This window comes from Ochotona princeps, chromosome 2 (assembly GCF_030435755.1).
Source record: "Ochotona princeps isolate mOchPri1 chromosome 2, mOchPri1.hap1, whole genome shotgun sequence".
Taxonomy (NCBI): Eukaryota; Metazoa; Chordata; class Mammalia; order Lagomorpha; family Ochotonidae; genus Ochotona; species Ochotona princeps.
In genome coordinates this window covers 127,940,458-128,012,546 of record NC_080833.1, presented here as the reverse complement: position 1 = coordinate 128,012,546, position 72,089 = coordinate 127,940,458, and the positions used below count along the sequence as shown (strand labels likewise).

General features: G+C 45.7%; 2 pseudogenes; one reads left to right on the top strand and one right to left on the bottom strand.

The window, feature by feature from the left end:
- Positions 1 to 45,895: 45,895 nt before the first annotated feature.
- On the bottom strand, positions 45,896 to 46,477 carry LOC131478244 (thioredoxin reductase-like selenoprotein T; annotated as a pseudogene).
- An 8,047-nt stretch (positions 46,478 to 54,524) lies between these two features.
- On the top strand, positions 54,525 to 56,889 carry LOC131478243 (PRAME family member 20-like; annotated as a pseudogene).
- The last annotated feature ends 15,200 nt before the right edge of the window (positions 56,890 to 72,089 follow it).

The following is a 72,089-nucleotide window of genomic DNA, read 5'->3' as shown; positions in this document are numbered from 1 at the left end:
TAGTCCTGATGGGTTTGGACATTCGGAGTGTGAACAGCTGCATGAAATCTTGCTGTGTACATTGCTACCTTGTAAATAAGAAAGTAGATTGTGAAAACATTCTAACCGAACATTTTTCCCTGTTTTAGTCAAAATGGGATGGCTGATTGTCAAATTTGCGTAAGTTATAAAGGTCCAGAATAGCCAAAATAATATTGAAAAAGAAAAAATTGAAGTGATCACATTTCTTATTTTGAAATTATGAAATTGCCGTGATATAAACAGAGTGAGGCATTCTAAGCAGTAGGTTAAGGTTGAGAACTAGTGGTATAGATGGGAGAGTTGAGATGCAGAGCTGTGTGGAGGGAGAATGACCTCTTCAACAACTGGTGCAGAAACAACTGGATATCCATGTGCAAGGAAATGATGCTTGAAATAACATCCTTTGCCTTGAATGACTAGGGCACCTCAGGCACCACTCACCTCACTCCAAGAGGGCGGTGTTTCCTTTAGCCCCTGGCTGTGGAGCTAATGCAGGTGTCTGCACTCTCAGCTGTCTGCACTGCCCATCTTTCTCCAAGGCGCCTCTCTTCTTCTGTGAGGTTTCCACTGCAACCTTGTCTCCTATACTCCCCTGGAAATGCAGTTCTTCTATTTTTTTTTCTTGTTATCCTCCTTGGAAGAAGCAGCAAGTCTTCTCTATCCAAAGTTTCCATATCCAATAAGCCATTCATCATCAAACCTCAGGGATCTTTTATTTTCTCATCTTACCTGATTTCCCCTAATGCTCATGTGACCCACTCAAATAGCCACGTCCCCATCCGCAGAAACTGCTCCAGCCCTGCAATTAAGACCTCCTCATTTTAAAACCTGCTCAACCTCTCTCTTGAACACTAAACATAATTCTCAATGTAAATTTCAACATCTTCTACATTTTTATATAATTACCTCAGATTCAACAATACAAAAGCAGAAATATAATTTCTCAGAGACACACGCAATTCTTTTTTACTGCTTCAGTAAGCGTCATCATCATCCACTAAGTTGCTTAGAAGAGAACTTGGAGTTTTCTTAGAAATCATTCTCCTTGGTTCCTGTAAGGAAGGATTTGGGCTTCTTCCTTCCCATGTGGTAGATCCTAACGGGGGTGGTGGCCTCAGAATTTTCGGCCTCTGAAGGCACTCCAATTCCCCGTGTTCTTCTTGGCTGTTGGGATGTAGTCCTTGGTGACCATTCTGATAGTCCTTGGTGTGGATCCAGGGGTCTCCAGGGTTGGGATACAAGCCTCCCCTTGTCCACCTGCTCCATTCCAGTGTCCCCCTGCCCCTGCTCCGTGCATATGACCTCCTGTTAAGAGGTTTTCAGGATCGCTCTTGATTTCCCCCATATATCTTAGACGTTTTGCTACTGTCTAATGCTGATTCGAGTCTGTTGTATATGAGTTACCTGTTATGTTCCTGGTAGGTTATACTTCACGTCATTCTCACATATTCTAAGGAGATGGAAGACTTCTCTGCCCTCCCGCCCCATGTCTGAGTAGCATACAGCCAGGAGCCCTGAGCAGTCTGTAGACACAAAAGAACAGTAAATTTCCTTCCAGACAAGGGAGAGGAGCTTTCTCTGGTCCTTACTTAGCTCCAACTTTGGACCCCCATCCTCTCTTACAATGACCATCAGGGCCGCTCTGGAGCCCCTCCCCCAAGAACAATCAAATAAACAAGCAAAATTAGAATGGATAGACAGAGAACAACAAGGAAAGTGAAGAACCAAACAGGAAACGGTCAGCGTGGATTCACATATACTTTACTAGATAGGACACAGAGATTAGATACTCCTCACTGGGGAATGGAAGGTTTCTCTGCACACCCCTCTTAAAACAGTTCTACACCTCAACTGTTGACATATGCCTTGTTAGAGTTATAAGCCAGTTTGGACTATCCTAAAATCTGCCAAGTCCGGTAGAATTATGCTTCAGTGCTATGGACTGCTAAATACTAAAATGAAGATAGACATGAGACAGCTGGATAGTACCCTAGAGCCATTTTAAGGTGTATGGAGCTGGTTGTATATAAACTAAAATTGAAATGTCAATGAAGTAGTCACAGAATGTGGTTAAGAACTTGCATTTTTATAAACATGTTGGTTACTTAATACCATGACAATTAATTCCATAATGTAGTAAACTGTTGTTGATGTTATGATGGAGCTTTTAATTGATCAGTACAATATTCTTCCAGTTCTACCTACAGACCAGAGATGATCTCCCAAAGGAACTGTTGAATTTATCTGGGCAATGAGATGCTGGACTCTCTGCTTGGTATATGCTTGCAATGAAAGAATCTCAAATGAAAAACAAAATAATAATAAAATAACATGAATTTAAAAATCACTCTCGCTCTTTCTGGCCAGGTGCTGCTGTTAGTCTGGAACCTCGACTCTTGGCTGACCCAGGACAGATGGCTGATTAGAATATCTGCTTAATTGGAGACCGGAAAAAATGGCCGACCTGAGAGGACGGGCATAGAAAGGGAAGCGCTGAAAGTGAGACAGGGCGCTGCTGGAGAGAGATCTGCGGACCAAAGAACCACAGGAAGGAGTGCCAGAAGCTCTTTGGACATCGAGCATCCAAGAAGAAACACATAACTCGGAAGAAATCCAGAGAAGGAACGCAGGAAACACAAAGACCCGGTTAAAACGTGGTGAGTCATCCCGGGAAAGAGGCACATCAGCAGGAAGCCCAGAGGACCCAGGGCAGCCTGAGACAGCAGAACGGGTTGCCTTTTGCGAAGGCCCCTACCAGCAGCAGCGACCGCTCCCCTCCTGGTGGAACTTCCAGCAACCAAAGCTGTGAGACTGCTTGGCACTCTGAGCAACACGGGCCCCTGGAGGCACCTGGCTTAGCAGCTTTGTGGAGTGGGCACCGGTGATGCCGGGACGCTCAGGAACCCAGAGAGGTGGAGTGCGCCAGGGGTGAAAAAAAAAAACCCTCGATTTTCAGGCTTTTCGCTCCCTGAGAGAACCATACTGAGATTGACCCTGCTCAGTGCCCCCTCTCCCCCAGAATTCTCCCAGTCTGAAGCTGTGCGAGAACTGAATACTCCAACTTGTGTGGGAGCTGGAGCGTAGGGCTCCTGTGGGGCCCCTCAGTGGTGCAGCGCAGGAGACTTGCGCAGCTTGGCTTTCTCTACCTTCTCGGGGCATTGCCCCACTGAGGACTTCCTCCTCCGTGGGGGCCTCTGCTGGCTCAGGCTAGGGATCCCCAGCCCCGGGCTGTGTTGGAGATTTCCGCGGGCCTTAGCGCTGGACTCTGCTCTCTGGAGTTCCCGCTCAGGAGTGCTGCTCCAGAATTCCCTCTCAGGGGTGCTGCTCCTCTGATAGGGGTGGCGCCACCTCCTGCTACCACAAGCAGGCTCTTCTGGACGGGCTCCTGCTGGGAGAACCTGTCTCGCTGCTTCTGCTGAGCCGGCTCTGGTTTGGCCTCTCCCGCTGGGCCCAGCAGGGGATTCTGCCTGAGAGAGGCTACTTTCTCAGTTGCACTTTCTCTACGGTGGAAGTGGAGCCCTGGTGGGTGCAGGGCTGTGGGGGGCATGCAGCTGTGCCCCTTCTGGTTTGCTCTTCTGCCCAGGTCGTGGGGATCTGCCAAGTGTTGCCCGGCCTCTGGAGCTCAGGCTGAGCCCAGCTGTTAGAGCCAGTGGATTCTCTAGCAGCTGTTCCACTGTTCAGAGCTGGTATGGGGGGACTTCTGAGCCCCAGTCCCACGGTGCCGCTGCGGTTACCTCTGCACTCTCTCGGAGCTGCTGAGCAGTTGGGAGGTGCTTCAGGGAACTGAGGGCAATGGCTGTGGACAAACAAGTCAAACGCTAAAATCCCAAAACAACAGGAGGCAAAACACAATGAGAAGTATCAGAAAAAGCAATGACCCAGAAGAAAGATCAAGCACTCCCTCCCAATACAACCAAACACTAATCTCAATATCTGAGATGCAAGATGAAGACATAAAGGAAATACCAGATAAGGACTTTAAGAAACTAGTGATGAAATTCATCAGAGACAGTGAGAAGCGTTGGGAAGAATCCAAGGTATTAGAAAACCATGTCACTGCAGAAATAAACCAAGTGAAAAAGTGAATCATCGATATAGAGCACAAAATTGAAAGCCTAACCAACAGAATGAACACAGCAGAGGACAGAATATCAGAATTGGAAGACAATCAGAATGAAAGGCAGCAGCTCATCAAACAGTTGGAGACAAATCTAGAGAAAGCCAATAGGTCCATACAGGAAATGAAAGACAACCTCAAAAAATCAAATATTAGAATAATAGGCCTTCCCGAAGGAGTGGAAAAGGAGACAGGCTTGCAACGGGTGCTCAATGAGATAATACAGGAGAACTTCCAGAACACTGGAAATATAAATCCAGCACAAATCCAGGAAGGACAAAGAACTCCCAGTAGATACGATCCAAACAAATCCTCACCCAGACATGTGGTCCTCAAGCTACCTTCAAGTGAATACAAGGAAACTATTCTAAGACAAGTAAGAAAAAAGGATAAGATTACTTTCAGAGGAAGGCAAATCAGAGTCACAGCCGACCTATCGGAAGAAACGCTCCAAGCAAGGAGAGAATGGGGTAAAACCTATCAAGGCCTGAAACAAAACAACTGCCAACAAAGAATAATGTACCCAGCAAAGCTCTCATTTGTATCTGAGAATGAAATCAAATACCTCAACAGTAAAGAGAAACTCGAAGAATACCTCAACACGAAACCAGCTCTAGAAAATCTCCTCAGGAAGGTGCTAAATCCAGAAAGAAAAAATACAAACCAAAATCAAGGATGGCAAGTAGGAAGACCTCCCCACTAAAATCGATACAAGGAAAGTCAACCAATCAGAAACTCTAATAGTCACACATACACCCTTGCACACTTACACACACTCATGGCAGCCCAAAATCAATTTCTCTCAATATTATCTCTAAACACAAATGGCTTAAACTCACCAATCAAAAGGCACTAGAACTGAGAAGAGGCTCACCATTTCAGGATGACCCGTTCTATCATCTGTCTTCAAGTAGCACCGACAAGGTTTGAAAATCAAAACCAGAGCCCTTCAGCAAAGCCAGACTGCACCAGGAACCTCTCTCAGCTTCCTTACCAATTCAAACGGAAATGTTTGTTAAGGAGATTTCACAATGTATGGCTGGATGCCACATATTTGGCATTTTACAAATTTCTCCCAAACCGCCGGTGATTTAGAAGGCTTTCCTGGGATTATGGCCCTGTGTGTTTGCCCAGCTTCTGTCACACTCTTTAATAAAGGTGAATTCTAGATCCTATCTAGAAACAATAAAGCACTGACGATCATTCGGGCAAATGCTGTATTTCTCTGTCAGTGAATGAATTTAGAATCAATTTGGAACATACAAAAATAAGGTATTTCTCCTGTTTCTTTATTATTGTTACAGCTTCCATGAGTATCTACTTAAGACTATACATGGGTCCAGCAGCACAGCACAGGTTAAGCTGCTGCTTGAGATTCTGGCATCTTACATAGTTGCACTACCTTACCAGCCTTTCTGCTTCTCATCCAGTGCCACACTAGTGTGCCTGGACAATCAGAACAAGTTGGTCGAGTACCTTGGTCTCTGCTATCCAGAAAGGATAATGGGTTAAAGTTCCTGGATCCTGGCTTTGGTCTGACTCAGCCCCAGATTATCATGGCCATGTCTAGAGTGAATCAGATAACAGAAAATTCTCTCTCTCTCTCTCTCTCTCTCTCTCTCTCTCTCTCTCTCTCTCTCCATATTTATTGAGGGGCAAAAGGCAGGATGATAAACAAAACAAAAACCTTTTCAACCCAACTAATTTTTTTTCCTGGATTTGTTCCTAACCTTTGTCTCCCATACTCCTCAAGCTACAATAAGAAAGCACCCTGGAAGGTTCTCTCACATGGAGCTGCCAAAAACGCTATGAAAAAACATATCAGGACATTGTGCATGAATGATCAGAAATGTCTTATACCAGAACAGATGTACAATTTCTGCTGTTACCTTAAAATCTGGCCATTAAGATAAGTTGAGATAAATATTCCAAAGCAAAGAAATAATTCTTTTAATAAGCAATAGCATGCTGCCCCAATTCAGTCTTCTACAAGGTGACCACAAGCCAGAAAGTATTTCATTTTTAACCTAAGTCAAATTCTCCATTTCCTTAACAGGCTTTTCAACTCCATTCTATATCAGATAACCTTCCTTTTTCTTAAGGTTCTCCAACCTTGTACTCAGTCCCCAAAATCACCTTGCTCCACTTTTCCATAAGTTTTTCCCAGGCCCTGTCCCACATCCAACATTGCTGATCCCTGACCAGTACCACTCGCATATCCCATGTATTCCTCCTACAGCTCTCACAAGAGTCATCTGCCTCCCTCCACAACACTCTTCCTTTTCCATCTCTGTATTCAGACTGGGACAGAAGCCAATTACCCATTCTCAGTTCTGAATTCTCAATTCTTGTCCAGAGTTCTTAATCCTCCCCCAGGGTTTCCTTTCAATCCTGTCAACTTTAGCCCCCAACTCCAAATCTTTTCCCAGCGAATGCTCAATTTTAGACCTCCTGGATTTCTTACTCTTAACCTACAGCACCTGCTTTCCCTCCAAGGTCTACTTCCCAAGCCTTGATGCACAACTCATCCATCCTCCCAATGTTCTCCAACCCTTTGCTGCAGAACCCCAGGAACTCATTCCCAATGTCCATGCTGCCACTCCTGTCTCCATGCTCCCAACTCTTCCCCCAAGCACCCTCAGTCCCCAGGCCTCTTCCCATTCCTGTGTGGCTTCCTCTTTAGCCACATTCTGCTGCAGGAGGGAGCCACACCCCTTTCCAACAGTCTCAAATGTGCCTTCCCCTACCTGTGGGCACCCAGGCTGCTGTCAGGGCTAACCACAGCTACTCTGGCTCACCTGTGGTTGTGTCCATGAGGATGCTACAGACAGCTTGGATGAACTTAAAGTGCAACAGCAACTGACAGTGGAAAAGCAGTGCATTCTTGCCAATGGTTTCAAAGATGCTGAACTTCTATGTCTGCTCCCAGCCCAGGTCCAGATCCATGACCCACTCAACAGTACTGTCTGAAACCATTGAGTAAGCCACCACTAGGACCTGAAGAATGGGTCTGGACCTGGAAGGGACCAACCACTTGCAGACGCTGCACCATGCTCTACTTAGTTAGGGTCAAACATCACAGTCTCATAGTTATGAACCCAGGAACTCTAGAGCCCCATGCCAACCTGCAACTGCCATCCTCATTCCAGTCTCATTTTTCCCTTCATCTTTCCCAGCCTTCCCCAACACCCAGCCACATCCCATGTTTAGCAGCCAGAGTTTCAGCTTTTGCCAGCTCTGTAGGACCATGATTTGAGACTTGCATCATGGCAACTCATCATTGCCAGGGCCAAACACATCTTTGCTACCAACAGGGCAGCCCTAGGATGCATTACTACCATGGCTGTTCCCCACAGCTGCCACCGTACACTGGAGGCAGCCCACACTGCCAGCACAGCATCCACACAATTTTCCATGGCCACTCCTGCTTAAGGCTCTGCTGCTGACACAACTGCACAAGCACCACACATTGGGGCCCTGACTCTTCCTGAGGTGTGCCTTCTTTTTTCCATCTTCATTTATGAGAATATGTGGGGCATGAAGGTGCACCTTTCAGATTGCAGCTTGCTTCTGTAGTATTGCTGCGTCCTTCCCTTGAGCCTGACACTTGCATCCTTCTGATAGTCTCTGTAAGAAACCTCTGTAAGTTCTCCCTGTGATGAACTGCTATTACCCACTCATCTGAAATCAACTTTACTGCAGATCAGAGCTGTAAGACTACAGTCACCTAGACAGAATAAAATAGAAAGAAATCAGACAATGATCTCAAGGGCTTCTGTGACTATTAACATGTGTCTTGTAAAAGAAAAACCTGGAGGTTTGGCATGTCCTCTCTTAGATCCACCACACCCTGCAGTTGACTCAAGAGCAGGAACCCAGAAACACTCATCCTGCCTCAGGCAGCTTTCCCACCTTGTCCATAGACAAGCAAGACAACAGAAAGAGGAAAAAGTCCTGGGCACTCACGGCATCAGTGCACGTGCATACAGGATAGATCCATCTTCCATCCACTGGTTCACTCCCCAGAAGGTATCAACAGCTAGGGCTGGGCCAGGTCAAGGTAGACATAATTTCTGGCTCTTCTGAGGGGCCCAACCACTTGGACCTCATGCGCTGTTTTTCCTAAGCTATTAATGGGAGCTGGATTAGAAAAGGAGCAGGGATAAAAACAGGTGCCCATTTGGGATGCTGCCTCAAGGCAACAGTTTAACTTGTAACACGAATGATCCCCCTGCCCTGCCTCCCACCTACTCCATGTCTAATCCAGCTATCGGCTAACATATCTGGGAAACAGACGATGATGGCTCAACTACTTGAGTTCTGACCACTTGTGCCAGACACTCAGCTGGAGTTCCCGGCTTCAGCCTGGCCTAGCACTGTTTTGCAACCATTTGAGGATTGAATTAGCAGATAAAATGTTAATCTTTCCTTCTTTGTCACTCTCCTTTTCAAATGAATAACTTAAAAATTGCAACACGAATGGGTACCATCAATTTTTTAACCGCGTTCCTTAAACAAAGTAACATACCAAATAAAACTTCTAAATATAATATATGAGTAGCTCCAGTGATGCTTCTGTAATGCCCCAATACTAGTATGAATTCAACAGATATATTTGAGAACTTGGCTTTTACAAAAATGCAGAATATCCAAGGCTCAAAATTCGATCGAAGCAATACCACAGCTCACTGCAGTCCAGTAAGCAAAATGGCAATCAAAGGCCATTCCAAGAAGCCAAGCACGGTGGAAAAAGCACTGAGCTCTTCAAAAAACATATCAATTCAACAAGAAATTCCTGTTTTATCAAAAAGAATGATGTTCTAATTCTACAGTTACTTTTAACACTAATCCTCAAGTTTTGGAAAAATGTCAAAATCTTTTCTATTTTTAGCCACCTAGTAAGAAAATTCTCTTTATAAACTTTCCACAACCTTGTGTCTCCTTTCAACTGTTTCTCCTATTCTAATTTTTTCTGTTGCCTCACTCTGGATTCATTCTTCTGTAGGCCAGAAACAATTACCTTTTCCCTAATAACAAACAAAACAAAACAAAACAAACAAAAAATGGTGTATACCTTAGCAACATCCAACTAAAAATGCATCTACTTTCTTGAGTAAGGAGTTATTTCTAGTACATTTTGACTGCCATATGTCCTTGACCCAAGCAGAATGTGCTACATAAGGGGCACAAATACCTGTATTAACCAGATATATCAATGTTTTCCAAAACATGCTTAATATTTTCTCAATGAAGGCAGTCAATCTGTGTTTTCTTAAAGCAGATTCTAGCAGCGACTCAATAACGCGACTCTGAGAGTCTCGGAAAACCATATCATTTTTTCTGTCTCCACGTTTTCCATCAACACACAAGGTCAGAAGGGCTAAGGAACAAATTGGTCTTTTAACTTACTGGAGAACTAAATGGCAGTTCATCAGTATTCACCCATGAATTTCCAAAACATGTGGCCACAATTTCATGCTTGATTTCTGGAGCAGCAAGCAGTGGTGTTGGATGGTGAACGGGTGGTGAGCAGGCGGTAGGGCCAGGTTAGAGCTCGGCAGACCCTACAGCACTGCACCACTACCCCAGGGTGCACCTCCCGTGCCTGCGCCACATGCAGCCGACCAGCACATGGCTCACAGGTGGTGGCCAGAAGGTCATGACCCTGGATTGTGGCCAGCTGCACAGCAAGGCTCACAGGGACGGGGCAGCAAACTGCAGGTAGCTCAATGGCATCCGTAGGTCTTTTTCCTGCATCCAGCAAGTGCGATTCCCTCAATGTTTATCTTAATTCGTTAAACCCGCGTGCACAGCACACTCAGGTCCAGTGAGGTGGTGCGCACACAGCTCCAGCGGGAGTCCAGTGGGAATATCCTGTCGCTGTCCTGCCCCAGGAGGACCAGACGGTCCACTGGCAGAAGATGTGAGAGAAAAGTGACCTGTGGGTCCTGCTTGCCTGCCGGCGCAGCACACGGGTCATCTTTGAAGGCAGAAAGAAGACTTTCTATTCACAGTTAAGTGAGTTTTTCTGAGGATCCCCCCACTGCGCAGGCTTATGAGGATGGCAGCGCCTCTGAAGTACTTCCCTTCCTCTGCCTCAGATGCACCTGCTTCTCTTCCTTGGGGCAAGCTTCCTTGGGGCAGTGCCTTGCTGGGCTTGTCTTTGCCGACTCCCAAACCCTGTGAGACCCAGGACACTGCAGGTGCATCCTTCAGGCAGTACAGTGTTGTCCCTGCAAAGGACTATTCAGTGTGATGAGCACATGTCTTCTGCAGTTAAAATATGAATAAGCCAGGAAGACAGAAATGGACTATAACAATAAAGAGTGGAATGGTTTCATAACTTAAAATAACTATGACGGTTCACCATTTCATAACAGTCTTACTTTAAAAGCCACAATTTATGCAACCATATTTGCAGTTAAAAATCTGTCAGTGCTTTTATTTATTTATTTGTAATTGTTAAAGATTTATTTATTTCTATTGGAAATGTAGATATATGTAGAGAAGATGAAAGCAGAGAGGAAGATCTTCTGTCTGATGGTTCACTCCCCATGCAGCCACAACAGTTGGAGCTGATCCAATCCGAAATCAGGAGCCAGGAGCTTCTTCCGGGTCTCCAAGCAAATGCGGGGTCCCAAACTTCTAGCCTGTCCTTGACTGCTTTCCCAGGCCACAAGCAGGGAGCTGGATGGGAATCAGGGCTTCTGGAATTAAACCCAGCACCCATTTGGGATCCCTGCTTATTCACATGAGGACTTTAACCATTATGCTATCACACCGGGCCCCAGTGCTTTTACTTTTAAAATTCTAGATAATCTTGAATGGGTTTCCCACTTGGTTTTAATTCAATTCAATTTAGTTGTATCAAACATGAGTTTTGGAATCAAAAGTGCTATATTTTATGTAAAAATATAAATTCTTACTCTGTAAAATGCTTTTCAATAATTTTCATTTACTTCAGATGTCCCTCCTGCCCCCACATGGCTAAAAGCCTCGAGGGAAGTCTGGTTAGTTTGGATTTTCAGCAGCACTCGCGATAATCTGGGCAGTCTGCTACCCAAGCCATCCAAAAGCAGCGTGCTCCTGCCTCTTGTGTCCCCACTGCCCTGGGCTGCATTGTCTTCCCAGGGGTCACAATGGAAAGTACAGCATTTACACCATTGCTGCTTCCACCCTGTGCAAAATGTATGCCGAAGGCTCTTGCTGTGCAGGTGTGTGAGGGTATGAGTGCTACGTGTGGCAGGGGGTGAGGCCATCTGATGTGCACGTGGTCATCTCCAAGGACAGTCAAGACAGCAATATTCAGCCATTGGCAGGGAGGGACGCCTTAGCTGGCTGGAGTGAGCATGGGCCTTGCTGTCTTAGAGCTGTTACACATGGAGAGCAAAGAGCTAGAGCTGTACCTGTGGAGATAACAGGTTTCATTTCTTGTGTTTTGGAGGGGCAGAGGTGGCTCAGACCTCCAGGCTGATGGACCACCCTTTGAACAGGCATCAATGGTGGGGTGTGTGAGCCCCAAATCCTGACTCTCAGCACCAAGGATGTTCCTGTAGCAGCAGAAGTTAAGTGGTTTCCTGCCGTTTTATCTTGCCTGTTTCATTTTCAAATTGATGTCATTTAGGAAAGGAGAGCTTCCCAGCTTCTGCACAGTTTAGAGGGACATGTGAGAGAGCAATTTCGGTTTTGTGTTTTGTGTTTGCTTGCTTGTTAATATTAAAAATGAGTAGAAGACTTCCTTAGCAGAGAGTACACCATGGAAGGGAGTCGTGTGTGCATGTTGATTTCCTGGGTGCCATTCATGGGAAATGAGGACAACATTTTTTGAGAGATGATGCTAAAATGGATCCTTGAGTGTGGATGTGCCAATCTGGAGGAAACACCTTGTAAATATAGGCCCAGATTATCTAATTTACATTTGCATGGAGTGCCCCTTCCTGATAAAAGCCCTGATGAATTGTAAAGAGCTTGCTCACAGGAATGTTTAGTTTGGTGATGTCAAACATCCGGCCCAGGGCCACAGCTCCCAGGTGAAAGGTATTGTAAACATCCTTCTGCAGCCCATTTACCCAGTAGGTTCAGATGCAGGTAACCAAGGTGATTCTAGCCAAGGCAGAATTCCAGGCATGGGATCTGGATTAAGTGCAGTCTGTACCTCTGCGGGCTTCTTTTCTCTGTGCTTTCTTTTACATAATTACTTTATGCTAGGATAATTTGAAATTTAGAGTAGAGTGGGAGCAAAGGAGGCAGGGAGAGAGAAAGAGAAAGAAAGAGAAGGATGGAAGGAAGAGAGGAAGGAAAGAAGGAAGGAAAGAAGGAAGGAAAGAAGGAAGGAAGGACAAAAGACTTTCCATCCATTGATTTCACTCCTGAAATGGCTACAATGAAGAGGTAGGCCAGACTGAAGTCAGCAGCTTCTTGATCTCCCAGGTGTTTTGTACGGGCCCAAGCACTCAGGCTATATTTTCTATCTTCAGACCGCAAGCTGGAAGCTGCAAGAAGACACAGGACAGACAGGGCTGAAACCATGGCCCATGAAGGATGCTGGCATCTCAGTGACAGTAGTCCCCCTTTCTTTTGAGAACCTAGTCCCAGGATGAGAACAGTGTGGGAGATGTTTCTGAAATGCTGCCCGAGGCCCTTCATCAGTCTCACCCCTCTGTGGCTCTCCCTAGGCTGCCAGGGCAGATGTTTTGGTATCTCAAGGTTTTCACCAGGAAAACTCTGTCCCAAGAGAAATATTTAATTTCCAGTATCAACTTATTTTACCTGGAAGGCTGTTTGGCTATTCTGATGCCTGAGGGCCAGTTGCCTGAGAGTTAGGAGTCCTTTAAAAAATATTTATTTAATTTTTATTAAAAGCAAGATATACAGAGAGGAGGAGAGACAGGAAGATCTTTCATCTGTTGATTCACTCCCTAAGCGGCCACAATGGCAGGAGTTGCATTGATCCGAAAGTAGGAGCCAGTAGCCTCTTCCAGGTCTTCCACAAGAATGCAGGCTGCCAAGGCTTTGGACCATCCTTGACTGCTTTCCAGGTCACAGGCAGGGAGTTGGATGGGAAGAGGGGTTGCCTGGATCAGAATCTGTGCCCATATTGGATTCTGGTGTGAAAGGCAAGGACTTTAGCTGCTAGGCCACTGTGCCCAGCCCTAGGCGTCCTTTTTTTTTTTTATGATTTATTCATTTTTATTGGAAAGCCGGATACACAGAGAGGAGGAGAGACAAAGAGGAAGATCTTCCATCCGATGATTCACTCCCCAGGTGAATCGCAATGGCCGGTGCTGCGCTGATCCGAAGCCGGGAACCTGGAACCTCTTCCAGGTCTCCCATGCGGGTGCAGGATCCCAAAGCTTTGGGCCGTCCTCAACTGTTTTCCCAGGCCACAAGCAGGGAGCTGGATGGGAAGTGGAGCTGCTGGGATTAGAACCGGTGCCCATATGGGATCACGGGGCGTTCAAGGAGAGGACTTTAGCCGCTAGGCCAAGGTGCCAGGGCCCAGGATTTCTTTTTAAACTCAGACTTGGTCTCTATTATCCTCTGTCTTATGACTGGTTGACACAGATCTCAAATAAATCTTTTGAAATGTCCCTAAATGGTATGCTACTTTTATCCATACCATTTAAAAATGTGGCATTTTTTTTTTTGACAGGGCACACAAACTCTTCAGCCAGTAATGTGCTAGTCTGTCCTTAACGCTGATGTAAAATATTTCATGTACAATATGACCTTTAGTTTTTCAAGTAATCTCCAATAAAGTTACTTCCTTATCTCTCCTTAAAATTAGGAAAGTGAGTTTGGCAGCTCAACCATAGGCTTTGTATAGCTGCGGAGCAAGTCTGAAAGCCACCCTCTGACTTTAGACCCAGCAGCTTTCTGTTCTGAAGGGCAACATGGGCTTGGAATTGGTGTGTCTGTGATACTAATAAATGACTATTTTCACCAGCTTTTTGATGTGTCCAATTCTCACTAACTTCATTCATAAACTCCTCACATCAACCCTTGTCTTTGGAATCCATTGTGAGTGAGAATTATTTGCAGGTGGTACATGGAGCAGTGATGCCCATAAGCAAGGACAGTTTCCAGTTGGGAGTAGACTGAGAGCAGCCACTTGGGCACGAGGACTGTCCCAAGTGATTGAGGATGACTGCACTTTGGGAAGCATTCATATTGGATGGATATGGGAGTAACACTAGACTTACCTTTCCTCACAGGTCAGCAGATTTCTCTGGGACTTGATTTTCTCACCAGTGAAATGAAAGATATAACGAACCATGGGAGGAAGGGTCCAAGACATGGACTGTGGTATTTCACAGATATATACATGAGTTGAGTGGAGAATATCAACCCTCTTTTGTGATTTTCATGGGCTGGGATGGGACAAGACTTCTAAATCTCAATAGCTTTGTAGGCTTGTTTTTAATTTATAATCATCTCTGGGGCAGGCTTTTTTATTTCTGGAACTTTCAGGTAGCAATTGTATTAATCCAAGGATATAGGGACTTTCTCATTCTTAGGGTAAATGTTGCAGGATAAAATTACTACCTGATGCCCAAAGTTCTAGAAAACCTCGGGAGATTCTTATCCTCATAGGAAATTAGTTGCATTTCCAGCTGGGTTTAGACTTACCTCATAATACAACTGGTTCAGTTTTTCTCTATGAAGGATGCTATATCCCACATCTTTTATTTCACTGCAACAAGAAGTGAAATTATACAGCAGCATGTAATTTTTATACTTTATGGAGGGAATTTGTTTTTCCCATAAAAGCTTGTGTTGATGAGGCAGGCATTAATTTTACTTACACAAACCTTAGAGAGTTGGTGCTTAGCACGCAGTTCCCTGTCATTTCCCTTTAGGGGACTGCTGTACATTATGTGGGGAACTTCAACCAAGTTATAATAAGCATTTTAAAAAAATATTCACACCCTACAGTGTTAATTTTTTCCTCTTTTCCTCTATGCCGCTCCCAGGCACTCTGATCGTTCATGTCTGGTAACCTTTAATTAAGGGATTAAGAACTTTGCCTATCATCAGAAAAATCTTCAGTGGATCAAACCTTGCTGTTGGTACCTCCCAGGACAACAAATGAATATCAACTTTATTCCCAGAGAATGGAGAAGCTGTACTGAGCATGCCCAATTATTTTACTAAGCTTATCCATAAATCTCTGTATAGGACTATGCCTCGCACCTCTGCCAAGAGGCCTGAGAAAGAGGGGAGAGAGACTGCAGGAATTAACACAGGAAAAAAGTGCCAATCTTTAGGGAATGAGGAATTTCTTTCTCTTTTCCCCTGTTTTTTTTTTTTTTTATCCATTTTATTGTATTGTTGTTGACAATCTTTACATAGTTAACTATAGTTGAAGGAAAAACAAGAAAAAGAAAAAAAAAGGTTCAGGGGGATAGGGAGGTGGGCAATGCTATTATGTCAATATTGATTCCATCATGTATCTGAGGTAGAGTGGGACACTGAGGGAGAAGCCCCACCTGGTTTCCCGCCCACCCCAAGTCCCGAATGTGGGGCATGCTCTGAGATATGTGCTCAAGTGGAGTTAATAGTTCTCCAGTTATGAGTCACTGCTAGTTTCGCTCGATGAGGTGGTCCACTGATTGATATGGTCCATCATGAAGTCTCCATTTGTCCCATATATCGCTGCCAACATGTAGCTGAGATGAATGATTGTCCTATTCTGTCTTCTGTCTTTTCTTGGTTAGAATTCTGAGTCCAGCAGTTCAAGTGGGGAGATCTCCAAAGATACTTTGAGGTATTCCCAGATTAGTTTCTTGTATGTTCTAGCAAGCACAGGGCCCGGCACAGCCCATCACCCTGATCAGCTGGTGGTTGCAATTGCTGTGTTGGTTCTGTTTTCAGTCCCGAGTTGCACTGGAACCAATGGGTGTTGCAGTCCAGTCTGGTTCGGCCCTTACATCAACCAGTGGGAGCTGCCGCCTAGTTGGGGCGACCCACAATAACCCCCACCAGACCGCCCCCTACCCTGGTTTGCCAGTATGTGTAGCAGAAGACCAATCTGTCCCCCATCCCATTTGGCTCTGGCCCTTGTCAATGGGTATTAAAGCTTAGTTCCATCTAACCAACTCAACCATCCAGCCCTCACAGATATTGTTGAGTACCTCTCTATCTAGCCATCCCAGCCCCCGTCCTAGTTTTCATGCCCTCCCACGGGGATAGTGACCCAAGAAGGGGGAACCCACTTTTTCCCTCCCAGGTCTCTCTGTCCCGGTTTATGCACTCTTTAGGTAGTCCTGTGATTTGACTTGACAGAATTAGTCCCCAGTGCCAGCTTCTGCCAGCTGATGCTGTGGCCCTGATCTAGTCCACATGCAGCGCACAGGTGTTGTAGCCTTGCTTAGTCGTGTCTGTCTCTATCCCAGCCCACGCTCTCCAGTGGGAGTAGCTGTCCAGTGAGGGAACCAGCCCCTTAACCCCCCCGCCAGTTCTGCCCCTCCCTTCCTGGATCTCATGTGTGCTGGTTGGGTGCTGCATTCATATCCAGTACAGGCAACCACGCCCTGGCGTTCCATAATGTGTACTGGTTTTGTCGCAACCAAACCCGGCCCATTCCACACTCTGTTCTGGTGATCGGATTTACCAGAGGATGACATGAACTGATTCAGCCTGGTCTGCTCCTGACCCATGCCGAATGCATGCCAGTGGGAAACTTTCCATGGCCTATTCTGGACTGTTTCTTATCATGCTTCTTGCGCTTACCTGCAGGGACTGTGTCCTGCCAGAGGAGTTGCCCAGGCTCCTCCATCAGAACCCCTCCCAATGCCAGATTTTGCGCTTGCCAGGGGGTTCTTGAGCCAACCCTACTCAGTTCACCTCCTGTCCTAGCAGGAACAGTGGCTTTTCCTGGCTGGCTTTCACCCCATTCTGACTCTTGTTGGATGTTTCAGCCCGGCCATGGCTCGTCCATACCCACATACAGCTCACGCATGGCTCAGAAGAGGAGTGAGACCCAGCCTAGTCAGTCCCACATCTACCCTGGTTCTCCATAACACCAGATGGTGCTGGGATCTGAACCGGCCTGGTGCATCCAATCCCAGCCCACCCTAATGCCTCGGGTGACTACAACTGTTTCCTAGATAGAACGCAGCCCCCATTCCAGCACATACACCCCTTGGTGGGAACCTCATCCCAGCTGTGGCATCCCAGATTGGGACCGTTCCTAGCCGTAAATCACGCAGCTGCACGTGGTTGCTCCGAGGACCATTAGGTGCCAGCCTGCTAGACAAGCCGGAGCTTATCTTTTACTTGATAGGTGTTCAAAGCTCAGCATTATTAAGGGATTGGAAGTTCTTCAAAGGAAGAGTTACTGGCATTGAGAATCTTTAGGATTGACTCAGATCCCAGAAACAGTGGGGTCACTCTAGAGCTATCTCAGCAGCGATTCAGACGTTCAATACCCCAGAGCTCCCCGGCCGGGCGGCCAGCAGGCACCCAGGCATGTCCGGGCCCAGCCCGCCATGAGCCATGGGCACATGGCGGACTGGGTTCGGGATCCGAGCTAGACGTCCTCTCCCGCAGCCCTCGGCTCGCCTCTGGCAGCCAGAGGTTAAATCCTGCAGGCCCAAGGTTGCGCCCCTTCCCAATCCCGTTCACCACCCAATGAGGGTGGTGGGTGGGCCCCGGACCTGCCCAGTCACCCTGTTTTTATTAATTGCATTGCATTATGTGACACAATTGTATAGGTACTGGGATTCCCGCCCACCCCTCCCCAAACCCACCCCCCATTTGCTGCATAACCACAGTTCAAGTTCAGTTGAGTTCTTTCATTGCAAGCATATACCAAACATAAAGTCCAGCATCTTATCATCTAGATAAGTTCAACGGCTTCTTGGGGGACCATCTCTGGTCTGAAGATAGAGCCAGCAGAGTATCATCCTGATCCATTTAAAGCCCCAGCATAACATCAGCAACAATTTATAATGTTATGGAGTTAGTGGACATAGTATTGAGTAACCAATATGTTTTAAAAAAATGCAAGTTCTGAACCACATCCTGTGACTTCTTCATTGACATTACAATTTTAGTTAATATACAACTGTGTTCTATACACCTTAAAATGGCTATAGATTACTATTCAGCTGTCTTGTGTCTATTTTCATTTTAGTATTTAGTATTTTATAGTGTTGAAGCATAATTTTGCTGAACCTGGCTTTTTTTTTTTTTCGGGTAGTCTAGACTGGCTTATAACTCTAATAAGACATATATCAACAGTTTAGAGGAATTTCTTCCATAGATAGATGATAGATAGATAGATAGATAGATAGATAGATAGATAGATAGATAGCAATTTGACCTCTCCGTTTTAAGGCAACTGCGAGAGGTGTCACAGTTGATAGTGTCTGCTTGAGGTGACTAAAATGTTTTACAAAAATTCCTCCCTAGGTCTTTGCTCAGGACTCAGGTTCAGAAAGTTTGTAGTTGATCTAGGATGTTGGTGAAGATGATTTGCCTAGACCTATGACATCCATGCAACAGGGCAGTGGATCTGTCTGCTCACACCAGGATGGTGAAGGAGACAGGGAAGGAAAGGAGGAACAGGAAAGGAACGGATGTGTGATCTATACTCTCTTAAATACCAGGAAGTTACTAGTGAGTCTGGTTAAATATTTGGTGCTGGGCCCAGCGGCGTGGCCTAGCGGCTAAAGTCCTCTCCTTGAACACCCTGGGATCCCATATGGGCACCGGTTCTAATCCCAGCAGCTCCACTTCCCATCCAGCTCCCTGCTTGTGGCCTGGGAAAACAGTCGAGGACGGCCCAAAGCTTTGGGACCCTGCACCTGCGTGGGAGACCCGGAAGAGGTTCCTGGTTCCCAGCTTCGGATTGGCGCATACCGGCCCGTTGCGGCTCACATGGGGAGTGAAACATCAGATGGAAGATCTTCCTCTTTGTCTCTCCTCCTCTCTGTATATCCGGCTTTCCAATAATAATAAATCTTGAGAAAAAAAAAAAGAAAAAAAATATTTGGTTCTGACAGAAAAATATATAGCAATTTTTTGGTTGTGTAGGGACTTTACTGTTTTTATAAGGAATGGAATACTGATATGCTCACAATGGTATGGGAGGAACTGGTTGACTACAGAATCAACACTCTGACCTTTGCTTAAGCCCCTTCCCTGATTGTAGCTGATGTGAATTTGTACTGTAACATCAACTGGCCTCACCAGCATCTCTCTTCATTAAAATCCTCCATTCTTCATCTTCCGTAGTAGACACTGTGGTGTCCATTCTGCCCTGCTTCAGCCATCTGTCCTTTCATCTTCTGCATCTTTACACTTCTACCAGTATTCTCACGCAAGCTTAAGCCACTGTCACTTTATACATATTTAATCTAGTACCTATATTTATGATTTACAGTAATAGTCACTATCATTTATTGGGTGTCTTATGAATCAAAATCATGGCAAAGCATTTTTATTTTGTAAAGGCATCATAGGTTCGGGCCTTGGGATTCGGGGGCAACTGCCGCTCCTCACAGTGTGGCGGCTGTGGGGGGCGCCCCTGCCGGGTCGGACCCAATGCTGGGGGCTCACGCCAAAGACACTGCCGCAAGGCAGTGAACGAGTCCTCGGCCTCATCCAGGACCCAAGAGAGCTCATTCCTCAGGGTAAGTGCACCATGTGGGAACTTGGGAACTGGCTTAAAATTCCTAGCTCCACCCAGCTGCTAATATCTGGCAGCTAGGTGAGTTTGGGAGGGGTTCGGGCCTTGGGATTCGGGGGCAACTGCTGCTCCTCACAGTGTGGCGGCTGTGGGGGATGCCCCTGCCGGGTCGGACCCCATGCTGGGGGCTCACGCCAAAGACACTGCCGCAAGGCAGTGAACGAGTCCTCGGCCTCATCCAGGACCCAAGAGAGCTCATTCCTCAGGGTAAGTGCACCATGTGGGAACTTGGGAACTGGCTTAAAATTCCTAGCTCCACCCAGCTGCTAATATCTGGCAGCTAGGTGAGTTTGGGAGGGGTTCGGGCCTTGGGATTCGGGGGCAACTGCCGCTCCTCACAGTGTGGCGGCTGTGGGGGGTGCCCCTGCCGGGTCGGACCCAATGCTGGGGGCTCACGCCAAAGACACTGCCGCAAGGCAGTGAACGAGTCCTCGGCCTCATCAAGGGCGGCTAGTGCACCATGTGGTGCCAGGCTTTGCCTACTGGCCACCCGGCCGGGAAGCTCTGGGGTAATGGATGTCCGAATTGCTGCTTAGATAGCTCTAGGGTGACCCCACTGTTTCTGGGTTCTGAGTCAATCCTAAAGATTCCCAACGCCAGTAACTCTTCTTTTGGAGAACTTCTAATCACTCAATAATGCTGAGCTTTGAACACCTATAATGCAAAAGATAAACCCCGGATTGTCTAGCAGGATATTTTTTTGTCTGACATGATGTTGGTTCAGGAGACTGGTCACATTAGGCAAGTCCATAATTTTAACTAGCACTCTAGAACCTTATACTGGGGTGGACTCTGTGCAGGATGTGTGGGCCACACCCTGTAGAAAGTTTGGCCCCACTGGTAAACCTAAATTTTAGGTGGTTATGGACTAAGCTAGGTGTGACCAAGGAGCCTGCCATCAATCACAGGTAAAGGGATCCACCATAGACTGGACTGGGCAAGGCAGCAGCACCCAAATGTGCATCCTGAATAGGCTGTGGGGTGGGCCGGGCTGCAACATTCACCAGCTCATACAAGGCCAAATGGGAGGCCAGAGTACACTGGGCTCTGGCCTAAAAACCAATGGCATGTATGTAAACTGGGTTTGGGGGTGGATCAAGTGGAGGTACTTGGGAAGCTCCCCTGGCGAGTCATAGCTCTCGCTGGTGAACATGCCGTCCAAATCTGGGGGTCAGACTAGCAGGGCATAGTAGCTCCAAAATGTGTAACTTGGTAATGGACCGTAATGTACTGGGCAGGACTGAACAAACCTTTGTTTACAAGCAAAACTAGAAACCAGCATGGAACACAGGTCATACCGAGCTAGGCTCTTGCACCTACTGGTCCCCAGAGCAACCACGGGCAGGTGCATGATTTACAGCTAGGAACAAGCCCAATCGGGGAGGTAGCGGGACACCCTAACTAGGTTGAGGTTCCCACCAAGGGGTGTATGTGCTAGAATTGGAGCTGCGTTCTATCTAGGAAACAGTTGTAGTCACCCGAGGCACTAGTGTGGGCTGGGATTGGATGCACCAGGCCAGTTCAGACCCCAACACCATCTGGTGTCATGAAGAACCAGGGGGTAGATGTGGGACTGACTAGGCTGGGTCTCAACCCCCTACTGAGCCATGCGTGAGCTGTATGTGGGTATGGACGAGCCATGGCTGGGCTGAAACATCCAACAACAAGAAACAGAATGGGGTGAAAGCCAGCCAGGAAAAGCCACTGTTCCTGCTAGGACAGGAGGTGAACTGAGTTGGGTTGGCTCAAGGACCCTCTGGCATGCGCAAAACCTGCCTTTGGGAGGGGATCTGATGGAGGAGCCTGGGCAACTCCTCTGGCAGGACACAGTCCCTGCAGGTAAGCGCAAGAAGCATGATAGGAAACAGTCCAGAATAGGCCATGGAAAGTTTCCCACTGGCACACATTCAGCATGGGTCAGGAGCAGACCAGGCTGAATCAGTCCGTATCACCCACTGGCAAATCCGATCACCAGATCAGAGTGTGGGATGAGCCGGGTTTGGTCGCGACAAAACCAGTACACATTATGGAATGCCAGGGCGTGGTTGCCTGTACTGGATATGAATGCAGCACCCAACCAGCACACATGAGATCCAGGAAGGAAGGGAGGGGCAGAACTGGCGGGGGGGTTAAGGGGCTGGTTCCCTCGCTGGACAGCTACTCCCACTGGAGAGCGTGGGCTGGGATAGAGACAGACACGACTATGCAAGGCTACAACACCTGTGCGCTGCATGTGGACTAGATCAGGGAAAAGCCAGGCTGGGCTGATTATTCCTGCTGGTGCAAGCATAAATTAGAGTAGGTGAGGGATGTTTGGGCATAGCCGCAGAAGCTGGCACTGGGGACTAATTCTGTCAAGTCAAATCACAGAACCACCTAAAGAGTGCATAAACCGGGACAGAGAGACCTGGGAGGGAAAAAGTGGGTTCCCCCTTCTTGGGTCACTATTCCCGTGGGAGGGCATGAAGACTGGGACGGGGGCTGGGATGGCTAGATAGAGAGGTACTCAACAACACCCGTGAGGGCTGGATGGTTGAGTTGGTTAGATGGAACTAAGCTTTAATACCCATTGACATGTACAAGAGCCAAATGGGATGGGGGACAGACTGGTCTTCTGCTACACATACTGGCAAACCAGGGTAGGGGGCAGGCCTGGTGGGGGTTATTGTGGGTCGCCCCAACTAGGCTGCAGCTCCCACTGGTTTGTGTGAGGGCCGAGTACGTGCTGGGCAGAACCAGACTGGACTGCAACACCCATTGGTTCCAGTGCAACTCGGGACTGAAAACAGAACCAACACAGCAATTGCAACCACCAGCTGATCGTGGTGATGGACTGTGCCGGGCCCTGTGCTTGCTAGAGCATACAAGAAACTAGTCTGGGAATACCTCAAAGTTTCTTTGGAGATCTCCCTAATCGAACTGCTGGACTCAGAACTCTAATCAAGAAAAGACAGAAGACAGAACAGATCAATCATTCATCTCAGCTATATGTTGGCAGCAAATTATGGGGCAAACGGAGACTTTATGATGGACCATATCAATCAGTGGACGACCTCATCGAGCGAAACTGGCAGCGATTCATAACCGGAGAACTATTAACACCACTCGAGCACATATCTCAGAGCATGCCCCACATCCGGGACTTGGGGTGGGTGGGAAACCGGGTGGGGCTTCCCCCTCAATATCCCCCTTTACCTCAGATACAAGATGGAAACAATGTGGACATAATAGTATTACCCACTTCCCTATCCCCCTGAACCTTTTTTTTTTCTTTTCTTTTTCTTTCTTTAACTGTAATTAACTATGTAAAGATTGTCAACAACACAATAAAATAGATTATAAAAAAAAAAAAAGGCATCATATTTTTTTTTCTCTCTACAATTGTTTTGATCTTAATTCTCTGCCCCTTACTACCTCATTCTGGAAAGTGCCCTTCTTTATTCTGACATTGAGCTACTCTTTCCCTACTCCAAAATTGTTATACAAGGTTGCCCATACAACTTTCAGCCTCCAGCCTACCTTTGATGGGAAACTCATAGTTTGCATTTGGGATTTAGAGATAGTACTTCTGGGATGGAGAAGCTGAGGGCATCTCTCCGCTGCTCCATCTCCATCTTTCTGTCCTGTGTCGAGGGGATGGAGCTATTGGGTAGGAGGGGATGATTTCACAAACCTGGAGTAGACATTACCAAGAGACTGCCAGATGTCTGACAGTACTGTGGTATTCTCCCCATCCCCAGGCTTTGCTAACCTGAGCAATGGGCTCTGCTTTTTGTGAGTTTATTGTGTCCTGACAAAACCTACATTTCATTCTCCAAACAGAATGAAGTGTGCATTATTAGTTATTTTAAATTTTACATCTTAAAATATGTATTTATTTGAGAGAAAAGAAGAGAAAGTTTCCATTCACTGATTCATCTCCCAAACAGTGGGGAGCTAGGTCCTTAATCCAGGTTTCTCATGTGGTGACAGCAGCACAATTACTTGAGTCACCACTGAGGCCTGCTAACATCTGCATGAACAGGAAGCTAGAGTCAGAAACCAGAGACAAAGCTTGACGTAGGCACTACAGAGTGCAACATGGACATCCAAGTTTTCGTCCCCTAACTTTTTTTTTAATTATAAATTCAGATATGCAGAGGAGGAGCGAGTGAAAGATTTTTCATCGGATGACTAGCTCCCCAAACAGTCACAATGGTCAGAGATGCCAGGATCTCAGATCTCCCTCAGGGTTTCCCACATGGGTGCAAGGGTCCCAAGGCTTTGGGCCATCATCAACTGCTTTCCCAAGGAGCTGGATGAAACACGTGGTCACCAGTATTAGAATTGGTGCCCATATGGGATCCTGACTTGTTCAGGCAAGGTCTTTGCCTGTTAGGCCTCCACTCTGGCCCCAGAAATGTTTGCTGTTAACTGCAAGCCTGTGTGTGTCCTTATTTACGTTTTTAAACTGAACAAAAATCTGCTTATTCTGATCAGCTGATACCGCCTGTGATACTGCAATTCCGTATGGGCACTGGTTCATGTCTTAACTCCTATACTTCTGATCCAGTCTCCTGCTAATGCACCTGGGGAAAAATGGGGCACATGCTTGATCTGTTCATGTCGGAAACCTTGGTGAAGCTCCTGGATTTAGCCTATCTTTGCCCCAGATATGAGACCATCCTAGGAGTGAGACAACAGATGGAAGTTCTCTTCTCTTTGTATCTCATTCACTTCCTCTTTTCATAACTCTTTCAAATAAACAAATACAAACAAACTCTAACCTTTGAAAACAAATTCAGAATGGTATAACAAAATGAATCACTCACAAATCTAGCATTCAGAGACAGCCTCTGACAGAGTATGAAAATTCTTTGAAATATTCAGGATAATATTGAGCCAAAAGATAATCCAGTTTTATTGTAATAGTGTTTTATTAACATTTTGAAACACTTGCATGCATGATTTATAGGACCTTATAGGGCCGTTCATGTCAGTTCTAAACTTTAAGACAGTGGTCACGTCTAGCTTTTTTTAAAATGTAAGATTTAGGGCCTGGCACGATAGTGTAATGGTTAAGGTCCTCACCTTGAATGTGCCGGGATCCCATATGGGCACCGGTTCTAATACCAGCAGCTCCACTTCCCATCCAGCTCCCTGCTTATGGGCTGGGAAAGCAGTCGAGGATGGCCCAAAGCCTTGGGAGCCTCACCATGTGGGAAACTCAGAAAGAATTTTCTGGCTCCTGGCTTCGGATTGGCACAGCACCGGCCATTGTGGCCACTTGGGGATTGAATCATTGGACAGAAGATCTTCCTCTCTGTCTCTCCTCCTTTCTGTACATCGGCCTTCCCAATAAAGTAAATAGATCTTTTTTTTTAAAAAAAGTAAGATTTAAAATAGAACTGCTTATGCAAATATGATGAAAAGTGAAGAAGAGATGGACAGTGTTTACAAGGAAAAACACAGGAATTAGAACATCAGGAAATAAGAAGTTGTCTTCTTGGCTCTAGGCCTCTTGGTCTTCAGATCCATTCTCCAGAAGCCAGTCACACCCTTTTTTGAGCACGTTATAATGGTTAGCAACCTAAGGAAATAAAAACAATTTTGGAACCAGATCCAGCTACCTGGGTGTGTAACATACACAGATGAACAGGCCTCCTCATGCTTGCCTCACTGCTGGTTAAACACACTGCTCTTGCTGTCTTAAATATCCTATTTTTTATAATCAAGTATTATTCATAATCAAGAATCCTGTGTTTTTATTTTTAAATAGAAGCTGCATGTTTTACAACTAGTTTTGGTTAGAATAATCTAGAATCAGGAAGAACTCAAGGAGCAAATTATCTGTAGGGGCCACAGCCTTTTGGGAAGGAGTAAGAGATCAGGGAGTAGGATGGCGCGGAGTAGGAAGAGACCACAGATATGACACTGGTTGTGTGTTTCAGTGTGGTCCATGGGTGTGAACAATTTCTTTGAGCTTTTCTTTACTGTGGGAGAATTTTATTTCATTTTCAAAGACAAAGGAAGTCTTTGCTGCATACATTATTCTGGGCTGACTTTTTCTTTTTTCAATTTTATAATCTGGAATGTGTCATTCTTTCTCTTCTGGCCATAGAGTTTCTTCTGAGAGATCAACCATGAGTCTGATTGTGATTCCCTCTATATGTCAATTGACTTTTCATGCACATGTTTAAGGATCTTTTCTTTGTGTTCCACCAAAGCGAGCTTGATTATCACGTATTGTAGTGAAGATGGCTTTTGGTCAATACTGTTGGGCGTTCTGGGACCCTCCTGTAAATTGTGTCCCAATTCCTTCAGCATAGTATTGAAAATTTCCTTTATTATTTTATTGAATATATTTTTACACTCAGCTTCTCTTTCTGTACCTTCTGGAACATCCATAACTCTTATATTTTGCCTTTTAATGTTGTCTCATAAAATGTTTTTGAATATTTCTTTTTAGCTTTACCCAACTGAAGATCCAGCTTTTTTATTATTTCTCCTTTGTGACAAGAAATATCTTCCATTTCTGAGATTCTTTCTTCTGCTTCTTTCCTTCTGTTGTTGAAATTGTCCACTGACTTTTAAATTTTCTCACTGTGTCCTTTATTTCTAATAATTCTGTATGATTTTGTTTCAGTGTTTATATTTCCTATAAGGCATATTCCTTAAATTCCTAGAACTCCTGTATATTCTTCCCATTGCTGTTAAGTGGGTTTATAACATTTTTGAAGTCCTTATTTTTCATTTTCTTGATGTCTTCCTCAGCTAACTCTGAGGTTGGCAGAAGCTTCTGGTCCTATGCAGGGGTATCTTCAACAATATTCATCCTGCCTCTGTCTCTTCTTTTGATTTTAGTCATTACATTTCAGATTAGCAGATTCTTAACGTAAATTTCTAAGCCATGTCACTCACAAGTCTATAGGTCAATTTATTGATTGAGTTTGATACTTGGTTCTGCATTTCTAATCACTTGTTTCACTTGCTCTAGTGAGTTTCAGGCCTGGACTCTTGTGCTAAAATTCTACCAACAGGCTCCTTCCATAGCCCCAACTCCTGACTCACCACTCTCCAACTTCTGAGATTCCATGGTGTGGCCACGCAGTTGCCTGTACAGAGTTTCTCCCACTTCTGATTTGATCAGTACCCAGGATTATGTAGACACCAGCTGTCCTAAATAACTAGGTTGTTGGTGGTGCTGATGTTTCTAGAACATGCCAGCGGTTAGATCTAAGGGCACCAGGACCTAGCTGGATGGAGACTACAGGATACTATGTTGGTCCTGTTTTTCCTTGGGGATAGTGCGATGACTGAGCCGAAAGCAATTTTGCTTCTAGCCTAGAGGATGTTCAGCTTGCTGTGGTCCCTCCAGTCCACAACCTTTGCCACAAAAACCAGCATCTAAAGTGGCATTTATGTGTTTCTGGATCTGCTGGCCCTAGGCCTGTGGGCCACCAGGGCCAACTTTGAATGCAACCGACTGGATGCAAAGTTGGCAATGCTTTCCATGTGAAATCAATGCAATGTGTTGAACCAGAAACAAGCTTTCTCCTGGCCCAGTGCATGTGTAGCTCCCCACCTTTCTTCCAATTCTGCAGCTTTTGCCCTACTACACAAATTGGCATTTGTGGGGAACTGGGCTGTGATATAGCCTTGTTACTGCGCTGCCCCTTGGAGTCTGCTGCTCTGTCTCTGCTCTCGCTCAGATCAAACAAATCAGCAGTATGTGCAGCTTTTTTTCTTGGGTTTACCTCTTGAGCTCCTGGTTCCACAGCTGGCTCTGGGTGGAGTTCTGGATGATGTTTTAGCTCAAGTCACCACTGCTCTGTCATTTGGTAACTGCAGCACCATTCAGTTGTCTCTGTTGCTTCCCTGTGTCCAGGGACTCCAGGTATCCCTCCGTTGTCAGCCTGTCCCCTATTATTTCCTAGAATCTTCACTCTGCTTTACCCTGGCTAATGACTCTCCATCAGTTTGAACCTTTCAATATTCTATGCATCCATCTTGTTTTCTCTGGTAGTAGTTTTTTTTTCATTTGAGATGATAAGATGGAATGGTGGATATAGACAGAGATAAAAATGCTAATGTTACAGATGAATAATAATTGAGAGACAGAATGGAGAGCTCCCATCTGTCAGTTCACACCCCTAGAATGAGCAGGATCAAGTGAAGTCAAAGCTATGAGCAAGCCCTATTCTATTCTCCCACATAGGTGACAGGAAAATAACTACTTTAGCTAACACTGCTGTCTTTTAAAGTGTATACTAGCAGGGGGTGAGTTAGGGATGAGTGTTAGGAATGAAATCTAAGCATGCTGATCTTGCAGATGAACACTCCAACATTTAGGACAAGCACACATTCTGGTTTGGTAGTCCTTCGTTTTGGACTTTTATTTCTGTTATTTATCCATTCATTCATTTTTTTTTTTTTACTGAATTCAAAGTTATTCTATAATAGGTATACAAATTATGTAATGCAATGTATTACTTCACTGCTTTCTCATGAATTTATCATAAATGCCAAGGCTGCTTGGTTTCCAAGGGTCTGCAGGCAGCATGTAGCCAGCTGCCACAAGCAAGAAACAAAGCCAAGTGGTTCTCACTCACTTTTCTGTTCCTTTACCTCATTATCATAGGTCTCTAAATGTCTCCACGTCAAACCTGGTAGCACGTTATGACTGTTTATTGCTCTCCTACAAATAACCACCATCAGATAATTTTGAAAAATATAGATAAAATGCTATATATGAGATGCGTTGTAAATTTTCTTTTCTTGAGTATTGCTTCCATTCCTCATCCCCTTACTAGCCAAAGGCTTTCCCTTAAATTCCTCGGGTTAGAAACTTCTTTGCTCTTATTTATTTATTTGATTTGATTTGGGAGAAAGAGAATAGAGTGGAAGAGAGAGAAATAATAATCTAGTTTACTTTCCAAAAATCAGCAGGATATGACTTAATCCTGGTCTCTAATAATATGGATGGCAGGGACCCAGGTACTTGAGCCTTTTCCCACTGCCTCCCAGAGTTTTCATTAATAGGATGCTTTGATGGAAGCAAAGTTAGGACTCTAACCAAGTAGTCTAATATGGATGCAAGCATCCCCAATGATGCTTTAACCACCATGCCAGGTGTCTGACTCTCTTCCTTGTTTTGGAACAGCCATCTGGTTTAACTTCATCAACTCTGGTATTTTTTACCTGCATTGTCTTAGACAGTCCTACTTATTGATACTGGGGGTAGATTGCCCTCATCTCTGGAAAGGGGATGAGCATATCTGCTTTAGAGGTATATTCTTAAAGAATCTCTTTCTAAATGTTGTTAAAGCACAGTGGATTAAGCCATTCGCTTTGATATCAGTATCCCATATGGGCACTGGTTTTGTCTTTGCTTCGTTTTGGGTCTAGTTCCTTGATAATGTTTCTGGGAAAGCAGAGAAGATGGCTCAGGTGTTTGTACTTGTGTTCTTGCCACCATATAGAAGACCTAGATGAAACTCCTGAATTTTGGCTTCTGCCTGGCACAGTCCAGGCTATTGCAGTCATCTGGAATATGAACCAGCAGATGGAAGATATCTCTCTCTTTAATGCTGCCTTTCCAATCAATAAATAGTTTCTATGCATAATTGTGGTCTAATGCATAATATATGTGCATATTATATATTGTACACTTGATGACAGATGGATAGATAGATACATAGATAGATAGAAAGACAGATAGATAGATATGATTTACTCTCTGATCTCTCTGATGTTCCTCAGTTAATTCTTTGGGATAAATTGACAGCAGATAGAGTAACAGGAAGAAAGTTGAACCAGTGTGTTACATGTACACCTAAGGCAGTTAGACAAAGCCAAACAAGAGTCAATGAGAGGGCCCGGCGGCGTGGCCTAGCAGCTAAAGTCCTCGCCTTGAAAGCCCCGGGATCCCATATGGGTGCCGGTTCTAATCCTGGCAGCTCCACTTCCCATCCAGCTCCCTGCTTGTGGCCTGGGAAAGCAGTTGAGGACGGCCCACTGCATTGGGACCCTGCACCCGCGTGGGAGACCAGGAAGAGGTTCCAGGTTCCCGGCTTCGGATCAGCGCAGCACCGGCCCGTTGCGGCTCACTTGGGGAGTGAATCATCGGACGGAAGATCTTCCTCTCTGTCTCTCCTCCTCTGTGTATATCTGGCTGTAATAAAATGAATAATAAATCTTTAAAAAAAAAAGAGTCAATGAGAGCAAGATGACTGAGGTTTATACAGAACCAGAGCAGGTGCATGGAAGTTCCAAGGGAAAGGAGTGGGTATGTATGGTGGCGAATAAGAACTGACATGGGTGGTGGGTCTCAGGACGAGGCATCTCATGCCTGGATCCCAGATGCCAGCCACCACATACACGTGGTGAGGTGTCCCCAGGCCTGCCTGGGCTCTGAAGGGCTGCTCCCTTTTGGGTGAGTACACTGAGCAGGAAGGTCTCCATGGCTGGGCAGGTCCAGGGCCCACCCGCCACCCTCATTGGGTGGTGAATGGGAGTGGGGAGGGGCGCGACCTTGAGCCTAGGAGTTTAAACTTCCAGCAGCCTCCTGACTGCTGGTGGGTCTCAGAACGGTGCATCTCATGCCTGGATCCCATACGCCAACCATCATGAGCTGTCCCCGGGTGGCCAGTGCACCATTTGGTGCCAGACTCACACTGCTGACCACCTGGGCAGGGCAGATCTGCGGTTTTGGTTCTTTGAAACGCTGCTTAGGTAGCGCCAGTTTGAACCCACTGAGCTTCTAGGATGTGAATCAGTCGTATAGATTCCCAACGACAGTAACTCTTCCTTTGAAAAACTTGTAATCACTGAACAATGCTGACCACCAAATACCAGTCCATTCCAAATCTATGACTCGGGGCTTGTCCAGCAGAATCATAACCTGTTACCTGACATGATGATAGATCAGGAGACTGGTCACTTAAAGCAGAGCCAAGAAATTAACTAGCACTCGAGAACCATATCCGGGGATAGATTCTGTGGGGGATGTGTGGGCTAAACCCTATGCAAATTCTAGCCCTACTGCTTAGCTCGAGGGTTGGGGTGGTGATGGACCAAGCTAGGTGTGACCAAGGAGCCTGCCATCAATCACAGGTAAAAGAACCCACAACAGTCTGGACTGGTCAAGGCAGCATCACCCAAATGTGCATTCTGAATAGGGTGTGGGGTGGGCCGGGCTGCAACGTCCACCAGCTCATATAGGCCAAATGGAAGGCCAGACTGCATTGGGCACTGGCCTAAACCCAATGGCATATATGAGAACTGGGTCTGGGAATGGATTAAGTGGAGGATCTTGGGAAACTCCGTTGGTAAGTCATAGCTGGTGAACATGTGGTCCAGACCCGGGGGTTGGACATTCTGGGCAAAGTAGCTCCAACAGCTGGGTAATGTGTCAATTGGTAATGGAACAGGGCTGAGCGGGCAGGACTGAGCAAACCTTAGCCCACAAGCAAAATTAGAGACCAGGATGGAGCATGGGTCATGCCGAGCTAGGCTCTTGCACCTAGTGGTCTGCATGAGGCAGGAATACTAAGTCACACTGTCTAAGGCAAGGCCTGGACAGGTGAGGGGCTGAGCCAAGCTGAGTCAGAGCAACCACTGGCATGCGCGTAATCTATGGCTGGGAACAGGCCCAATTGGGAAGCTAAGTGGACAACCCTAGCTGGGTTGAGGTTCCCACCAAGGGGAGCGTGGCCTGGAGTGGGGGCTGCATTCTGATCAGGAAATGGTTGTAGCCTCCCTTGGCACAAGTGTGGACTGGGATTGGATGCACCGGGCCGGGCCAGACTCCAACACCATCTGGTGTCCTAGAAGACCAGGGTAGATGTGGGATGGACTAGGCAAGGTCTCAACCCTACTGAGCCATGTGTGAGCTGTATGGGTATGGACGAGCCATGGCTTGGCTGAAGCATCCAACAGCAAGGACCAGTTTGGGTTGAAGGCCAGTCAGGAAAAGCCACTGTTCCTCCTAGGTGAACTGTGTAGGGCTGGCTGATGGACCCCTGGTATGGGCAAAATCTGGCATTGGGAGAGGTTCTGAGGGAGGAGAATGGGCAACTCCTCTGGCAAGACACAGACCCGGGAGGTAAGTGCAAGAAACTTAATAGGAAACATCCCAGAACAGGCCATGGAAAGTTTCCCACTGGCATACATTTGGTATGGGTTGGGGGCAGACCAGGCTGAATCAGTTCACGTCATCCACTGGCGAATCTGACTACCAGAACAGTGTGGGTCAAGCCGGGTTTGGTCTTGAAAAAACCATGCACAATACTGAATGCCAAAGGGAGGTTGCCTGTACAGGATGTAACTGCAGAGCCCAACCAGCACACATGATAACCAGGAAGGGAGGGAGCAGAGCTGGCAATGGAATAAGGAGTGGTTCCCTTGCTGGACAGCTACTCCTACTGGACAGTGTGAGCTGGGATGGGGGCAGACAAGATTAGGCAGGATTACAACACCTATGCGCCTCATACGGACCAGATCAGGGAAAAGCCGGGCTGGACTGATTGTTCCCACTGGTGGAAACAAAAATTAGAGTGGGTGAGGGTTGTTTGGGCTTAGTCACAGCATCAGCTGGCAGAAGCTGGCACTAGCGGTCTAATTCTGTCAAGTCAAACCACAGAACCACCTGGAGAGTGCATAATCCAGGAGTCTGAGAGGCCTGGGAGGGAAATAGTGGGCTCCTCCCTCTTGGGTTACTACGCCTATGGGAGACCATGAAAACTAGGACAGGGGCTGGGGATGGCTAGACTGATACCCAACAGCATCTGTGTGGGCTGTATAGTTGAGCTGGTTAGATGGAACAAGGGTTTAATACCCATTGACATGTACGAGAGCCCAGTGGAATGTGGGACAGATTGGACTATTACTACACATACTGGCAAACCAGGGTAGGGGGGCGGGCCTGGTGGGGATTATTGTGGGTTGTTCTGACTAGGCTGCAACTTCCACTGGTTTATGCGAGGGCCGAGCATGTACTAGGTAGAACCAGGCTAGTCTACAATACCCATTGGTTCAAGTGGAAGTAGGGGCTGAAAACAGAACCAACCCAGCAATCACAACCACCAGCTGATCGGGGCGATGGACTGTGCTGGGTCCTGTACTTACTAGTACATACAAGAATCTGGTCTGTGAACACCGCAGACAAAGTTTCTTTGGGGATCTCCCCAATTGAAATGCCAGACTCAGAACCCTAACCAAGAAAAGACAGAAGACAAACAGGTCAATCAACCACCTCAGTTACATGTTGGCAGTGAAATACTGGGCAAATGAAGACTTTATGATGAACTATGTCAATCAGTGGATTCTTCAAAGACCTCATCATGTTTGGAGTAGCAAGATTGGCAGCGATTCATAACTGGTGAACCATCAAAACCACTTGAGGGCAAGAACCTCGGAGCATGCCCTACATCCAAGATCTGGGGAGGGTGGGAAATTGGGTGGGCCCCCCTTTAAACATAAAGGAATCAATATGGAAATAATAGTCTTATCCACTTCCCTATACCCCTTGAACCTTTTTTATCCTAATTAAGTATGTAAAGATTGTCAAAAATATAATTAAAAAATGAAAAAAAAATGAACTGACATGATGATTTTTTAATTTCAGTTTTGTTTATTCCAAATATTCTTTTTTCTGTTGTCGAATTCATCACTGGCTCATGTATTACACAGTGGCATCATTTTTCCCAAGAGTCTTTTGTGTTTCCTTTTTGTTACTCATGTGTTGGTTACTCAGTGGCGTGTTTTTTCATGGTGCTGTAATTTGTTGTCGTTGTGGCTGTTCTAACTCATACCAGTTGTTGACCTTGTTTCATGCTTCTCAATTATGGAAATGTATAGTGATGGAGTGCTGGGGTCTATCATATACAGATGTGGGGGAATAATGGAATGTACATCCCTGCCTTCAGATTAAAGATGAATTCCCAATGAAACTGTTGGACATGTGTGGACAATGGGATGCTGGACTGTCTGACATTGTCTGTACCAACAATGTTGGGGTACACACACTTAAAAAAGAGACTAATACAATTATGATTCCTTATGAAGGACTACACCATTGTAGTAAAATGTGGAAAATCTGTCGGGTGGTGAGAGTTTGGGGGGAATCCCAGCCTATATGAAATTGTTCTACACAATTCAAAATTCAAAATAAAAATATATTGAAAAATAATCCTACTTCCTTAAGTAACTAATGCCATTTCTATTCCGAAAGCATACTGGTCTTGCACATTTTACACACTGAAGCATAAAGCCTGTTTTACTAGTATTTTGATTAACATGATGAACAATTTCTTCCATAATGGCCATTATACTAAAATGTCCAATAACATTAGCCAACCTGCTGGCATGTTCCATGGACTTCTAATTAATACACTAGTGCACACACATCTATAAACCACAAAGTTATACCAATTTATAAGCAACAAATTCAATTATTAGGAATATAATTTCAAATGTTTTATCAATTTATAAGCAACAAATTAAAAATGTTAGGAATATAATAAAATTACATTATAAAGAGATTACTTTTCATAATTTAACATTTTTTATTCATGTCTTCCATTAGATTTTCTTCACTAGACTCTATTAAGCTCTAGATTTAAATATGGCTAAACATAAAAGCGAAGGGTGGAGACTCACAAGATGGCCGACATAGGAGGAAGCCTGCGAGGGAGCTCACAGACAGAGAGGGCTAGAACGCGACAAAAGCGTAAGTGGAGCAACATAGAGCTACAGGGAGAAGAACATGAAGTTTCCTGGACAGTGTGGAGCCAAAAAAATCCACACAACTCGGAAGAGCAACCAGGGAAAAACAACACAAAACAAAACGAAGGACAGGGAAGACGACTTTCCACTCCTGACCTGCTGAGTCACTTTTGAGTGCAGCTGCTGAGAGCCGCAGTCGACCCGCAGTTCTCAGGACCCGCAGACGCTGTGGCCGTCAGGACCCACAGTCATCAGGACCTGTAGTCATCAGGACGCGCTGGCACCTGCCCACCCTAGTTGCCAGGACCCGCCAGGACCTGCACCCGCCACAGTCTTCAGGTCCCATTGGGACCCGCCAGGACCTGCACCGGACGCAGTCGCCAGGAGACGCACCCACGGCGAGGGTTCCCACCAGAGGAAGAGGCAGACTGCAAGAACCTGAGGTTTGAGTGAGTTGGGTGGGGACAGTGGGTCGGAGGCTCCAGGAGTTGGCCCCCCAGGGGCATGCACAGAATCTGAACACCCTTGGTGCTCATCTCTCTGCCCCTCCCCCCCGAGATTCCAGCGTCTGGGGACACAGGGCAAGTGCCTTGAAACTGCCAAAACTGTGTCTGGGAGGTGAGGCATAGCAGTCCTGTGCACTGAGGAGAAAGGCAAAAGGCACACTGAATACTCCCCCGTGCCTTTGTGGTCTGGCACTCAGCTGGGCAGTGCTGTCCCACAGGAACCCCAGCATGTCTCTGGGCTGGGCAGTCCCGTGCTAGAGCTGGGGCAGTCGGTCCTCTGCAAGTGCTGGGGTGGGTGGGCCTGCGCAGGAGGCGCTTCCAGAGAGCACCTGGAACACCCCACACCCTATAGTCCCGTGCTTGGGAGACGCACCAGAAGGGCACTGCGGACCTGCGTGCAGGAGGCATTCCCAGAGAGCACCTGGAACCTCCATGCCCTGCAGTCCCTGGCACTGGGGACACACTGAGAAAGCACTTAGAATCCTCTGAGCCCTGTGATCCCGTGCACAGGGGGCGAGCACAGAGAGTGCCTTTACTCCCCCAAGCCCTGTGGTAGCATACCTGTAGGGGACGAGCTGAGAGTGTGCTTTGAATCCGCTGGGCCCTGGAAGTGGCGCCCTGAGGTCCAGTGTTCTGGAGACGCAACAAAAGTGCCTTGAAAATTCCCGCACCCTGCTACTCCATGCCTGCAGACTCCGATCTCTATGGAATAGTACTTGGAGACCCCTCAGCATGCTGGTGCCTAGGTCTTTCAAAGAGAAACACTAACACAATGGGAAGAAATACCAAAAAAGGTAATGATCCAGATGAGAGAGCCAACACCCCACCAATAAAGGATCAAAAGCCAATGTCTATTTTGGAGATGCAAGATGAAGACATGGAAGATCTACCAGACAAGGAATTCAAAAAAATAATGTTAAACTCTGTCAGAGACAATGAGAAGAATTGGGAGGACTTCAAGGAATTCAAGAACCACATAGCTTCAGAAATACAACAAATGAAAAGTAAAATCCTTGACTTAGAGCACAAAATTGAGAGCCTAAACAACAGAATAAATACAGCAGAAGAGAGGATCTCTGAAATGGAAGACACACAAAACGAACATACCCAGGTCATTAAACAGCTGGAGACAAGTCTGAACAAAGCCAATAAGACCTCCCAACAAAGAAAAGCCCAGGCTCAGATGGCTTCACTACAGAATTCTACAAAACATTCCGAACAGAACTAACCCCAATCATCTACAAACTCTTCAAAACAATAGAAAGAGAAGCAACCCTTCCAAACTCATTCTATGAAGCCAACATTACCTTAATCCCAAAACCACACAGAGAACTAACAGAGAAGGAAAACTAGAGACGTATCTCTTTGATGAACATTGATGCTAAGATTCTCAACAAAATCCTAGCCATTAGAATTCAAAAACACATCAGACAGATCATTCATCCAGATCAAGTAGGATTCATCCCTGGAATGCAGGGATGGTTCAACATTCGGAAATCCATAAATGTGATACACCACATCCCCAAACTGAAAAACAAGAATCACATGATAGTATCAATAGACGCAGAAAAAGCTTTCGACAAAATTCAACACCACTTCCTGCTAAAAACCCTAACCAAGGTAGGCATAGATGGAAAAATCCACAACATAATTAAAGCAATATATGAAAAACCGAACGCCAGCATCATACTGAATGGAGAAAAAATGGAACCCTTCCCACTGAGATCTGGAATGAGACAGGGATGTCCGCTTTCTCCACTACTATTCAACATAGTCCTAGAGGTACTCGCTGAGGCCATAAGACAAGAAAAAGAAATCAAAGGAATCCAAATGGGAAACGAAGAAGTCAAGCTTTCACTATATGCAGATGACATGATTCTTTATTTGGAAGAGCCAAGAACCTCAATACAGAGACTGCTAGAACTTATATGAGAGTTTGGTAGAGTGGCAGAGTACAAAATTAATGAACAAAAATGAACAGCCATAGTGTATGCTAATAGCCCCAAGATTGAAAAAGATCTAACCAGCAAGATACCATTCAAAATAACAGAGAAAAGTATGAAATATCTGGGAATAAATCTAACCAAAAATGTAAGAGACCTATTTGAAGAAAACTACAAACTACTTAAAAAAGAAATTGGGAGAGGGAGAAAAAATGGCCGACCTGAGAGGACAGGCATAGAAAGGGAAGCACTGAAAGTGAGACAGGGTGCGGCTGGAGAGAGATCTGCGGACCAAAGAACCACAGGAAGGAGTGCCAGAAGCTTCCTGGACATCAAGCATCCAAGAAGAAACACATAACTGGGAAGAAATCCAGAGAAGGAACACAGGAAACACAAAGACCTGGTTAAAACGTGGTGAGTCATCCCGGGAAAGGGGGCATCAGCTGGAAGCCCAGAGGACCCAGGGCGGCTGGAGACAGCGGGATGGGTTGCCTTTTGCGAAGACCCCTACCAGCAGCAGCGACCGCTCCCTTCCTGGCGGAACTTCCAGCAACCAAAGCTGTGAGACTGCTTGGCGCTCTAAGCAACACAAGCCCCTAGAGGCACCTGGCTTAGCAGCTTTGTTGTGGAGTGGGCACCAGTGACACCGGGACGCACAGGAACCCAGAGAGGTGGAGTGCGCCAGGGGCGAAAAAGAAAAAATTTTCGGGCTTTTTGCTCTCTGAGAGAACAATACTGAGACTGACCCTGCTCAGTGCCCCCTCTCCCCCGGAATTCTCCCTGTCGGAAGCTGTGCGAGAACTGAACACTCCAACTTGTGTGGGAGCCGGGGCATAGGACTCCTACGGGGCGTCCCAAGTGGTGCAGCGCAGGAGACTTGCGCAGCTTGGCTTTCTTTACCTTCTCGGGGGCATTGCCCCACTGAGGACTTCCTCCTCCGTGTGGGCCTCTGCTGCTCGAGCCTTGGGATCCCCGGCCCCGGGCTGTGTTGGAGAGTTCCACAGGCCTCAGCACCAGTCTGCTCTCCAGAATTCCCGCTCGGGAGTGCTGCTCCGGAATTCCCTCTCAGGTGCTGCTCTGTTGAGATGGGCAGCGCAGCCTCCAGCTACCACAAACAGACTCTTCTGGGCGGTGCTCCAGCTGGAAGAACCAGTCTCGCCAATTCCAATGAGTTGGCTCTGGTTTGGCCTCTCCTGCTGGGCCCAGCAGGGGATTCTGCCTGAGAGAGGCTACTTTCTCAATTGCACTTTCTCAACCCTGGAAGCAGAGTCCTGGGGTGCGCAGGGCTGCAGGGAGCATGCGGCCGTGCCCCTTCTGGCTTGACTTCTGCCAGGTCGTGGGGATCTGCCAAGTGTTGCCCGGCCTCTGGAGCTCAGGCTACGCCCAGCGGTAAGAGCCACTGGATGCTCTAGCAGCCGTTCCACTGTTCAGAGCTGGTGTGGGGACTTCTGAGCCCCAGTCCACGGCCCCGCTGCGGTTCCCTCTGCACTCTCTTGGAGCTACTGAGGAGTGGGGAGGCGCTTCAGTGGACTGAGGGCAACGGCTGTGGACAAAAAAAGTCAGATGCTAAAATCCCAAAACAACAGGAGGCAAAACACAATGAGGAGAAGTATCAGAAAAAGCAATGACCCAGAAGAAAGATCAAGCACTCCCTCCCAATACAACCAAACACTAATCTCAATATCTGAGATGCAAGATGAAGATACAGAGGAAACACCAGATAAGGACTTTAAGAAACTAGTGATGAAATTCATCAGAGACAGTGAGAAGCGTTGGGAAGAGTCCAAGGTATTTGAAAACCACGTCACTGCAGAAATAAACCAAGTCAAAAAGGGAATCCTCGATATAGAGCACAAAATTGAAAGCCTAACCAACAGAATGAACACAGCAGAGGACAGAATATCAGAATTGGAAGACAATCAGAATGAAAGACACCAGCTCATCAAACAGTTAGAGACAAATCTAGAGAAAGCCAATAGGTCCATACAGGAAATGAAAGACAACCTCAAAAATCAAATATTAGAATAATAGGCCTTCCTGAAGGAGTGGAAAAGGAGACAGGCTTGCAATGGGTGCTCAATGAGATAATACAGGAGAACTTCCAGAACACTGGAAATATAAATCCAGCACAAATCCAGGAAGGTCAAAGAACCCCCAGCAGGCTCGATCCAAACAGATCGTCACCCAGACATGTGGTCCTCAAACTACCTTCAAGTGAATACAAGGAAACTATTCTAAGACAAGTAAGAAAAAAGGATAACTTTCAGAGGAAGGCAAATCAGGATTACAGCCAACCTATTAGAAGAAAAGCTCCAAGCAAGGAGAGAATGGGGTAAAATCTATCAAATCCTGAAACAAAACAACTGCCAACCAAGAATAATGTACCCAGCAAAGCTCTCATTTGTATTTGAGAATGAAATCAAATACTTCAACAGTAAAGAGAAACTCGAAGAATACACCAACACGAAACCAGCTCTGGAAAATCTCCTCAGGAAGGTGCTAAACCCAGAAAGAAAAAATGAAAACCAAAATCAAAGATGGCAAATGGGAAGACCTCCCCACTAAAATCGATACAAGGAAAGTCAACCAATCAGAAACTCTAATAGTCACGAATACACACTTGCACACTTACACACACTCATGGAAGCCCAAAATCACATCCTCTCAATATTGTCTCTAAACACAAATGGCCTAAACTCACCAATCAAAAGACATAGATTAATGGAATGGATCATCAAACAGCACCCAACTATATGTTGCCTACAAGAGACACATTTAACCAGAAAAGCCTCTAAGAAATTTAAAGTGAAGGGATGGAAAAAGACATTTCATGCCAATGGACGAGAAAAGAAGGCTGGAGTAGCTGTTCTAATCTCAGATGACCTAGACTTCAAGCTGACAGACATCAAAAAGGACAGAGAAGGACATCATATAATGGTGAAGGGTTTGATTCATCAGGAAGTAATTACAATCGTGAACATATATGCACCTAATTCCAATGCAACTAGCTACGTGAAGCAATTACTTACAGACTTAAGGAGAGACACAGATACACACACAATAATAGTGGGAGATCTTAACACTCCGCTAACAACTATAGACTGATCAACAAAACAAAAACTCAACAAAGAAACAACAGAGCTCATATACATTAGAACAATTGGACTTAATAGACATCTATAGAACTTTTTATCCTAAGACCACAGATTATACATTTTTTTCAGCAGTGCATGGCACCTTCTCCAGGATTGACCACATGATAGGACACAAAGCAAATCTAAATAACTTCAAAAAGATAGGGATCATACCATGTACCCTCTCAGACCACCATGGAATGAAACTGGAAATCAGCAATTCAAATAGCCCAAGGAAATACAGAAACTCTTGGAGGTTGAACAATACGCTATTGAATGAACAATGGGTCAGGGAAGAAATTAAAGATGAGATCAAAAAATTTATGGAAACCAATGAAAATCCTGACACAACATTCCAAAACTTGTGGGACACTGCCAAAGCAGTGCTACGGGGTAAATTCATCACAATTGGAGCTCATGTCAAGGCCCAAGAGAGGCGCCAAAGACAAGAACTAACCACACACCTCCAGGAATTGGAAAAGCAGCAGCAGATGAGCCCCACACACAACAGGAAACAAGAAATAATCAAAACAAGGGAGGAAATCAGCCAGATAGAAATAAAAAAAAAACATACACAAAATCAATGAATCAAAAAGCTGGTTTTTTGAAAAGATAAACAAGATAGACACCCCACTGGCCCGACTGACAAAGAAAAAACAAGAGAAAGCAAGAATTAACAGCATCAAAGATGAAAAAGGCAACATAACAACAGACATTACAACCATTAAGAACATAATTAGAAATTACTACAAAGCACTGTACTCCAACAAATCAGAAGACCACCAGGAAATGGAAAAGTTCTTAGACTCACACAAAACTTAGCCCAAAACTTAGCCCAGAGGCAACAAACGACCTGAACAAACCCATAACTGAAGCAGAGATTGAATCAGTGATTAAAGACCTCCCAACAAAGAAAAGCCCAGGCCCAGATGGCTTCACTACAGAATTCTGCAAAACATTCCGCACAGAACTGACACCAATCCTCTACAAACTCTTCAAAACAATAGAAAAGGAAGCAACCCTTCCAAACTCATTCTATGAAGCCAACATTACCTTAATCCCAAAACCGGACAGGGATCCTACAGAGAAAGAAAACTACAGACCTATCTCTCTGATGAACATTGATGCTAAGATTCTCAACAAAATCCTAGCCAATAGAATTCAAAAACACATCAGACAGATCATTCATCCGGATCAAGTAGGATTCATCCCTGGAATGCAGGGATGGTTCAACATTCGGAAATCCATAAATATGATACACCACATCCAAAAATTGAAAAGCAAGTATCACATGATTGTATCAATAGATGCAGAAAACGCTTTCAACAAAATCCAGCACAACTTCCTGCTAAAGACCCTAACCAAGGTAAGCATAGATGGAAAAATTCACAATATACTCAAAGCAATATATGAAAAAACCAATGCCAGCATCATACTGAATGGAGAAAAAATGGAACCCTTCCCACTGAAATCTGGAACAAGACAGGGATGTCCGCTTTCTCCACTGCTATTCAACATAGTTCTAGAGGTACTCGCTGAGGCCATAAGACAAGAAAAAGAAATCAAAAGAATCCAAATGGGAAATGAAGAAGTCAAGCTCTCACTATATGCAGATGACATGATTCTTTATTTGGAAGAGCCAAAAGGCTCAACACAGAAACTACTAGAACTTATATGAGAGTTCGGTGGAGTGGCAGGGTACAAAATTAATGAACAAAAATCAACAGCCATAGTGTATGCTAATAGCCCCAAGTTGGAAAAAGATCTAACCAGCAAGATACCATTTAAAATAACAGGGAAATGCATGAAGTATCTGGGAATAAATCTAACCAAAAATGTAGGAGACCTATTTGAAGAAAACTACAAACTACTTAAAAAAGAAATTGAACAAGACCACAAAAGATGGAGTAACATCCCATGCTCCTGGATAGGTAAAATCAATATCATTAAAATGTCTATATTGCCAAAAGCAATATATACATTCAACGCAATTCCAATCAAATTGCCAAAAACATTCTTCATGGAACTGGAAACAATGATCCAAAGGTTCATCTGGAAACACAAAAAACCATGAATAACCAGAACCATCCTGAAGAACAGGAAGATAGCAGGGGGAATCACAGTCCCTGACCTCTGGACATACTACAGGGCAGTGATTATCAAAACAGCCTGGTACTGGCACAAAGATAGAGAGGAAGATCAATGACGCAGAATAGAAACACCAGAAGGGAACCCACACAGATACAGTCAAATAATCTTTGATAAAAGGACAAACGATAATCCAGGCAAATGGGAAGGTTTCTGTTCAATAAATGCTGTTGGGACAACTGGTTGATAGCCTGTAGAAACAAAAAGATAGACCCACATCTCTCACCATATACTAAAATCAAATCGAAATGGATAAAAGATCTAAACCTACATCCAGAAAACTTCTAACTTTTGGAAGAAAATGTTGGAAACACACTGCAACACTTAGGGGTAGGCCCTCACTTCCTAAAAAAGACTCCAAAAGCAGTAGAAATCGAGACCATAATAAACAAATGGGACCTCATCAAACTAAGAAGCTTCTGTACAGCAAAGGAAACAATCAACAAAGTAAAAAAGGAACCCACACAATGGGAGAAGATCTTCGCGCACGACATAGGTGATAGAGGACTAATCTCCAGAGTATACAAAGAATTACAAAACAGCCAAAACACCAAAATAAACAAGCCACTCAAGAAATGGGCACGGGAAATGGGCAAACACTTCACAAAGGAACAATCCCAAATGGCAAATAAACATATGAAAAAATGCTCAAGCTCCCTGGCAATAAGGGAAATTCAAATTAAAACATCAATGAGGTACCACCTAACGCCAGTAAGGGTGGACCACATGAAATCACCAACAACACTTGCTGGCGAGGTTGCGGGGAAAAGGGAACCCTACTCCACTGCTGGTGGGGCTGCAGGCTGGTACAGCCTCTATGGAAATCAGTATGGAGAATATTCAAACAACTCAAATTCAACATACCGTATAATCCAGCAATAGCACTCCTAGGAATATATCCAGAACAATTGTTTTATGAGAAACCAACATGCACTCCTATGTTCATAGCAGCACAATCAGTAATTGCAAAAACATGGAAGCAGCCAAAATGCCCATCAGCAGAGGATTGGATAAGAAAGCTATGGTTCATCTACACCATGGAATACTATCCAGCTATTAAAAACCAAAATGCAGTTCTTTGTGGCCAAATGGGCCAAAGTGGAAACCATAATGCTAAGGGAAATGAGCCAATCCCAAAAGGTTAAATACCACATGTTTGCCTTAATTTAAGATGATATGATGTTATGTATAACACGTTATGTTATGAATGTTATATGTTGTGTATAAACTAAAATTGAAATGTCAGTGAGGAGGTCACAGAAGGTGGCTAGGAACTCGCATTTGCTTTCAACATATTGGTTACTCATTACTATGTCAATTAATTCCATAATGATGTAAATTTTTGCTGATGGTATGTTGGAGCTCTTAATTGACTGGGATGATACTCTGCTGGCTCTGTCTTCAGACCAGAAAGGGTATACCTAAAAGCCGTTGAACCTGACTGGACGATAAGATGCTGGACTCTATGTTTGGTATATGCTTGCAATGGGGGAAACTCAACTGAACTTAAGCTGTGGTTATGCAACAAGGTGGAGGAATCCACCATGGTGGGAGGGCTTGTGGGGGGGTCGGGAGAACCCAAGTACCTATGAAACTGTGTCACATAATACAATGTAATTAATGAATTATAAATAATAATTTTTTTATAAAAAAGCGAAGGGTGACAACACACTAGCTAAATTTTAGCAGTATCTAAGTCACTTAAGGCTCTTCTTCAAAGGACACATTATCCAACCTAAGGTAAACATGGAGAGAGCTGTATTGGAATCTTAGGTTCTTCACAGTTTGACCTGTCAGGTCCATGGCACAAAGCCCACGTTTTGAATGTTTTCATACCATGAATTCAACTGTGTTGCTAGTGGAATGTCAGCTGCAGACAGAGCCCTGGAAACATTCAACAAGACATCTCAACTTGCAGCAGATAAGGAGTTTGGAGAGTCTAACTAACAAAGGTCATTTTAAGCTTTCTCAGACATAAAAATGGGAATTTGACCTTAAATTGTAATGCTTCCTTTCACTACATGAAGATGTCAATATTGTTAACAGATGACCAAAATTATTAACAAAAGCATAACCCTTAATCAATTTTGTGGAGTGAACTAGCAGACCAACCTCCAGAATGGTAAATTAGGTGTTACAGCATTATAAACGTGGCAAATTAGGTGTAAGTCCAAAAAATACTTCAAAAAGGTCATGGAGAGCAGAATTAAAGATGTTTATTCTGATGCAAAAAATAATAATAATCTGCACATAGTTTTTCGAAAAAGTGCATTTTCACTAATTTTGAATATTCTTCATATGTATGATTTCAATTTTTTACATCAAAATAAACTTACTTTTAACTCCACTTTCCATAAATCATTCAAACATCCTCAAAATAGATCGTAAAAATAGCCAAGTGTTAGAGGAAACCAAGGCTGAATGACCTCACATTTCCTTAAATCCCTTTACTTCCAACATACCTATTCCTACCACTGGCTTTACCACTGTATTCCAATTTTGAAGTTGTATGTTGTATTGATGCAATATGATTATTTGTCCACACTATGTCTTATTTCTGCTAAGTTATTCTTACAGTCCATCAGTTCAACTTTGCTTAAACTGCCATTGTAGAACTGTAGAATATTAACATTTTTTCCAATTATATTCCTCAAATATAGTTCTAAAATATTAAACAACTTAAACTACCAGACAAGTGATCTCCATTCAAGTAATATCAATGTTGCAAAGATTCAATTGAGTGAACTTCAACTATCTAAACACAGGAAGTGTACCTCAAGTGTGTGCCTTATGAAATTATCTGATAGTGAAAACCAAAAATTTGGAGAGATGACTGCTAAATACAATGTTAACAGGTATACTGAGCAACAAATTCAAACTTAACTGACATCTGCTTAGTTCTTGATTTAGTTAAGTAGAACGGCCCAGTTAATCAACTCATTAGACTGGGCAAGGCAAGACACTTAAACTACATAATAGGGCCGAAAAAACAGTTGGTATTATGGTAGTTCTGTGGCAAACACACACACACGTGCGCATGCACTTATGCACATGCAAATTGGTAGAGTACTCTGGATATTGCATTTCCCCCTATAGCTTTGTATAATAAGCACTGTTCACAAATTGCAGTATTTTGTAAACTACATAAATTTGAATGGCCAAATTAGAGATGTCTAGTACTTGGGAACTTCAATTACATTCCCAGACAGGCTGATTTTTTTCAAACCATAAAAAAATTCATACAAAAGCACAACTGATACAACAGGTATCTTTAAAAATAAGTCAAATTTAACTTAATTTTCTTTTTCAAATAAGACTAAGAAAGTCATAAGCAATGTCTACATTAAAAAAAAAAACAACTCTATTAACTAGATGATTTTAGGAGGGGAAGAAAACCATACAGTACGATTGCACTCCATGAAATGTGCAGAATTCAAAACTGTGCTAGCACTAAAAAACTCACTTGTGTTGAGGGTTCCTAACAGGTATAATGAGTCTGCAAAAAAAGTATCTTGTCTGTACTAACAGCTTTCTGTCTTCAGTGCAGGCTTTCATAGTGTCAGTCATGCTGCTTTTGCAAAATCCCTTAATGCAAGAGTTTTCAGTGCTGTTCAGTGGGGCAATGATCAACGGTGCAGTATTGAATCCATGTTCACGTTGAGCTTCATTTCATTGTTGAGAATTTAAACAAGTTATTGCATGGAAGGAAGGTGACCAGATTCCAGTTGAGACCATACAGACACACCATTTAAAGTTATTTCAAATATACCTACTGACATATACTGCTACTCAATCATGTTGCTCAAGAAGAAAACCATCATACACGCATAGACCTTCTTTCCCTGGCCCCACTGCCAGATGCTAGGAGCTTGCACGCCAAAGAAAGCAAAAGGATCCTTGCCAACGATGATCAGGCCTATTAAGACTAGTTTGAAGACTGACAGGAAAGATGCTATGTGTCTCTATATTGGTTGAGGGAGGCAATTCTCTCCGTCAATTCAGATGTCTGGGTACCATTGGCTAATAACCTGCATGGACTCCTCAGACACCTGTCAATACCCTTAGGAAACACAGATCTGGAACATGGGCAAAGGCCCCGTAACGTTCTGCATCTTTAACATCTTCATGGCCACACTGCCCAGGTTGGAAGAAGCCTTGCTCCAGGACACTGCCAATGCCACCACCATGAAGAGCAGCAGAAGCCTCATCTTCACTGAGCCAGCCTCTATGTTGGCCCTTATTTTAAAGATACAGAGATAGGTGCAGTAGCCTGGCGGCTAATTCCTCACCTTGAACTAACCAGGAACCCAAATGGACACCAGCCCTAATCCCAGTGGCCAACTTCCAATTGTGATCCCAAATTGTGGCCTTGGAGGAGAGTCAAGGACAACCCAAAGCCTTGGAACCCTGCACACATGCAGGAGACCTGGAAGATGCTCCTGGTTCCTGGGCAAAGCTGGGGGGGTCACCCTGAGCTCTGGAAGGAGCAGGCACAGGTGCTGGGACTCTTGGTTGTGAGTAGCACCTTTCCCCAGGCAGGGATTTCCACTGGGCCTTATAATCTCATCGTGGCCCCTCTCCACTGCCATACCCATTGTTACCTCCAATCACTAGGTGACTCTTCAGGCCTCCTGACTCACACAGTTAATCCTGATTGGACCTTGACTCTGTCTGCTTTTTCAGGTTTACAGCAGTTGGTTATGTATAAACTAAAATGGAGATGTCAATCAGGTAGTTAATGGATTTGATTTAGAACTTGCATTTTCTAACACATTGGTCACTCAGAAGCTTGTTGGTTTCCTTCTTGTTGTTGATTTTGTAGTGGCTTTTCATTTGAGGGGATGATATTCTGCCATCTTTTTCTCCTAAGTTATTTGTATTGGAAAGGCAGATACACAGATAGGAGGAGAGACACAGGGGAAGATCTTCAATCTGATGGTTCATTCGCCAAGCGGCGGCAATGACTAGAGCTGAGCTGATTCAAAGCCAGGAGCCAGGAGCTCTTCCGGGTCTCTCACTTGGGTGCAGGGTCCCAAGGCTTTGGGCTGTCCTCGACTGCCTTCTCAGCCCACAGGCAGGAAGCTGGATGGGAAGTGGGGACACCGGGATTAGAACCGGTGCCCATGTGGAATCCCAGTGCATTCAAGACAAGGACTTTAGCTGCTGGGCCATGGCGCCAAGCCCCCCACCCCACTCTGCACAGTAGCTTTTAATTACATCAATCTGCCGTCAACTTGTTGCTTTGGCCCTGAGAACCATTTGATCAATGTGTCTTAGTTCAGAGTGCAAGGAAGAAAGAAATTCAGCAGATAGAATATGTGAGTTTAGGAGAGAGCCCACATGCATGTGAATTTTAGAGAATAAAACCTACATACAGAGCCCAGCGTGGTAGCCTAGAAGCTAAAGTCCTCTCCTTGAATGCACCACGATCCATAAGGGTACCAGATTGAATCCTCATGCTTCCCATCAAGCTCCCTGCTTGTAGCCAGGAAGGGCAGTCAGGGATGACCCAAAGCCTTGAGACCCTGCACCGACATGACACTCCACAGAATTGCTGGCTCCTGGCTTCGTATGGGCTCAGCTCTGCCTGTCACAGAGTGAATCCTCACATGGAAATTCTGTGTGTCTCTCTCTCTTTTCCTTCCTGTATATCTGAACTTTGAAAAAAAAAACCCTATAAATCTTTTAACATTTATTTATTTCTATTACAAATTAAGATATATATAGAGGAGGGGAGACAGAGTGGAAGATCTACTGTCCGATGATTCACTCCTCAAGCGCCAGCAACAGTCAGTGCTGCACTTCTACAAAGCCAGGAGCCAGGAATTTTCTCAAGGTCTCCGACTAGGGGCAGGGTCTCAAGGCTTTGGGCTGTCCTCAACTGCTTTCCTAAGCCACAGACAGGGAGCTGAATGGGAAGTAGGGCTGTTAGGATTAGAACTGACGCCCACATGGGATCCAGGCTCATTCATGGCAAGGACATTAGCCACAAGGCCAACTAGTCCAGTGACAAAATAAATAAATCTAAAAAACACACAAACAAAAATTGCAAAGGTGAATCCTATCAGCTGCATTTCCCTCAGGCAGCATACTAGATAGTATCAATGCAGACAGAGTCAAGGTCAATCAGGAGCAACTGGGTGGGTCAGGAGGCCTGAAGAGTCACCTAGTGATTGGAGGCAGCAATGGGTGTGGCAGCAAGGAGGGTGGCAAGGAGATTATCAGACCCAATGGAATCCCCCACCTGGTGAAAGGTCCTACTCACAGCCAAGGGTCCCAACACCTGTGCCTGCTCCTACCAGAGCTCAGGGTGTGCCTCCCAGCTTCGCCCAGAGCAGGAAGTCACCGGCCTCCACAGGGCTCCCCAGCAGCCCAGGCTTCATCTCCATGGGGGACACAGCACCAGAAGATAAGAGCCATTTCTCCCTTTGTTTCATTTGACCTTAATGCTACAGGTCTCTTTGAAACATTCTCCCAAGATTCTCACGGATTTCAGCACGTGGTTGGGAGTGTTGGGGCTGGGAGTGAAAGGGAACATTTAGGATTGAAATGACAGAAGGAACATTTAGGATTGAAATGACAGAAGGATTTAATTTGCTTTTTGCTTTCTGTATTTTGCATGCGGAAAAGGACAGTGAAGGACAGTGATGTTTAGGGTTCCTTCCCTGTTTATGTTTATGGTTTCCCCTCCCTGTTTATGTTTAGGGTTCCCCCTCCCTGTTTATATTTAGGGTTCCCCTTGCCTGTTTATATTTATGGTTTCCCTTCCCTGTTCATGGTTATGGTTTTATGGTTTTATGATTTTAGCCTTGGTTTAGCCTTTAAAAAGGATGCTATACCATGACTCGGGGTCGATGCCTACCTCCTGCATGAGGAACTGGCCCCTGCCCCAGCGCGCTGGTGATCGAATAAAGCCTCTTGCTTTTGCATCAAGCCTCGTCTTCGGTGGTCATTGGGGAAACTCACTCTCTCAAGACAGATGGTAAGGTGTTCCCTGTTGGAGGGCCTTATAGGAGGGCAATCGTAGAGTTGAACATCTTAGGCCTTAGATAAGTTGCCTGAGATAGGATGTGTTCTGCTTTTGAAATTCTTTAATAATCTGTTCATGTATGTGAAAGGCTGAGTGAGAGAGAGAGAGACAGAGAAATCTTTCCATGTGCTGGTTCACTCCCCACATGGCTACAACAAGTGTGGCATGCCAGGCTGAAGCCTGCAGCCCAGGAATTGTGTCCCAGTCTTCTTTCCATGTGGGTACAGCAGGCACCCAAGCATTTGGGCAATGTTCTTCTGCTTTCCCAGACACACTAGCAGGGAACTTGCTGGAAAGTGGAACAGCTAGGACCTGACAGCAGGTGGATCAGAGGACTTGCTGGTGTTGGAGATGGCAGCCCATCCTGCTGCTGGAAAAATTTGGCCTGCATTTTTCACATAACTTTTAGGTAAAGATTTATTTTTATTAAAAAGTAGATATACTGAGAGAATGAGATTTAATCCCCAAGTGGCTGAAAAGGCTTGAGCTGTGCATATATGAAGCCAGGAACCAGGAGCATCTTTCTGGTCTCCTGCGTGAGTGCAGGGTTAAAAGGCTTTGGGTTGTTCTTGACTCTCCTCCAAGGCCACAATTTAGGAGAACAATTGGGTGTGGGTCGCTTAAATGAGAACAAGTGTCTATATGGATTCCTGGTGTGTATAAGATGAGGAATTTATCCAGCAAATTACTGCGCTGGGACTTGTATTTTTAAAATTTTACAGAGAATCTTTGATTAAGCCATTGCAAATGGGCACATTTGTAGACTTGCAGTGTGGAGCATTGTGCACATGTGAACAGGAGGGCCTGGCCTGGGCAGGGTGATAAGCACTTCTCTGTGCTTGGAGCCCTTGAACTCTTGTTGTGCTTAAGTACAGAGTCCTTCACCCTGAACTTGAGGCTCCCATCATGCTCTGGGGGCACTGTGACTCCTTCCCTCCTCTCACTTTTAGCACTTGCTATGGAGCCTCCTCCCTCACCCCTACCAGCCTCTAATCATTGCTCTCCCATACCTGGACTGACCTCCCTGAATCACAACAGCTGATTTCTGTGTCTGGCTCATTTTACTTTTCAAGTTCATATCTTAGTTGTCTCCATTGTGTTATAAATGGCAAGATTTGGGCCCAATAGCATGGCCTAGTGGTGAAAGTCCTTGCCCTGAATGTGCCACGATCCCATATGGGCACCAGTTCTAAATCTAGCTGCACCACTTCCCATCCAGCTCCCTCCTTGTGGCCTGGGAAAGCAGTTGACAGCCCAAAGCCTTGGGTTCCTGCACCCATGTGGGAGACCTGGAGGAGATTCCTGGATCTTGGCTCCTGGCTTTGGATCAGCGCAGCACCAGCCATTGCGTTCACTTGGGCAGTGAATCTTCGCAAGGAAGATCTTGCTCTCTTTCTCTTCTCTATGTGTATCAGCCTTCCCAATAAAAATAAAATAAATCTTAAAAAACAAATGGCAAGATTTCATTCTTTATCACCAAATAGCACTCTCTTATGATTTCCTCCTTTCTTTTTTTTCCTTTTTCTTTAAAGATCTATTCATTTGAAAGGCAGTTACAGGGACAGAGATACTTGTGTCCTTGCTGGTTCACTCCCCAAATGAGATGAGGGTGTTGCAAGGGAATCTGTGCTCCGGCCATATTTCAATCGGATTATTTGGTTGTATTGTTGGGTGTCACAGGATTATATAGTGGATAGTAACTCTTTAGTTTGCAAATGCTTTCTTCTTATATGATCTTCACTCCAGTTCCTTGAGTGACGTTTCCCAGCTTTCTCTAGACCCATTGTCTATTTTTGCTTTTGTTGTCAGCATTGTTGTGATCTCATCCAGGAATCACTGCCTAATGCCTTGCCTTAAATGGTTTCTTCATGGATTAGCATATCTCGTCTTAAATTGAGGTCTTGCAGCATTAGATTACCTTTTTCTTTAAGTTTTAAAATTTGTGTATATTGGAAAGGCAGATATACAGAGAGAAGAAGACACAGAAAGAATCACTAGTTCATTCTGCATGTTGTCCCTGTTAGATGAATACGACCGACTGCCTGTCCATTGGTGAATAATATCAGGAAGTTTTCCATAGTTGTAACTGAAGCTTTATTGATAAATCCGTTTCTAGACACCATTCGCGCAGAGTGGAGGGAAGAAGAGGGAATTGAAAGGGTGGTTGAAATACGTGTTAAGGAGTTTTATACTCCTGTAGACACGTGGGCTCCACAGGGCTGGTCTATGCCATTGTTAAGTAAGGAATGTTACCAGACATGCCTGGTGGGTTCTTTCCTCAGCTTAGTATAGAAATAAAAAGCTGGGAATCTGTTGCAAACAAAAAAGTTTATTTATGAAGGGCCCAGGTGAGCAGAGAAGGGAGAGGGAAGGGAAAGCACCTCCAGAGAGAAAATCGGGAGGTGGGGTTCCTCTCAGAGGAGGGAGACAGAGAGAGACACCAAAGGTTTGAGGAAGGGTCTTGGGATTTTAAGCCTTCCCTGACCCCTCCTTGTTGGGCAGGGAACCTACAGGTAAGATGTGCCTCATTGGTGGTCTCTTAATTAGAAAATGGGTGGGTAATGCTGGTGCCGCCCACCTGAAGGTGTGGCCAAGACCTCAGCAGGCCTGGATGGTCTCAGAATGTCCATTGAGGTGTATCATTGGTCAGCTAGAATCTTACCAGCTTGGTAAATTAACTGGCTTCTATGTCCCCTCCCATTCTGGGCTGAAGCCTGGGAGGTATTCCAGGTTGAAGCAGATCCAACCCCTTACCTCCAGTGCGCAGGTTAACCATCAGCCACAATTGCCAGAGCTAGCCGATCTGAAGCCAGGAGCCAAGAGCTTCCTCTGGGTCTCTCACACAGGTTCAGGGTCCCAAGGTCATGGGCCATCTTCTACTGCTTTCCCAGGCCACAAGGAAGGAGCTGAGGGGAAGGGGAGCAGTGGGGATACAAAGCAGCGCCCTTATGAAATCCTGCTGTTTGCAAGGCAGGGATTAGGACACAAGGTAACTGTTATTGTTATTGTCATTTTTAATTGTTTCATTTGAAATCAGAGAGAACAGTCAAATATTCAGCCATTTACTATCAATTAACTACCTGAACAGTTGGAATAGAACTGAATTCAAGCCTCCCACGTTAGTGGCTGGGTCCTATGTAGTTCACACATATTCTGCAACTTTACAGAATTAGTTACTGAAACACTTCTTTAGGTAAAGTCTTTTAATTACTTGTTATAGCATTTTTGTGTTTGACTTATTCTTGGAGTACTATTAGGCTAATTTAAGGTCTTCCTATTTTTTAGACACCCTTCCTTTTTTTATATAAGATTTATTTATTTTATTGGAAAGGCAGAATGTACAGAGAGGAGGAGAGACAGGAAGATCTTCCATCCGATGATTCACTGCCCAAGTGGCTGCAGCGGCAGGTGCTGTGTCCATCCGAAGCCAGGAGCCAGGAACCAGGAACCTCCTCCTGGTCTCCCACAAGGGCACAGGATCCCAAAGCATTGGGCCATCCTCAACTGCTTTCCCAGACCACAAGCAGGGAGCTGGATGCGAAGTGGAGCTGCCGGGATTAGAACCAGAGCCCAAATGGGATTGTGGCACGTTCAAGGAGAGGACTTTAGCTGCTAAGCCATGCCACTGGACCCCAATTAAAATAAATCTTAAAAAAAAAAAAAAAACAAAGAAAAGAATATATGGAAAGAAGAGAGACAGGCAGATCTTCTGCCAGCTGATTCACTCCTCAGTTGACATCAATATCCAGAGCTAAGCTGATCCAAACCCAGGAGCCAGGAGCCAGGAGTTTACACGTGTCTGTCTTGCAGATGTAGGATCCCAAGGCTTTAGGCCATCCTTGACAGTTTTCCAAGGCAACAAGCAAGGACCCCGATGCGAAGTAGGACACTCACGTGGGAACAGCTCCCTGCAAAGGAAGGATTTTCATCACTAGGCTACAGCACTGGGCTGTAGACACCTTTCCTTATTGACTTCCCTCCTAGTCTATGGAAGAGACTGCGTGAGGCACTGCCTGTGCTCTGATGGGGAGAAAAGATAGTCCTTGGCCTTTCAGGCCTTAAAAATTAGTATTGAGTCCAGCATGGTAGCCAAGCGGCTAAAATCCTTTTTGCTGGCTCCAGGATCCCATATAGGTGACAGTTCTAATCCTAATGGCCCACCTCCCATCCTGCTCCCTGCTTATGAGCTCGGAGAGCAGTGCAAGACAGCCAAAAGCCTTGGGACCCTAGACCTGCCTGGAAGACCAGGAAGAAGCTCAGGCACCTGGCATCGGATTGGCTCTGTTTCTAAGTTGCAGCCACTTGGGGTGAATCAACAAACTGAAGATGGTCCTCTGTGTTTCTCCTCCTGTCTTTCTTACTTTTCAATAAAAATCATAGGAAGATTGGTAATCAATTTGACTCAAACATATATAACATGCATGTTATGGGTATTGTATCAAGTTTTCCACACGTCCAGGTAATGAGTAGAAAACTGTTTATTTCATATTACCCCTGGTACTAGATTCTTACCTTTTTTTGTTTGTTTGTTTGCTTTTCAGTTAAGTTTTAAGTAGATTTTAAAATTTGATTTCAAGGTAACTGCATTGCATGGAGTCCCACGTCTATTTCCAGGTCAGTTTCCTGCTGGGGCACCTGGGAGAGTCAGCTTATGGCCCAAGTGCTTGGAGCCCTACGACCAACTTGATCAAGATGGGAGTGGGTCCTGTTCCAGGCTTTGGCTGGCAACGCTCCAGCTGTAATTGGCATTCGGGGAATAGACAAGTACCTGGAAAGTCTGTCTCTTCATCTCTGCCACTCTGCCTTTTCAAAAGTGTGTTTGAGTGGATTGGCAATGTGGGCCACCTGGCATGTCTGATTCTGTTGCTTTAGGGCCTTGAATAAGGGTTAGAATAGTTCCTTCCAGGGAGAGGGAATTTGCAGGCTGCCTCACTGGTCCTCACCTTGGTGTCACAGTGGTCGTTACAGATGGGCCACTGGCCCCCTTACAGCCACCTCAGGGTCTAAGGACTGTTGGAGTGTCATGTGAGGCTGACGTGTGAAGTGTGGCCAAGAGGCACAGAGGAGAATTGGGGTGACTTAGAAGACCTGCACATCTGTGGCGGCAACCTGAGATGGGATCCTTGAATGGGTGACTCAGGGCTTGCTTACAGCTCTTCTGAAAGGTCTTTTCTCCCCAGATGTTTCTCTAGGGTTGTCATTGAGCCCTCAACAGAATGAGCAGTATGTTCCCCCCGAGACTCCTGCGCTTGGCACAGAAAAGCCTGCTGGGTCATGAGGCCTTGGCTATCCTTAGTCTGGACCAGTTTCCCAGAGAGATGTTCCCTGCACTATTCCTGGAAGCCTTGAACAGGAGGCTCCTGAACATCCTGAAGGCCATGGTGAGGGTCTTGCCCTTTGAATTCCTCCCATTGGGCGCCTTCATGAAGTGGCCACAAGTGGACATCCTGAACGTTGTGTTGGATGGGAAGTAAAACCAGAAGTCTGACTCCAGGTAACTGACACAGAGGTCCAGGGAATAAAGTGATGCATTCAAGTAGGGTGGAGTGTCAAGGAAGTTCCAGATTTTTCTTTGGATAGCAAGGGAGTCAGGTAAGAGAGGTCAGGACCCATGGGTGCCCTTGGGAAAGGGCTTTCTGAGGTGACAGAGGGGGTACTTACCTGCCTGTTCCCACGGAGACCAGGCAGGAGTTCAACAGAAATGGAGATGAATGAAAGACAGACATAGAGAGTAAGGGATGGCTCCTTGCCTCTCTGCAGACTCACGGCTCTCAGCCCTCCTCCAATCACCTCTTTCAGCATCAAGAAATATATCAAGGCAAAATAAACAATTAAATCAATCAAATAATAAAGGGGAAGAAAGCCAGCAGCAGGGTGTGAGGTATGGGCTCCCCAGCTCAGAAGTGCCCTCTGCTTACTCGCTGAGTCTTCTCTGTTTTACCCCCAGGAGAGGGAAGCTGCACATGCTGGATTTACGGATGCTGGTCTGAATTTCTAGAAAGTGTGGGCTGAGAGCATGAATGATACCTGCTCTCCTGAACTCAAGGTGAGGAGACAGCCACTGGAACACAAGAGGCCCAAGACAGCCTCAAAGGTCATAGTCAACGTCTACCTTGCCCATGATGAGTTCCTCACCCACTTGCTTCAGTGGGTAAAAGAGACAGCCAGCCTGGTGCACCTGTGCTGTCACAAGCTGAAGATCTCGGCGAATCTCATCAGCAGCATGAGCAAATTTCTGGACAGTCTGGAGCTTGGCTGCATCCAAGAGGTGCAAGTGAACTCTGACTGGTGACTCCCTATCCTTGCCAAGTTCGCACCCTGTCTGAGCCGGATGAGTAGACTTCACAAGTTGTATCTCTCTGAAATCTGGTTCCTGACCCCCATCACCCCAGTGGACAAGGTGCAGTTCAACTCACATTTCAGCTCCAAGCTAGCCAAGATGCCCCACCTCCGCAGCCTTTACATGGACTCTGTCGACTTCCTGAAGGACAACGTGGATGAGGTGCTCAGGTGAGACAGAGGCAAGCTGCTTGAAAGGACAGAGTGGGCTTTGAGCATGGGGCAGCCACCAGCCATATGCCAGTGAGCCACACAAGAGGCTTTCTACTTCATCCTGAGCATGAGTACTGTGGTAGAGGGCTCAGTGACAGGAAGCTAACAGCCGGGGGGAGGGAGCAGGTTCTGATATAGGGGTGAGTTTGGCAATTCTTCAAGAAGTGTGTCTGAAAACGTAGGTCAGTGAATAAGGCACCTTAAAATGTCAGCTGTCCCGTCAGCACCTGTGTGGACAGGGTAAGCCTGTGTCTGGTGTCTGGAGCCCCAGGGAGGTGTGTGACCTGTGAGAAATGCATGTGAAAGGTGACAGGTGGTTCTGGGGTCCTGGGCTGTGAGTGAGGCCTCCAGAATGGGCACCCACAGGGCTGATGCTGCACCTGTCCAGGGTCTGAGCTTTATCCTTGTCTCCCCCTGGGCACTCATAGTCCAGACAGGTAGCACTCTGCTGGACAGATGAGGAAAGGTACCTTGAGAGGTTTTGTGAACTTGACCCAGTCACTCCAGTTTCAGTGGGAGGCCTCAGCCTGAGAGTGATTAACTCTAAAGAAGGGTCTCAGCCAGGGCTGGAGCACACTGGGTATTGGTGAGGTTGGGCTGATTGGGATCTGGGGCTTTGGTTTTGGTCCAAACAGATGTCTCCCACCTTGGTGTCATGCTGCAGGACTCATGCTTGATGTCTTCCCAGGTGCCTGAAGAGCCCCCTGGAGACTCTGTAACGACTTCCACCTCTCTGAAGCAGATGTACACTATCTGTCCCAGTGCCCAAGCCTCAGCGAACTCAAACATCTGCACCTGAGTGGTGTCAAACTGACCCACATCAGCCCAGAGCCCCTCCGAGGTCTGCTGGAGAGAGTGGCAGCCACACTCATGACCCTGGACTTGATGGATTATGAGATCAACAACTCCCATCTCAATGCCATCCTTCCTGCCCTGAGCCAGTGCTACCAGCTCACCACCTTAAGTTTTTTTCAGGAACAGAATTTCTATGGCCATGTTTCAGGAGCTGGTGGAGCACAGGCAACCTCAGTGCTCTGAGAGTGGAGCAATACCCAGCTCCCCTGGAGAGTTATGACACCCAGGGCATCACACACCTTGGGAGGTGTTTCCATCTCTGTAGACAGCTGGTAGCATCCTCGAAAGAATTAGCCTAAGAATGTTGTGTTCAGCACAGACCCCTGTGGGAATTCTCCACTTCAGGTTGTGGTTGGCCAGTAACACCTTAATTTGTACGAGTGCTACCTGCTGGACTAATTTCTTCTGGAAACTTATAGTGAGAACCTGTAATGGGGTGTTTCAGATGGGCTGCAGTGGGAAGGGGCAAAGCAGTCTGGGAAGCAGGGCTTGCTAGGCCCAGGAGTTTTCTTTCATGGCATGAGTTGCAGGAAAATACATAACGAGATAATCTGGCCAGAGCCCAGGTTGTTCATGTTTTTTAATGTGAAGTAGGCTATCTATTGCATTCCATGTGCTGTTCTCAACATTGCATTGTCCTCATTGCCAACAAATGAAGCATCATAATGCCAATCTCAAATTGTGCATCTGGTCAACCTCCAGGATGCTCCCAGCTGGGAGTCTTCAGTGGCAAAACATGCCCAGATATCCCTGTCTTTGATGCAGTGCCAGTGCAAAGGGAGTGAGCTCAGGCCAGGAGACCCTGAGGTCCATGAACACAGCTGGCACCTAAGGGCTGGCCTGCCTTCGACCAGATCAAACAAAGCAGGCCTCACTCAGCTTCAGACCCAGGCCACCTGGGTGCAGCTGTACTGCTCCAAAGGAAACACTGGCCTCTGTGTGACAAAGGAGGGCCTGTGAAGGAGCAGAGGCCCCCACAGGTGCCCATCCTGCACTGCTCCTCCCTGCCTTGGTACTGCCAGGCATCAGTCTCCTGGGCAGCTCAGGAATGCAGCCAGCCCTGGTTGCCTGGCTCCTTGTTCCACAAGATGCAAGAAACAAGGCTTTTCCCTGGCAAGGTAGGAGGCTCACTAGGCTTTAGGCCAGCAGACCTGGTCTGGGTTCTACAGCAGCTCCCCCCGCAGTTTTTTGGGTGTTTGAGAACATTAGCTCTCTGCAATATTTACTACAATTTGATGTGCCTGTGAAACCGCAGAAAATGCCCAAGATGCAGGCAGAGTTCTGGGTGTCAGTCTTCCCCTGGTCCTTCCCTGGCTGTCTTGTCATTTGAAGAGTGAGGCAGCACATGGAAGATCTCTCTTTCTGTCTCTCCCTTTGCCTTTCCTTCTGTCACTCTCCCTTACAAATAAAGACATATATATTTTCGAAGAAAAGGGATGGTGATGGATGTGGTGACTGAAGTCTTGCATCCCACTGCCCAGCCCCTCCCTGGTGACTGTTTTTTTCTGGTTTTCCTTTGGGTTCTCGTGCTGGAAGGTGGCACCAACTCTGCCTTTGTTCAGCCCAGTGTAACAGCATAAATGCTGACACCTGGTGGATTCATCTTAATAAATCTTTTCAGAAAAGCTCTGATTTTGGGTGATGTCATACTGTATCAACCAATTATTGGGATATTGTTCATTGATTCTCTATAATATGGAGGAAAAAGTGTGGTACAATAAAATAATGTGCTTTTCTTTCCCTTGATTATGCTTTTAGCTGTAGTCACACCATTTACCACACTGGACTTTCCTGAGACCTGGGGAATAGAGTTCCCACCCTGATTGATACTTGAAACTGAAAACGCAAGAGATAGAATGCGGTTTGGTTCTAGATAAGTCATCCACAAAACAAAAGTAGTCATAAAAGAGGATTTCATCTCAAATAACATGAGCTAAGCATTTAAAGAGCGAGTTCACCGTTCAGGGAAAGTCGTGCAAACTCTACTACTTTACCAGCCTGGACACCTCAGCATGTCAGGGACCAGTAATCTACCTGAAGTGGTGACCCAAAGGGAGGGGTAGGAGCTCTTTGTGGCACTCCTCCTCCTCACTGGGGTGTCACATGGTCCATGGAGCCCACATTCCAGAGTCACAGAGAAAGCAGACAGAGAGAGAGGGATCCTCCACCTGCTTGTTCACTTTGCAGATGGTCTCACAGACCAAGGCTGAGCCCGGCTGAAAGCAGGAGCCCAGAACTCCATCCAGGTCTCATGTGGGTACAGGGACCCGAGTGCTTGGGCCATCTTGTGCTGCTTTCCCAGATGCAGTGTCAGGGAGCTGGGCCAGGTGTGGGATGCCAGCATCACAGGCAGAGGCTTCATGGTGGCTCCAATGACCCCAGATACAGGGACATTTGTCTCAACAAGGAAGCAACAGAGTGGGACTAGGGGAGGATCACTGTTTCAGGGAGCTTAAAGGAAAGGCCTCAGAACAAAAGAAAGTTCCAGCATTTGCTAGAACCCAGCTGGACTCAGCATGAGTAGCTTGCTCCTGACCAGTTCATTAACTGAGTGCTTGAGAAAGCCAGTACCTTGAGAGTGAGGCATTATAGCCACTGTAGAAAACAAGTGTATTTATTCATAGTACCAGCAAGACTAGTCGTCTAAGAAAGCATCTTGTCTCTGCCTTATAAGAGAAATGGTTAGTTACCAGCGGCAGGAAGAGGGGAGGGTGCAGACGGGCCAGACATCAGCTACCAATGAGGAGTGATGCTCCCTCTGTCCTGGGCTGGCTGGGTTTGGAGATGCAGCTTTACAGGAGCAGAGCCTCTAAGACCTTCCTAAGAATAATCCTCCCTGTCTCCTCAGGGAAGACTCCTCCAGGCAGGGACCTATTTGTAGAAACCTCAAGCTGCATGCAGACCTCCTCTAGGATTCACACATCTGCCTGCAGGGCTGAGCAAGAGTCAGCCCCAAATGGAACAGGTGCAGTGTGAAGGCAGGGGTCGCAGCATTTTCTCCCCGTTCCTCTCTGATGTGTAATTCAAGTGTAAAACCCAGTCCATGGTGTGGGCTGAGAGTCTTTGCTTTCCAGTCCACCCCTAACTCCTTCTGTGTCTCATCCAATCAGCTTCTTCTGAAGAAACCCACATCACAATCAGGATGAGGCACACAGAGGTCCAGGAATTTGATCCTCTCTGTAAACCTTTCTGTCTCTCTCTCTCTCTCTCTCTCTCTCTCTCTCTCTCTCTCTCTCTGTAAATCTGTCTTTCCAATAAAATAAATAAATGAAATCTTTAAAAAAGAGAAAGATGTATTTATTTGGAAGGCAGAATCCATGAAGAGACAGAAAGAGATGAAGCCCATAATAACACACTACTGACAGTGGTCAATAGCCAAAGTTTATTAGTGGCATCAGGCTTTTATAGACTGAGGGTCACATAGGATAAGGGAGGAGCTAACATAGTTCCCATAAGCCTGTCTATGGAATCTATCAATTGTTTCTACATCCTTGCTTGAAAATCTCTTTCTCTGTTTTGTATATCCAATCAATTGTTCCCATTCCAATGAGATCCACTCATTGTCCTCTTACACTCTGGTTTACTTTCCAAATACCACAATGGCTGGGGTTGGGCCAGACCAAAGCCAGGAGTCAGGAGTTTCCTCTGAGTCACCCACATAGGTGAAGAGACTCGGACTTGGACCATCCTCTGCTGCTTTTCCAATCCGTAAGTGGGGAGCTGGATCAGCAGTGGAACAATTAGGACTAAAAGGGGCTCCCATATAGAGTCCTGCCAGTGGAGACATCCCTCGCCCCACTACCCATCAAGCTCTCTGCTTATTGCCTGGGACGGCAGTCAAGGAGGGCTCAAAGCCTTGGGACCCTGCACCCGCGTGGGAGACCCAAAAGAGTTCCTGGCTCCTGGCTCCGGATTGGTTCAGCTCCGGGCATTGTGGTCTCTCAGGCAGAGAATCATCAGACAGAAGATCTTCCTCTCTGTCTCTCCTCCTCTCTATATATCTGACTTTCCAGCAAAAATAAGTAAATCTTTTTAAAAATGGAGGAGAAATACAATTTTTAAAAAATTGTTTTACCTGAAAACCAGTGGTATACACTTTTGGTTTGTGTTTTTCTCCATTGCTGGGAGCCAGCCTGATGGGGAACTTGGAGAATTCTCCTGCCAGGTCACAATATGGCTGGTATGCACAAGAGCTGGGGCTGCCTGGTGAATGTTATGAGCAGCTGAGCACACTGCTGAGCACACTGAGCACACTCCCACCCTTGTGGGAGGGAGACTCAGCAGGCTTCTGGGATGACCCCATCCTCGAGACCAGGGTTTTGGACCAGCAGAGGTACCTCTAGCCAGGTGGCCTGGGTTCTTATGGTTAAGGGCAAAGCACCATATGGGGGGGTCTATGGGAGCCCCCCTCATGGTTAGAGTATGAACAGAGGAAGTGGCCCATCCCACTGCCCTGGATGCTTTTTAGGCAGCCGCTACCATCTTTATTCCATGGGGGACCAGTGCATCCATTGGGCACCGGGCTTTGTCCACTTCCACCCACTGTTTAGCTCTGGGTACCTGCGGGTAATGATACTTTGCCTGGGGACATCCATGAATATGGACACCATATGTGTAAGTGAGGAATGAATCCTGAGGGGAAACAATCAACAGGGCCACTGTACTGGCTGGAAAGTGAGAGGACTGAGACCCAGTGGTATAGAGGGGAGTGACTAAAAGATCTGTATGGGTCAGACTGATTCATCAGCCTGCATGGGAGTTCTGAGATGGGTTCGTTAGCGCAGAGCATCACTAACCATCACACGCCATATCACACGAAAGCTACGGCTAGGGGCCTGTCTTGCAGACCTAGAACCAAGTAGCTGATTGAGTGTTGGAACAGGGGACAGGTCACTTTAGGCAGGGCCATGACACTAATCAGCACATGAGACAACCAGGGCCAAGGGGTCGATTCTGTGGGGGATAAGTGGGCCTAACCCTATGGAAATATATGTGTCATTGGTTAGCTCAAGAGTTGGGGTGGGGACTGGTTGAACTAGGAATGAACATGGAACACACCAACACTCACGAGAATCAGGTCTGGGATCACCTCAGATGAAGTTTCTTTGGGAATCCCCGCACCTGAACTGCTGGACCAGAATGCCCACCGTGGAAAGAACTGCAGGTTCCAAGGTCTGACCGTGGAGTGCATGTGTCAGAGCTGGGTCTCCTCAGTGGTTTAGATGGAGCAGTGGACAGCTCATCCAGGTGCACATGTAGCATACGGCAATACATTGGACCCTGCAGAGGATGCCTGGTACTATACCAGAGGACAGAGGATGGAGCAAATTGATCAACTACTAAGCCAAGTGTTGGCAGTGAATATCCAGGGAAACGGATACACAAAAGTTGACTGTGTCAGCCAGTGGAGTCTGGAGAGGTTTCATCGTGCTTGGAGTGGGGAAATCGGCAGTAATTCAGAACTGTTGAATTATCTATCACAACTTCTTGAGCCGGACCCTCAGAGCATGCCCCACATTGGGAACCCTGGGATGGTGTCAGGTGGCTGCCCTCCATCACGGGGTACAGAGGAATTTGGGAGGCTGAGTGTGGCTTCTCCCCTTATCTATCTCATTATCTCAGATACAGGAAGGAGAAAAGAGAATGTGGAAATACTGGCCTCACCCACCTTCCTGTGGCCTTTGACCCTTAAAATTCTAATCAACCATGTAATCATCATCAAAAATAAAGTTAAAAAAAGCTTGTGGGTTTGGAGGAGGTCATAGCCTTTTGGGGGATGCACATCCAGGGCCTGTTAAGAGGACTGGTCTACAGTAGGAAATTAATCAATGCGTTGGACATCCTTCCCAACACTAGCATTCCAAAATGCATCATCCTGCAAGAACTGGGTGCCAGCAGGTGAATCTGTCTCTGGCCACAGCACTCTGCTGCCATCTGCTGGCTGATTCTGGTGGTGCATGACAGTGTTGCCAGCCCCATCACCAGGGTCCCTGTAGGATCCCCTGGGGTTTGCTAGGCCATGGTGTCTAGTTTCCCAGCTGATGAAGACCCTGGAATGTCACAGCACCTACTTGTGTCATTGGCTGCCTGTTACTCACATGGAGGTTCTCTGTGGCACTGGGGCTTTGGCCACACCCAGGCTGTGTCTCAAACCAAAGACAAAAAACAGGAATAAAAGCTCTGCTAACTTGTCCACGTGATTTGAGAAAGCATATTTGTGTTGAACTTTGCAGACATATCACAGATATCAATCGCACTCACTTTTCTGTTTCCAATCCAAGCTGCTATAGCTTGGATTGACACGTGGTCATGGTGCCAGTTAGTAAGGTATATCATGCTATTTCAGCACATGCCTGCAGTGTGCCAAACTCAGATCATAGCATCAGTATGTCTGCCTCAGATGCGTCTCATTTATCTGTATTGGGGACATGTAAATTGCCTTTTAAAATTATAAAGGAAATTTCATGCTTTAATTTTTCTCAAAACATTTATTTATTTCTACTTGAATGGCAGATTTACTGAAAGAGGAAAGACAGTGATTGCCCATTCACTGGTTCAACACCAAAACAGCTGTGACAACCAGAGCTTGGCCAGTCTGAAGCCAGGAGCCAGGGGCCAGGAAGCAGGAACCAGGGGCCAAGAGCCAAGAGCCAGGAGCCAGTGACCAGGAACCAGGAGCGAGGAGTCAGGAGCCAGGAGCAAGGAATGAGGGGCCAAGAGCCAGAAGTTAGGGGCCAGGAGCCTGGAGCCAGGAGCCAGGGGCCAGGAGACAGGATTCAGAGACCAGTACCCAAGGGCCAGGAGACAGGGGTCAGGGGCCAGGACACAGTAGGCAGGGGCCAGGAGTCAGGGGCCATGGGCCAGGCTCTGGTAACTTATCTTCATCCACTCACAAGCTGGCCCTCTAGCAGTGTCCATTTAAAACATGAAGCACAAGATAAGACAAGACACGACTCTTGCTTCCTACCACACTCTTCTCTGCTCTCATTTCAGCTCTCCTGCTTTACAGCATGACTCCAAAGAGCTTGTAATATTGCCCATCTCTGCCTCCCAATCTCTCACACATGCACAATGCAACATTCCACATCCTCCCCAAAGCATGCTGGATTGGGGCTACTGCAGTGGCTAAGCCTCTGCTTGCTTGTGGCCTCTGCATCCCATCTGGGTGCCGATTCTAGTCTCAGCTGCTCCACTTCTAATTCAGCTCCCTGTTTATGGGCTGGGAAAGCAGTGGAGCTTGGTTCAAGTTCTTGGGCACCTGCACCCATGTGGGAGACCCAGAGGAAGCTCCTGACTCTGGTTATCTCAGCTCTGGCCATTGCAGCCCCTTGGGGAGGAAGCGGGTGGAAGCAAGATCTTTTTTTTTCTGACTCTACTTCTCTCTGTAAATCTGCCTTTCCAAAAAATACATAAATATTTTTTAAAATGCCCTTAGTAAAATATATTCTTACACCATCTAATCACTTAAAATAATTTTTTAAGATTGATTTATTTTTATTACAAAGTCAGATATACAGAGAGGAGCAGAGACACAGACGAAGATATTCCCTCCAATGATTCACACCCCAAGTGAGCACAACGGCTGGTGCTGTGCTGATCCGGAGCCAGGAGCCAGGAACCTCCTCCTGGTCTCCCACACGGGTGCAGGGTCCCAAATCTTTGGGCCGTCCTCGACTGCTTTCCCAGGCCAAAAGCAGGGAGCTGGATGGGAAGTGGAGCTGCCAGGATTAGAACCGGCACCCATATGGGATCCCAACACGTTCAAGGCGAGGACTTTAGCCACTAGTCCATGCTGCTGGGCCCATCATCACTTAAAATATTAAGTAAGCCATATTGACTCCACAATTAAAAAAAATGCATCTTGGGTGGCGTGGTGTAGTGACTAAAGTCCTCACCTTCAATGCGTTGGAATCCCACATGGGGGCCAGCTCTAATCGCAGCAGTTCCACATCCCATCCAGCTCCCTGCTTGTGGCCTCAAAGAAGAAGAGCACAGGCCAAGGCCTTGATACCCTGCAACCTCGTGGGAGACCTGGAGGAAGTTCCTGGCTCCTGGCTTCGGATCAGCGCAGCATCAGCCGTTGCAGTCACTTGGGGAGTGAATCATTGGATGCAAGATCTTCCTCTCCGTCTCTCCTCCTCTCTGTCTATCTGACTTTGTAATGAAAATAAAATAAATCATCTAAAAAAATGCCTCTTGTTACATTGCAAATACACACTTTTCGTTGTTGTTGTTTTAATAAGAAAATCCTGGGGCCCAGTGGTGTGTAGTTGTGGGGGAATTCTGCATATGGAATTTCTGTTTTGAAGATTTTTTCCCCTTGTGACCTGTTTTCCTGTTAGATGATGGGTGGATTGTGTAGGTGAAAATGTGATGAGAATGTGCTACTGGTTGGCAAATGACCACATGGGCCTTGACCTTGGAGTCCTGGCTGTTGCTCCATAACTACTGTTAAAGAGTGAATAATGGCTTGCTCAGAATTATCTTTTGAGACGCGCTTAGCCTTGAAGTGCAGACGGAGTGACCAAATGATGTACATTCCCCCGAGTCATTAAAACAAAATAATTAGTTGCTTGTGCAGAGGCTTGTGCTTGTGAAGTATCTGAGTAAATAAAAAGCCTTTTCTTGGGCTGTGTGTGAGAAAGCACCAAGTTTGCAAGAACGCACCAAGTGTGTGAGAATGTGCAAGAATGCACCAAGTGTCAGTGTCTGTGTCTTTCTTTATCGCTGACTCCATGCACCCTTCCCAAGCTCCGAACTCTCAGTTGGAGCTGGACTCTGGCACTCCTCCCTACCTAGTTCCTCTATATCATTATTAACATATAGTTCTTCATACAGTCATATGTTCATCATTGCGGGCATGGACAATGGCAGAGAGTCCAGCATCCTATTGTCAAGATATAATGAACATTTTCATTGTAACTCCATCTTTGTCTGGAAATAGAGTTGCATACCACACTGCATCCTCACATCTGGATGTTAGTCTCCATTTCACAGCTACTGTACATCCCCTTAGATGGAAAACCATGATACAAAATCAACAATAGAGAGAAAGATAGAAATTTACAATGCTATGAAGTTAAATGACATGTTACTAGGTATGACAGTCTCCATTACACAACTACTGTACATCTCCTTAAATGAAAAGTCATAATACAAAATCAACAATAGAAAGAAAATAGAGATTTACATGTCATGAAGATATATGGCATATTACTAGATATAACACTCTCCATTACACAGCTACTATACATCCCCTTAAATGAAGAGCCACAAAACAAAATCAACAACAGGAAGAAAAAAGAAATTAACATTAAGAAGTTAAATAACTTGCTATTAAATGACTAATGTGTAGCTGAAGAAACAAAAATCAAGAACCTTCTTGAAGAACATGATGCTACTGTATGATCTACAAGTCATTGAATGATTTAATCAGAAGAAAGATTTTTGAAGAGATGAAACCAACAGAAAACAACAAAACCCGTGTGATACATTTTCCACTGATTTTTGTTGGTGAAGTGTGTCTCTTCTAGAGAATAAACAGATGGATTTTGATTTTTAATCCAGTCTACTCATATATGGCATTTGATTGAGCTTAAGCCATTTACATTCAGAGTTTAATATGTATGGGTGGTACTTTGGTCCTGTCATTTTAGGAATGGGTTGTTCATTGGTTTAGTCTTCTGTTGTCATTTTACTGGGATGTTCTTCCCACTTGCCTTTGGTTTTGTTGGGTGCTATTCCTCTTCTCTGTCAAGAGAACATCTTAAAGTATCCTTTGAAGGGCAGGTTTGGAAGAGGCAAATCCTTTTAACTTTTTTTTTTACTGTGGAAGAATTTTATTCCATTTTCAAAGACGAAAGAAAGCTTTGCTGGATATGTTATCCTAAGCCAAATTTTTTTTTTTCTTTTAGAATCTGGAATATGTCACTCCATTCTCTTCTTACCTGTAGAGTTTCCAGTTAGAGGTCTCCTGTGAGTTTAATTGCCATTCCTTTATATGTCAATTGATTTTTTTCATGTGCACATTTAAGGATCTTTTCCTTATGTTCGATTGAAGAGAGTTTGTTGATCATGTGTCTCAGTGAAGATCACTTTTGATCAAGCCTGTTGAGAGTTCTGTGCCCCTCCTGGATCTTGTATTCCAATTCTTTCCCCAGAGTAGGGAAATTTTCCTTTATTATTTTATTAAATACATTTATAAACTCAGCTTCTCTTTCTGCACCTTCTGGGACTCCCATAACTCTTAGATTTGGCCTCTTAAGAGTGTCTTTCAATTCTTGAATACTTTTTTTGGCCTGATACAGCTCTGCTTCCAGCTTTTTGTTTGTTTCCCGCTGGTGACAGGAAATATTTTCCAATTCTGAGATTCTTTTTTTTTTTAAGATTTATTCATTTTTATTACAGCCAGATATACACAGAGGAGGAGAGACAGAGAGGAAGATCTTCCATCTGATGATTCACTCCCCAAGTGAGCCGCAACGGGCCGGTGCACGCCGGTCCGATGCCAGGAACCTGGAACCTCTTCCGGGTCTCCCACGTGGGTGCAGTGTCCCAATGCATTGGGCCGTCCTCGACTGCTTTCCCAGGCCACAAGCAGGGAGCTGGATGGGAAGTGGAGCAGCCGGGATTAGAACCGGCACCCATATGGGATCCCAGGGCTTTCAAGGCAAGGACTTTAGCCGCTAGGCCACACCGCCGGGCCCCAATTCTGAGATTCTTTCTTCTGCTTGCTTCATTCTGTTTTAGAGACTCTCCATTGAACTTTTAATTTGCTCTACTGTGTTTTTAATTTCTGATATATCAGCCTTGATTTGCTTTATGGCTTCCTTAAATTCTTTGAACTCTTGCATGAGCTTCTCATTGTTGATCAAATGCTTTAAAATGAGTCTTATGGATTCTATGTCCCCATTTTTTTCTCGATGTCTTCCTCAGTTAACTCTGAGGTTGGCATAGGGTTTCACTCCTTTACAGGGGAGTTTTCAGTAATATTCATTGTGCCTTTGTCTCTTCTTTTGCTCTTGGTCATTGTACTTTTGGTTAGCAGTTTTCTCATTGGGGCAGGTTTCTAAGCTGTGCCACCCACAGGTCTACAATGCAATTTTACTTATTGCAGTTGGTACACAACTTTTCTTGCAACCACTTGTGCCACAACCTCCAGCAAATTCCAGGTCTGGGTTCTTATGTCAGGTTTCCACCGTGGTCTCCACAGCCCCAGCTGCTGACTCACCACTCTCTACCTCCTGTGATATGGTGTTGAGGCTGCACTGTTGTCTCTGCAACCTTTCTCCCACTTCCGGTTGGAGCACGTCCCAGGATTAGAGAGACACCAGGTGTCCTATATAATTAGGTTGTTGGTGTTGATCTTGTCAGAATCTGTTGGACATTAGGTCTGGGTGCCACACGGACCTATTTTGAACCATATGATGCCACAGTCGGTATTATTTTCCTGTGGGACCAGTGCAATCCATGGACCTCAGTGAGTTCTCGCGAGCTCAGCACATACACAGTTCATTGTTGTCCTATGTAGTCCTAAAGCTATTGCCACAGTGTACAAAATGGCTCCTGACACACCACTGGTAGAGTTCTTGATCTGCTGGCTGTCAGGTCTGAGGGCTATCCCGGACCTGTCTTGGGTTGAACCTGTAGAATGCCACGTTGATGCAGTTCACTGAATCAGAAATGAGTTCACTCTCAGCTCAGCGTATGCTCAGTCCTTTCCCTTGCCTTTGCCTCCTTACACAAAATGGTGCCCAATTGAGCTCTAGCGGGCTGACTGGGCTATGAAATCCACCCTGTTCTCACACTGCCCACCTGTGATCTGCTGCTCTGTCTCTGCTTCTGATCAAATCAAACAGACCAGCAGGATGGACAGTTCTTTGTCTGGGTTCACCTCCCAAGCTCCCAGTTAAAGTCACTTCACACCTGGTTGCTGGTGGAGTTCCCACTGCTGGTGGGGTTCAGATCATCATTAGCTGAATGCTGCTGAAGTAGCATTCACTGCAACACCACACCGTTGTGTCCACTGTTTTTCTTTGTCTGTCAGTCTCCACGAACCTCTCTGCTGTTGTTCTGTCCTTTCCTATTTCCTGACATATGTCCTCTCTGCTTCATCCTGATTAAACGGCTTTGCATCTGTTTAAATATGCCTTTACCCTATTCCGCCATCTTGATTCTCCCTCCATCGGCATTCTTGAGGCCTTTCAAGAATACCAAGTGAAGCCCTAGATTTTGAAACTTTTGAATTCTTGATGTCCTTTTTTTTAAGATTTATTTATTATTTTTATCTCAAAGTCAGATATACAGAGAGGAGGAGAAACACAGAGGAAGATCTTCTGTCCAATGATTCACTCCCTAAGTGAGTACAACGGCCGGTGCTATGCCGATCCGAAGCCAGGAAACAGGAATCTCTTTGAGGTCTCCCACACGGGTGCAGGGTCCCAAATCTTTGGGCCATCCTCGACTTTTTTCCCAGGCCACAAACAGGGAGCTGGATGGGAAGTGGAGCTGCTGGGATCAGAACCAGCTCCCATATGGGATCCCAGGGCGTCCTCAGCGAGGACTTTAGCCGCTAGGCCATGCTGCCGAATCCAGAATTCTTGATGTGCTTTTAAAGATTGCTAGAAATATCTTTGCTATAGAAATTCTGGGGGGTTTAATACAGTTCTGAGAAAGTTGAGATCCTAAATAGTTAAATGGAGAAGCAAGTTGTATTTTGTCTGGGGCTATAACTAATCTTGCCTCAACTGAAGGAAAAGACACTGAAGTTGCTGCTATAAATCTTTCACAGCTGCACCCAGATCTAATGGTGCCGATGGCACAGGCAGCCCAGAGGGCTCCATGCCTGGCCAAAAGAGATTTTGGCTTGGCACACACTCTATGGACACATGCTCTACAGGTGGAGGATCCTCTGTAAACTCACTTCTATCCTCTTCCCTTTCCTCCTCCTCAGAAGAGGACCAGAGATCTTCTTTGTGCAATTTTTCCAGATGTTGTCTGGTCTGGGGTTCCTGCTACTTTTTTTTTTACCCTGGTTTGGGTTCCCCTCTGTCTTCTTACTCTGGTTTGGGGTGCTTTCTGTCTTCTTACTTTGGTTTTGGGTTCTTTCTTTCTTACCCTAGTTTGGGGTTCCCTTCCCCTTCTTATGGATAATTTTTCAAGGAAGGGTTGCACCACCACTTGAGGGGATGACAAAGCAATTTTTACCAACCACCAGAGGAAAAAGGTGGCTATAAGTAGAGCAAACCATGGGGATATATCGCAGACAATTTCAATGAACTTCTGCAAGGCCTTAAGCTTAGTGTCAGTGCTTTGTGACTGGAGCAGATCTCTGATTTCCTTAATCTGCACTTTTGTGAGTTGTTGCCTCATGATAAATTTTACTTGTGCCCTGCAAAATATTTCATTCTAAGTTTACCTCCAGATTTCCGCGGTCCCTCAGATTATCCCTCATGCTGCAGGATGGGGAGAGGGTCTGGGGATGAAATCATTAATGCCCTAGCAAAAATTTTTGAGCTTACGTTTTTAGGTACAAGGGACCCTCAGATTGTCCCTTGGGCTGGACTCCCATCAGGTGCCATTTGCTCTGGCCAGCAGCGCTAGTAACGTGGACAGGGAGAGGGTCTGGGAATGCAGCACCGACAGGAGACCAGTGATGGTAGAAGTCTCTGTGAAGTCTCTATTGCTCCTTCACCTCTCCTTACATACTCTCCCCCACCCCTGCCCCACATCCTCATTTAGCAGGATATTGGATACAGATGAGTCCATTAGTCCAGGTGTTTTAAGCCACAAGCCCAGTTCCTGTTCCTGCCCATGGCAATGAGTGCTAATCAACTCCTTAGCCCACAACACTGATATGAAGCCAGGAACCAGCAGCCTTTGGCTCCTGGCTTTGCATCTGCTGAGCTCCAGCCATTGTGGTTGCTTGGAGAGTGAATCACTGGATGGAAGATTTTCCTCTCTCTGCTCCTCTCTGTATATCTGATTTGCAATAAAAATAAATACATCTTTTAAAGATTTATTTTTGTTGGAATTGGTGATTTATCGAAAGACATGGAGAGATCTTCAATCTGCTAGTTCAGTTCCCATGTGGCCTCAATAGTCGGAGCTGAGCTGAATTGATACCAACAGCCAGGAGCTTCTTCCAGGTCTCCCATGCACATGCAGGATCCCAAGGCTTTGGGCCACCCTCCACTTCTTTCCCAGCCCACAAACAGAGAACTGGATGGGAAGTGGAGCAGCTGGGACACAAACCGGCACTTGTATAGGATGCTGGCACCATAGGATAGAGGATCAGCTTACTGAACTGTCGTGCTGGTCCCAGAAAACAATTTTGTGAGAAAATACTATGTGAAAAGCTGACTATAGGAATAAGTTTTTTTTTTTTAATTGATTTTCATGGGAAAGGCAGATTCACGCAGGGATGGAAGATTTTTCCATATGTTGGTTCACTCCCTGGGTGGCCAAAAAAACATTAACAGGAAGTTGGACTGAAAGTGAAGATTCCAGGACTTGAACTGGCACTCTGGCATTCTGGCAGCCACCACTGTGCCAGAATGCTGCTCCCCAGTAATAAGTCTCAGCTCTAACCAGGGATTCCTCAATTTTCAGCTGAGATACTCTGAATTTCAATGATTGACAAACACATATAAACCTGCTGTGTTTAAAAGCCTAAGTTATACGTGTCTTTTTCACAAATATATATGTATACACATAATGGTATTTAACTGAATTATATATGCATATAAATATACATACTTATAAATATATGTATGTATATGAATATATGTATGTAGGTATGTATTGATGCAGGTATATATGTAAAACTTGTAACCAAAAGTAGATTTGCAGAGCAAAGAGCTCAGGCAACGGATTGCTTGTTTCTAGATGTAAGTCTTCAGTTTGATGGCTGAGAAAATTTTGATTTTTCAGATAGAAGTGGAGTGAGGTCTGATGTGGCAGGTAGCTCAAAAGGCTAATTCCCCTTGCAGCGCCAGCATCCTGTATGGGCACTGGTTTCAGTGCCAGTTGCTCCACTCTGATCCAGCTGCCTGCTAATGGCCTGGGGAAGGAGCAGTTGAGGATGGCTCAAATCCATGAGACTCTGCACCCATAGGGAGACCTGGAAGAAGCTCCTGGTTCCTGGCTTCAGATTGGCTCAACTCAGTACCTGCCAAAATGGCCATCTGGGGAGTGAACCAGTGGATTGAAGATCTCTTTGTCTTCGCTTCTCTAACGCTTGCCTTTCAAATAAAAATAAGTAAATCTTTAACTTTTAAATTTATTTTTATCGCAAAGTCAGATGCATACAGAGAGAAGAGACAGAGAGGAAGATCTTTCAAGCATGATTCACACCCCATGTGGCCGCAACTGCTGGAGCTGAG